We start from the raw sequence: 72,089 nt of genomic DNA, 5'->3' as shown, positions 1-72,089 counted from the left end.
TATGGGACTTAACATCTGAGGTCATCAGTCCCCTAGGAATTAGAACTACTTAAACCTAACCAACCTAAGGACATCACACAAATCCATGCGCGAGGCAGGATTCGAACCTGCGACCGTAGCGGTCGCGCGGTTCTAGACCTCACTAAAGATGCGAAGTTTTCCCTCTTCCTCAAATGGTCGTGAGAAATGAAGTTTCTTCATCTCTGCCGGGAAGTGTATCGTCAAGGTAATCGACTTTACATTGGTACCGATAATTTTTCTTGTAAACATGTTTAGTATGTCTGTATCTGTAGCGCCGAATTGTCGTAAGTGAATGATTAATTTGACGCCAGCTATCAGCAATCGGAAACATACATGTAAGCTATGTTTAAACCACATTTATTCACAGGTTGATAAGTCCTGATTATTACAAGAATTTATGAGATATAAATATATTTCGTATATTAGTCTTACCTCCATCATTTGTTGTAAATCCAGACTGCCAGAGACCAGCACTCAAACACAGCATTTCGCGGGCTTTCAACCTTTAGATCATCCATCGGAGCACATTTAAGAAGTTAGAAGGATCTGTCCAAGTTGAAGGTTCGACTAGTTAAAGGTGTTTAGTAGGGTAGTTCAGTTGTATTAGCAACTATGCACTGCAGCGAATGTCGCAGGAGTCATCGAATGTGTTCGTACAAACTAACTTTTTCTTCCTACAGTTAATTTATGAAGGTTTAGAATCATAATGAGTCTATATAGCCACTCTGCTCTAAAGTACGAGGGCAGTTCAATAAGTAATGCAACACATTTTTTTTTTCTGAAACAGGGGTTGTTTTATTCAACATTGAAATACACCAGGTTATTCCCCAATCTTTTAGCTACACAACACTATTTTTCAACGTAATCTCCATTCAATGCTACGGCCTTACGCCACCTTGAAATGAGGGCCTGTATGCCTGCACGGTACCATTCCACTGGTCGATGTCGGAGCCGACGTCGTACTGCATCAATAACTTCTTCATCATCCGCGTAGTGCCTCCCACGGATTGCGTCCTTCATTGGGCCAAACATATGGAAATCCGACGGTGCGAGACCGGGGCTGTAGGGTGCATGAGGAAGAACAGTCCACTGAAGTTTTGTGAGCTCCTCTCGGGTGCGAAGACTTGTGTGAGGTCTTGCGTTGTCATGAAGAAGGAGAAGTTCGTTCAGATTTTTGTGCCTACGAACACGCTGAAGTCGTTTCTTCAATTTCTGAAGAGTAGCACAATACACTTCAGAGTTGATCGTTTGACCATGGGGAAGGACATCGAAGAGAATAACCCCTTCAGCGTCCCAGAAGACTGTAACCATGACTTTACCGGCTGAGGGTATGGCTTTAAACTTTTTCTTGGTAGGGGAGTGGGTGTGGCGCCACTCCATTGATTGCCGTTTTGTTTCAGGTTCGAAGTGATGAACCCATGTTTCATCGCCTGTAACAATCTTTGACAAGAAATTGTCACCCTCAGCCACATGACGAGCAAGCAGTTCCGCACAGATGGTTCTCCTTTGCTCTTTATGGTGTTCGGTTAGACAACGAGGGACCCAGCGGGAACAAACCTTTGAATATCCCAACTGGTGAACAATTGTGACAGCACTACCAACAGAGATGTCAAGTTGAGCACTGAGTTGTTTGATGGTGATCCGTCGATCATCTCGAACGAGTGTGTTCGCACGCTCCGCCGTTGCAGGAGTCACAGCTGTGCACGGCCGGCCCGCACGCGGGAGATCAGACAGTCTTGCTTGACCTTGCGGCGATGATGACACACGCTTTGCCCAACGACTCACCGTGCTTTTGTCCACTGCCAGATCACCGTAGACATTCTGCAAGCGCCTATGAATATCTGAGATGCCCTGGTTTTCCGCCAAAAGAAACTCGATCACTGCCCGTTGTTTGCAACGCACATCCGTTACAGACGCCATTTTAACAGCTCCGTACAGCGCTGCCACCTGTCGGAAGTCAATGAAACTATACGAGACGAAGCGGGAATGTTTGAAAATATTCCACAAGAAATTTCCGATTTTTTCAACCAAAATTGGCCGAGAAAAAAAATGTGTTGCATTACTTATTGAACTGCCCTCGTATCTCTGTGTTTCGTGTTCCAAGTATCAGAATCCGATGGAAATCCAATGGAATTTACGACAAGCTGAAATCTGCAGCGAATCTTAATCGAGAGTCAAGGGCAGTCCCAACTGTGGAATCCTACTGAGCGTTTATTGCTTAGTCGGTATTCCAGCCCACTGCCAATTACAGTGAGGCTTTGTGATTAAGACAATGCTTAACTGCTCTCCCACTCCCTTCATTCTGCTGCAGAGGCGGTATCTCCCTTCGCGCACCCCAACCTCCGTCTCTCCAACCCCGTTCCACGCCAACACGACGACTTCGGTGTTAACGGGATTTAGATTCCTCAATCAGCCACCACTTTGCATAATAGCGTGAAAGGTTGGAATTGCAGCCGGGGCGATCGGTACAGATGGTGCCAGCAGGCTTGTTCACGGAATGGCTTCCTTTCCTTCTCGCTGATCGTTCTCCTCAGCTTCACAGAAAGAATGTGTGTTTCACGCAAGTTGAAGGAGAACCTTGCTTCGTGAAAGTTTTAAAGTCCGAGCTTTCGATATGTGTTACAACGCACAATCGAACTTAATTTTTGCGCCTTTTCATTGCCGATTAAATCATCTGCAAGCATGAAATTTAAAAGAATAAAATGCTCCACGAAGATATATTCTTAGAAGTCAATTTCTGTATTAGCTTTAAGAAATTTACACATTTCATAAAAACACTGATAATATGAAAACTGCAAATTGAAAACTTTCACACTACAATTTTTTTCAAAAGAATTTTCAGTGCAGATCTGTTCTCGGTACACTGCTGCATATCCCTAATCTTAATGCAGGTGCCAAACCACGGAGAAAGCCTTTCAAACATGCGTTTGTAGATGGCGCATGGTCCATGCGTCAAGATGTGCTTCCCTCAGGAGATCCAAAAGTTAAAAGATATGAAGTGGTTTTTGTTGACTACAGATCTACCAGTTTTTCTATTTGTATTATCACACAAAAAGAACGTAGTTCCTCAGTATTAATGGACTCTGTAACAAAAACTTTATTTCCGCTCTATTCTGAGATTTTGGAGACCATGGCTGTATAAAAAATACAAATTACTGGTGCAAAGGGAGAGAACAACAATCAAGCACTGTTAATAATGATATTTATTTACGCAAAGAGCGCTGTTACCGATATCGAACAGACAGATTGATTTTCATACTGTTGCTTACATCAGTTGTTGAGGAAAAACAGGCAACAACTAAAAAGCAACAACAAATGTAATATAAACGTGAAACTCAGAATCAAAATTAATCTATACGCTCGAAATCGGTTATAGCGCTATTTTTGTAAGTAAATATTTTACAGTGCTTTATAAAAATCAGTTTTTGTACACATTCTTGTTCGTATTTACAACCAGACAGTTTCATGAAAGTTCTTACTAGACTTTTTATATTTGTCCCTTTTCTGCAGTAATTCGGCAAGGAGCATAATTTTGTAGTATTAGAATAGTATTTTCTGGATAAAAATTAGTTATGTACAAACAGAGGTACATTGTTCTTTCATCCTTTGTGAAACGTCAGGTTTGTCAGAACGAGTTCCATTTTAATTTTTGATATGAAAATGAACGTCATTTATTTTCGAGAAACAGTATTCCACCGAATAGTACGAAGAATAATGTTGTGAAGAATACGAAGAGTATATCATAGAGCGATATGACAGCGTCGTACATACTTTGAATATCGATACTATACTACTGACCATTTAATCTGTGAGGGGCAAACGTCGATACCTGTTGACCTCGCCCCACTTTATACACCCTCATTGTATTTCAGCCTTCATTTGAATTTCACAAATTCTGTCATTAAATTAGTTGTGTCACTGATTATAGCTATTGCCTCCAATGTAAATAGTCCCTGTGCTGTAACATCGTTCTTACTTACATGCAGTAGGATCTGTGATATTAATTGTGACGTATGCAACTACAGCACCATTACTGATAACTCACGTCCATGCCGTAGCACGGTACCAAATATTTGTAAGTAGGTGGATATTAACACATTGTCAAGTTTGTTGCACGTACTATTGTTCTCTTCTGATAACATTTTTTTTATCTGATACGTTGTACTTTATGTTACAAGATGGTTTGCAATGAAGTGACTGTGAATTTACAGTAGCAGAATAAAAACTTTTAAGCCATAAGCGGAAAATGAAGTCCTTGGAATAATTTACACATCCTCTGGGTCCCTGTTAGAAGATAATGGCTGTTGTCTTTTGCACTGGCATTTGATGTGTGCTCTACTATCACATGCGAACAATCGTATAACTCCATACCGTATAGAAAATAATAGAGACAGAAAGTTGACTATCACAGCTAATAATGGCAGAGGATTTGGCACTGTCGTCAGTGAAAATATAATTAAGGCTTTATCCCAAATAACATGCGAAAAACGTTGAAGGCCTGTGTGTAGATGTCTGATAAATTTAAACAAAAATCCGAACACTGCTTTCAGTAGTGTATAAATGAGTGAAAAGTATAACAAGTGAATAACAGGAGTGGACGAATTATATTTCACGTAGATATAGGCTACACGCAAAACCAAGAAAATAAAAATCTTCAGCCATGATTACCTGATGTCATGTTTACAGGAAATATTATGCCTCTAGTGTGTTGTCACCCATGTCGGTTCTCGTTATTACTTATGACAGACCTTGTACACTGCTCAGTCCCCTGTGTAGTATATGGCATAGGGTATTTAGTACCGAAGTTGTCGATTGACTGTCCTGTTTCATTGTAGAATTGAGCGATGGAAAGTGACCTTCTACGGGGGTACGCTAAAAATTAATGGCTTCGTACTTCATGTGAAAACTCTCATTAAGCTTTTTAAATAAAGCAAATGTCATTAACATTGTACATCTTTCTTCTGCATGTCTACATATTTGCAGTCCTTTGTCGATAGAGATCGCCGTATTGTAGCTTGTATCATGACGCTGTCTAACGTAACTTTGTCGTTGCGTAAGAAAAAGTGTACTATAATCGATTTTAGAAAGAGAAGAGTTCATCCAGACACGAAGCACGCTCTCCTCCATCAAGATAATGCCAGACCACGCACAAGCACAGCGACATCTGTTATAGAGGAGGGTCGTTCACGAGGAACTCTTCTAAAGGAATCGTTCAATAAATTGAACGAGAAGACTGAGGAACGACTTCTAAGGGAAGGTCGTTCACCGTTCACTTAGGTCGTAGTCGGACTCATTCTCGGTAACGGTCGTTTGCATTTCACTTTAAGCAGCTTCGTTCCTACCTCAGTCTAGTTCATTAGTTCCTCATTGCCGCCTCGGCTGCTTTCGATCTTTTTTATGGTCACTCATTCCAGTTCAACGTTTTTTAATTGCATAATTTAAATAAATATTAAGTTGTGTGTAATAAGTATATATTTTTCAGATAACTGAACGAAAAATCTGTTTACCTCTTCGTCGTTTTGACCAACTGTAGAACGTATTTTTAGTAATTTTTCAAATTGTAGGATGAGAAAGTTTACACGAAACTTGAGATTTCCGCATTTATCCCAAAATTAAAACATAAAACTTAGGGAGGCCCTTTTTTTCAAGTTTGGATTTTCCTTTGCGGTACCCAATAGTTTCGTTTCTTTGCAAAAAACCGATTTGTGAATGACTTTGCCTCAGTGAAAAAAGGGGAGCAGGAGCCTCTTTCTTTAAAAAAAAATCGTAGAATGGCCTAAAAACAAATTTGTTTTCTATCTCAAAAATGTTCAGAAATAGCTTTTTAACGAATACGTTTTATTTCATCTTGGTTATTAATACGCATTAACTTTAATAATACAACTCGTAAATCTACTATTTAACATGTGAGCCAAATATGACGAGGAAATCATATTTTACTTTAAGCAAATTTATTCTCCGATAAAGTCTTTCTTTCGTAAACTATTCGATTCACTCTCGTCTGTTAATGGCTACCTACACTCACTGAGGAATCCTCTTTCTCAAGTAAGTGTTGATTCATTCCATGCATGTACCTTCGTTCCCCTATCAGTTGGTGATTGATCAAAAACTGGCTATCGTTTCCCACTGTAAAGATTTTCAAGGCAATGATGTCTGCTATGTCGCGAATGTTTGGAAAAAACATGTCTTTTTTGTTTTCACTTAGGAAGTTTCGACAATTCTTATCATACTCACATAGTTGCCCCCGTTGCTGATACAAATTTTCTAATTTTAGTACGCAATTTCCCTGCTTCTGCATCATAAGTTGTGATTTTTCCAACTTAATCATCAGTTCCCATTCAGATAGTACGAAACTTTGCTGTGTCGTTAATTTCCACATCTGCACGTTATAAATGAAAACTATTAATCTTGGATCGACGGATGACAGTCTACTATCAATTACGTCACACTAATGAACCATATAAAATCCTTCTGTCTTTGCTACGATTACGAACTTGCTTCGAAAGTGAGTGACGGCTTTAGTGGCCCGCACTGGGTCGTAAACAGTTTCCCTAATCCATGATTGTGTTCAGTCAATTCTGGCATCTCTCTCTCTCTCTCTCTCTCTCTGTCTCTGTCTCTGTCTCTCTCTCTCTCTCTCTCTCTCTCTCTCTCTGTCTACCTAGCTTGCAGTCACTGACCCGTCACGCCGATACTCCCCAACGACGTATTCAGCTAAGGAATTCGAAGTAAACAACTTGTCTACATAAGGCAATCAACTAACTTCTGATGCAGAAATAACATTTATAACTCCTATACATTTTTTCCCTGTATTCGTAATAATTCTTTATGGAATACACAATTAAATTAAAAAAAGATTCTTGGACGGGTGAAAATGAACGGTTCACAAAAAGGAACGTTGTCAGCGAGATTATTTTACAAAGACGAGCGAGACTGATCACCTATAATCTGCAGCTATTCAACGACCTGGGTTCACTGCCACCAGTCACCGTCCATGATGTCCCTACTTGGCCCCATCCGATTTTCATCTGTTTCCATAACTAAAATTTCACCTTCGAGGACTTCAGTTTGATAGCTATGAAGTGGTGCAAACAGAGGTTGTGGTGTGGCTGCGTCAAGAAGTCAAACATTCTACAGTGACGGTGTCAGCAAACTGGTTTCTCGTTGGGAGAAATGTGTTCATCACCAGGGTTGCTATGTTGAGAAATAAAGATGTAGAGATGAAGGAGAAGTATGTGTTGTTGTTGTGGTCGTCAGTCCTGAGACTGGTTTGATGCAGCTCTCCATGCTACTCTATCCTGTGCAAGCTTCTTCATCTCCCAGTACCTACTGCAACCTACATCCTTCTGAATCTGCTTAGTGTATTCATCTCTTGGTCTCCCCCTACGATTTTTACCCTCCACGATGCCCTCCAATACTAAATTGGTGATCCCTTGATGCCTCAGAACATGTCCTACCAACCGATCCCTTCTTCTGGTCAAGTTGTGCCACAAACTCCTCTTCTCCCCAATCCTATTCAGTACCTCCTCATTAGTTATGTGATATACCCATCTAATCTTCAGCATTCTTCTGTAGCACCACATTTCGAAAGCTTCTATTCTCTTCTTGTCCAAACTATTTACCGTCCATGTTTCACTTCCATACATGGCTACACTCCATACAAATTCTTTCAGAAATGACTTGCTGACACTTAAATCTATTTTCGATGTTAACAAATTTCTCTTCTTCAGAAACGCTTTCCTTGCCATTGCCAGTCTACATTTTATATCCTCTCTACTTCGACCATAATCGGTTATTTTGCTCCCCCAAATAGCAAAACTCCTTTACTATTTTAAGTGTCTCATTTCCTAATCTAATAGCCTTAACATCACCCGACTTATACAGTAAAGCTGCATGCCCTCGGGAAAAATTACGGTCGTAGTTTCCCCTTGCTTTCAGCCGTTCGCAGTACCAGCACAGCAAGGCCGTTTTGGTTATTGTTACAAGGCCAGTTCAATCATCCAGACTGTTGCCCTTGCAACTACCGAAAAGGCTACTGCCCCTCTTTAGGAACCACACGTTTGTCTGGCCTCTCAACAGATACCCCTCCGTTGTGGTTGTACCTACGGTACGGCTATCTGTATCGCTGAGGCACGCAAGCCTCCCCACCAACGGCAAGGTCCATGGTTCATGGGGGGGGGGGGGGGGCATTACTTTTAAACACGCCCTCGTAAATCGTCTTTATATACTGGGAATATTAGAGGTTCTATTACGATTTCTTGAGCACACCGTATGTTACTTTCGTTACTGCTGAACATCTGTTTCCAGGATAATGTTCTGGATTCTGTCGGTTAAATTCTTGTAGACCCCATCACGCATTTGCGAAGATACTCTGACGGCAGATCTGCGGCAGCCGCAATCCGTTCTCCGCGACAATGGATAGAACACCCGCAGATTCAGACGCCTATGCAATGCAAGAGCCCCAAGGTCGACACAGGAGACGAAAACACGGGGGAGGATGACAAGAAGACCGCTTTCATACCGTTCGGTGGCAACGTATTGTCAAAAATTGGGAGATTCCTGCGAAAACTCTACGCAACTCCAGTTTTCCGCATGCCAATCAAAATATGTTCTTCATTAGGGACAGTGAATGACTACCTGGGTCTCAAAAAAGCGGGAGCGCGAATGCGGAAAAGCTTGTATTGTACAAGTGACATAGCAATTGAAGATCGATGTATAGAACATCAGTGCCACACCCGTTTACTGCAGTCCTACAAGTCTGAAATTGCAGTAAAATGCGTTGAAAATGGGCGTCAAACGAATTACCAGAAAACGAAAGTTCTGTTTAGCAACGATAGATTTTGGGACTCCTATTTCATACAAGCAAATGAAATTCGCATGACTGATAATTTAATCAACAGGGACACAGGCTTCCAATTGAGCAAGGCATGGGAGCCAATGCTAATCTACACCAAAACAGATCGTGACATCCGAGCACTAGATGCGATAGAGAGGGGGGCGGAACTCAAGTGACGAGGAGAACATGGCAAGTGGCATAACACGATTTCCCAGAAAATTCACTCAGTGGAAGAGGACTAAATATAAGTGAACACTTGTCTCACGTGATCCGTAGATATTCGACCGCTTACAAGAGAACGACGGTCCTAGTTTTCATGATAATTTTTATATCTTTCAGCGAGAAAGTAGTTCAACCGAAGCGGTGGCACCATGGCTAACGTTGCGCCTTTATACTTTTGTGGCCCGTATTCCAACCCGATTATTATTTCTATTTTTAATTTGATTTTCATTTATCTACCCATATTCGTAGACGACTACTACACGAATGTTTTCCAGCATATATTGAAATAACATTCTCCTTATTCGTTTGCTAATTGTGTGTCTGGTGAAAGAAGTGAAAAAAATTTAAGAATAGAAAAATTATTTGAAATTGTTTCCGTTGAAATCCTTCTAGTCTATCTTGATTCATAACCAACAGCAAGCGCCAGCTTTCGGAATACAGATACGTTATGGATGGTTTGATGTGAAGATGTTGCCAACGTGTGAAGTCTTCAGCTATGTTAAGAGATTCATGAAATGGCACTGTGGCGAACCTGCCTTTGCCCGAAGCTCGTGGTGTTTGGAATACTGCGTTTAAAATGTTTCTATGATCGGTATCGTTCAAGTCAATGCACTGGATCTTCCTGAAGAGTGAACATATGAATAAAAGACAAGAATTAAGAACTGATGCGACAAAGAAACACAAGAATAAGAGAATTTAAAATGTTACAAACATGAATATATGACTCTTGCCAGGCAGAGTGGCCCCGCGGTTTGAGGCGTCATATCGCGGATTGTGCGCCCCCTCCCACCGGAGGTTCGAATACTCCCTCCGGCATTGATGTTTGTGTCGTTCTTAGCATAAGTTAGTTTAAGTAGTGGGTAAGTCTAGGGACCAATGACCTCAGTACTTTGGTCCCTTAGGAATTCACACACATTTGAATATATGACAGTTATTGTGAAACATAGTTGTAATTTCACAATTAATGTAACGCCCTTGCTTCCCTTAATTTTATAAGAAACTCAAAAACGCGGGAGTGCGAATGCGGAAAAGCTTGTATTGGACAAGTGACATAGCAATTGTGTAGTAACCATGTACGCACATGTGTAGATAAGTAAAGAATATGAAGGTTTCGAACAGTAGACGCAGAAGTGAGAATCTGCACACAATGTCACCATCTGGGCTCAGTGTATCCCGCGCTAAACGCCATGTAAATTACATCGAAAACTTTTTATAGTTATTTCTTCAGAAATGGCCAAGTGTCCACGGATAAGCCGAGACATATGTTTACTTACTATGACTCCTTTTCTACTGAGCGAAGTTTCTGGGATATCGTGTTATGGCACTAGCTGTACTCTCCTCGGGAGACTGCCCTTCCTCCCCCCCCCCCCCCCAAAATCACAGCCGCAAGCCCCACCCCCAACACCAATACCACCGCCGAGCACAGGGCGGGGTCCGCGAGGCCTCAACTCTGGATCGGCACGTGTAAATACCGCCAGCAAGCAGCAGACACATCATTCCATCAGCATAGCCTGATGATTGCGGAAGTGTTTTCACCGAAATATCGTGGACCTTCGACGAATGGATTCGACAGAACACCTGAGAACCTTGGAAGAAGCACCTACATGGGGAAAGTCTCAGATCACATATATAATACATATTTTCTCCAGTGAGTGAGTGCAACAAACAGTGCTCTCCAAAATTAAAGCAACTAACGGAAATTTTGCAAGGTTGCGCTTATTTTTCCAAAAAACAGAATAAATAGGTGAAAGTAGAAACACTGTAAGGAAGACAGAATATAAAAAACTGCAACATGTATAACGGTAGACGAACGTATTCTTCGTTTTTCCCAACTGATTCGTACAGACAATCTCACAACTGGTTAATGTGCTCAACATGGGGTTTGTCCACCTCCGGCAGCAATGCAGACCCGACAACGACTGTGCATACTGCGAATGATACCATCGATCACATGTTGAGACACTGACGCTCAATCTTCCTGCTCGCAACGCTCATTCTTCCTGCCGAACTACTCCCGAGTCTTGGAATGGCTTGTGGATGCTGACGTGACACAACGTGTCACCCTATGGATCCCACACATGCTCTACAGCATTCCAATAGGGAGAACGAACAGGCCACGCCATTCGTGCAGTACCTTCGGATTCCAAGAAAACATCAACCTCTACGAGGTTGAGCATTATCGTTTGTCGATACAAAATCTCGGCTCACAGCACTTCGCATCAACAGCACATGAGCTTCTAAGATGTCGTCATGATACGTGACAGCAGTAAATCTTGTAACAGCAGTAAACCCGTAACATTTCATGTAGAGAGGTTCGAGTGGTCAACCGAGTCCCAGCCCTCACCATTAGGGATCCTCCTCAATAACGGTCTCTATCTACAATGTTTGGGGCCAGAAATCATGTTCCACGTTCCCTCCAGATGCGAATCCATCGTGAATCACTCACAAAAGCAAGTCGGGACCCATCTGCAATATGAACACTGGCCCATTTTTCGATCGTCCACGTCGCATGTTGACGACTCCAATCTAGTCATTCCCTTCTGTGAAGACGCGTCATAAGTACACAAACAGCAAGTTTCCGACAGTAAAGATGACTTTGCCGGAGTTTTCTGTATACCGTTTGCCCCGATACAATACGTACAGTGGATGCTGCGACGTCAGATGCCAGTCGCCATACGTACTAAGACAATATAGTCGTGCACTTACAGTCAAAAATCGGTCCTTTCTTCCTGGTCGGCCTTCCCCTGGTCTTCAGGATACAGTTTCGGGCTTCATAAACTCTGGCCACATCCGAAAAACAACTGAGCGATTCACATTAAGCCATCGGGGTACATCAGTTTGCGACTGACATGCATTCATTCTACCTACGGCCATCCATCACAGAGAGGGTAGCCGTCTTCTCTGTGCCATATTGCACCGTCTGTGACTGTGTGTACATAGCGATTGTGGATGTGGGCCTACCCTACGCCGGCCGGAGTAGCCGTGCAGTTCTAGGCGCTACAGTCTGGAGCCGAGCGACCGCTACGGTCGCAGGTTCGAATCCTGCCCTCGGGTATGGATGTGTGTGATGTCCTTAGGTTAGTTAGGTTTAATTAGTTCTAATGTGTAGGGGACTGATGACCTCAGAAGTTAAGTCGCGTAGTGCTCAGAGCCATTTGAACCATTTGCACCTACCCTACAACCGCTTACCCCTTTGACAGGTGCCCTGACGTCATCGTTGGCGTGGTTGTCCGTTGACCGGGATGCCGTCTTGTGGAAGAACACGATGGTACTGACATCTGTTGACAGTGTGTATGATTGTATCGTGAATTAGACACAGGACACTAGTGTAGTATGTTACCGCTACTATAGTAACCTGCGACAGATTTTGCGAATGGAAAGGAATGTCTCTTCTTCTCACACAGGGAACAAGAGGTCCCGTTCAGCACAGATAAAACGCAGCAATCGGGCGTACTTGAGATTCATCTGTCCACTCGACGGATGAAGAATTGTTCTAGATCTCCGGCAAGCGCTGGCGTCCGTGCAATCACGTAATGCACGCGCTGCTACGCGTTAGTAGATGCAAGCCGGGGCAAACAGAGGCTCGCTCGGAAGCGTATTCTATACATACCCGATGGCCCGAATGCCGAACACGTCGTACAAAATTCAGGCGGCTCCACCGCCGCTTTGCCGTGATTCTCGCTGACACTGGCACAGCCACTGAACTGATTTGTGTGTGTGTGTGTGTGTGTGTGTGTGTGCGTGCGTGCGTGCGTGCGAGCGAGCGGAGAACACGCAAATAACTCCAGCCTTTGTGCGTGAGAAATTCGAGCGTGCTGTTAACGACCTCGGTCTGCAACACGCAGCACATATGAAGAGCAACACTCGAGCTGATTTGAGAGAGTAATGCGGTTTGTCTGGGTGTCGGCGTCCGTACGGCTTTGCCGAGAACGCCTCCATTAATAATTCTTTACGCAAGTGGCCCATTCTATCTTTATTCGCATATAAATTGTTCCCTTCAAATTCAAAAATGTCTTTTTGGCATTCGTAGGACTTTTGACAGCTTACCGGTTTCGGAAATTGTGGATCATCATCACAACCAGTATCTTGTCACGCAAATAGCAAGCAAAATAGTTGGCTAGCGCCCTCTTTGGACAGTTTAAATCAACTACCAAACTATTAAACAGTTGATTTTAAGGAACCAAAATGGGCGCTAGACGACAATTTCGACATGTTGCTCTCGTAAAAAGATATTGCTTATGATGTTGGCTCATATGAGTCAGAAACAATAAAAACCATTCAGCAGCCAAGATTGCATTTTTTTTTTTTTTTTTTTACATTTAAGACAATCGGTTTCAACAGACTATGCTGTCATCTTCGGGTCTTCAAATCTATCGTCGTAAAACATGGTCATTTTAAGACCTGAAGATGACAGCATAGTCTGTTGAAACCGGTTGTCTCAAATGAAAAGGATGTATTTTATGCGATCTTCACTGCTGAATGGATTTTTAACAATTAAACAGATCGCTATTTAGTATCTCAAAATGAGAAAATTCAGTCAAAAACAATAAATTGTCGTTAGTTCACCACGTGCAGTCAAGATATTTCTGAATAAAAGAATGTTTTTCAAAATATCCTATAATGGGACACTGAAACATTGTGTATAAGTTTTGTGTTGTTCTATATAACACAGGAATCAGAATGAAATGCGTTTATAGCGTCATCTCATCACACTCGATCTATCAGAACCGTCACCAAGAAGCACATCAAGCACGAAAGCTACAGATGTTACTATAACAGAGAACTTTTTTTTTTTTTTTTTTTTTTGGGAGAAGGGGAGTGGCGCACACACACACCCCATCTCTAAGGTTGCCACGCTGTCTTTCCAGTCATATTGACTGGGAATGCTGAAGGCGCAAAGTTTACGTGTTCCAGTTGTGCCATCCTTACTAATAACGGCTAGGAGTGCTTTGCCCACTGTAATGAAACGAAAGACTTATAAGGGGCGTTCAAAAAGAAATGAGCCGGAGGCATAATTACAGAAACGAGTGCCTGTGTGTTAAAAGTATTGACCCTGGCAGTTGAGTCATTTGTCCCACTGTGACACAAGACGATAAATGGCTGTCTCATAAAATTTCCGGGGCTGCGATGTTAACCAGTTCCGCACATATAACAGGACGTCGCGTCCAAGGTGAATCGTTTGCCCCTTAGAGACTTTTCAAGGGGACCAAAAATGGAGTAAATACAGGGAGAGAGGTCCGGACTGTATGGAGGGTGGCCGAGAACCTTCCACTTGAATTGCTGCAGGAGTGCCGCGACTGTGTTGGCCGTATGAGAATTGGCAGGGTTGTGGAGCAGAATAACCCCACGGGTGATATTGCCTGGTCGTTTCCATTTGGTCGCTTGGTGAAGGGTGGTCAAGGTTTGCGAGTAACGGTGGGCATTCAAAGTTGTCCCGTGCTGCAGGAAATGAATCAGAAGGGGCCATCTGTGTCAAAGAAGAACATCACCATAACCTTTCCTGCACTCGTGTGGATAACCTTGGCTTCTTTGATGGTGGTGACTCTGGATGCTTCCAATGAAGACTTTATCGTTCTGATTCTGGTTAGAACTGATGACACCATGACTCATCTTCAGCCACCAATCGTGCCAGGAACGCATTCCCTTCCCGAGCATAGCGCTACATATGAGCAAGACAGTGGGTCATTCGACATGCTTCCTGGTGTGGTTGAAAACTGTGAGGCACCCAATGGGACCACACTTTGCGGCTGTGCAGTCGTTCCTTCATGATGGTGTGAACAATTCCGACGCTCAATCTCACCACGGCCGCTATGGCTTTCACTGTCACTCGGCGGTCCTGGGTAATGAGCGAATCCACCAGCTGGACGATGTCATCGGTAATGCAGTGTGGTGCTCCAGACTGCGCCTCATCGACTAACGATACCCGTCCTTCCCTGAAGTGCATGTGGCACTCACTGATCCGTGCAAGGGACATGCAGTGCTTGTGGTACACTTCTGACATTCGTCGATGAATGTCCGTTCCTCCTACTCCTTCTGCTGTCAGAAAACGAACAACACCTCTTTGCTCTTCTTGTGACGCCTCCATGTCACTGTTTGCAATGCGACGGGCAGCGTTTTACGATTGATGCATGCTGCTGCTAGCTCTGTATAGTCAAGTGAGGTGCACGCGTGCCCTCTATGTGCGGGCCACACCTAGTTACTCATGCCACTATATTGCCCTCCTGTCACCGGTTTGCACATTCCAGACTCTGGCTCGTTTCTTTTTGAACGGCCATTATACAATGGAGACACCAAGTTTTAATGTCAGGCCCTGTGGTTGCCCTCAGAAATCATGTGAACGCTACTAGAGGAAGTAAAACTAATGACCAGGCATATGAATGGAATTCAAGGATTTTTGGGGCAAATACACGGTTCGTAATTGACGTCACCTGGTGGAATACTCAGCGGGTGGTTGTACACTTGCTGGCGCCAAGAAAGACCATGGCTTGCCATTCAGAAAAGGGTACTACAACGATGTTTATATGCCGAATGAAGAACATTTGTACCAGGGTCGGTATTCGAAGCCGGATCTTCTGCTCACAAGGCAGACGTGCTAACCACTATGCCATCTTGCCCCAGTGGCTTGGCATCACTGCATGAACTATTTTAACTTGCCTCCCTCCTCAATGCATTCATTCCTGAAACCACTTGGCATTACCCCCAATCTCGATCAGCATTGCAGAGGCTTCCCAATTACACTACTGCCCCTTAAAATTGCTACACCACGAAGATGACGTGCTACAGATGCGAAATTTAACCGATAGGAAGAAAATGCTGTGATATGCAAATGATTAGCTTTTCAGTTCATTCACACAAGGTTGGCGCCGGTGGCGACACCTACAACGTGCTGACATGAGGAAAGTTTCCAACCGATTTTTCATACACAAACAGCAGTTGACCGGCGTTGCCTAGTTACACGTTGTTGTGATGCCTCGTGTAAGGAGGAGAAATGCGTGCCATCACGTTTCCGACCTTGATAAAGGTCGGATTGTAGCCTATCGCGATTGCGGTTTATCGTATCGCGACATTGCTGCTCGCGTTGGTCAAGATCCAATGACTGTTAGCAGGATATGGAATCGGTGGGTTCAGGAGGGTAATATGGAACGCCGTGCTGGATCCCAACGGCCTCGTATGTCTCGATCCCTGAGCAAACAGATGGGGACGTTTGCAAGACAACAACCATCTGCACGAACAATTCGACGACGTTTGCAGCAACATGGACTATCAGCTCGGAGACTATGGCTGCGGTTACCCTGGACGCTGCATCACAGACAGGAGCGCCTGCGATGGTGTACTCAGTGACGAAACTAGGTGCATGAATGGCGAAACGTCATTTTTTCGGATGAATCCAGGTTCTGTTTACAGCATCATGATGGCCGCATCCGTCTTTATATCGACTGACTGAGATTTAATAATACCATTGTTTGATTGATTAACCATTTTTTATTCTATGTTGGGAGGCTAGTCGTGACCTTGGCGTTGCCCAAGTACTTGCTGCTATTCTTTACATGCGTTATGCTGAGTGATGGGTGCGTCTGTTGCCCGACAGGGCACAGATATGAAGGTAAAGGTAAGTGTCGATTGAGTTTGTGCAGTATAAAGCAGATCTCGGTCTGATGGTTTCTGCAGAAAACTGGATCCACACAGGATATCACGATTTGACCTATGAGCTGTTACCTGTGCGACCATACCTTACTTTGTTTTTCTACATGGTACCCAATTTTGGTTAAAATTCCTTCAAGTGATTGATAATCATGCTTTACATATCACCATTCTCATCAGTTATCCCAGAAGCTCTCGAAAACTATGTATTCGACAGTAATATAGTGGAGTCTTATTAAAGTACATTTTTCCAGATTGTGAGTCGTATATTTACGAAGTTCGGTTCACATCATTCAAAGCGTTCTACCTTCGTACCCCCACTCCCACAAATAGAGGGTGCTATGGTTGCATTATTCCCACGTCTTTAGTGTAAGTGGTATGTTCCAAGTTTGCTTATAAATTCTTCACATTTACAGAGACAATGTGAGCTCTCTCTCTCTACTCTCTCTCTCTCTCTCTCTCTCTCTCTCTCTCTCTCTCTCTCTCTCTGTCTCCCTCTCTCTCTTTGTCAAATAGACATTTTATATCTAAAAATTGTGTTTTTTGCATAAGTACATTAATTTGTTTTCAATATTTAGACGCCAGGAAATATTGTCTCGTATGTTAGATGGTCTGGCCACGCGTATCATTGCTATATTCTACGAAAGTTGTATTACGGGTTCTTTTTTACACTGGCAACCCATCCTATTTTCGGGCGGATAGCACTTAGTATCTATGGTCGGACAACCTGTGTGGTGTAGCGGTAATAAAACATCCACGAGATGTGGCTGAAAAACAACGGGACTATTGCAGTAAATTATTTTATTTCAAAAATATACAGTTTCAGTTATCGCCACCCTCAATATTCTCCCATCCTCATCCCTATGGCCATCCATGCTAATTATCCATAGATATAGACAGTCTGGAATTCTTAGTCTGTGTGATATTTGATGACGCATGCCGCTTTTTATTCCACTGCTTCATCGGACTGAAAACTTGTTCATTTTAATGCACACTTAACCTTCAGCAATAGATAAAACTCGCTTGGTGCTAGGTCAGGAGAATGACGTGGTTGGATTAGCACTGGGATAAACAATTCGGGTTTTTTGTTTCTTATTTTCTCACGGAGTTGAGCAAGAACCTCAAGGGGGTAAGGCTGATTAATAATTCGACCTACAGGATACCCAATGAAGACACACAATTCCATGCATATAGAAGAAAAACAACTCATCATCGCTTTGAATCTTGATGTGCTCATGCGAGCTTTGTTAGCTCTCGGTGAAGCTGGGTCCTTCCAATGCATGGATTAGCGCATAGTTCTGGATCATAAGTGAAAAGTCAAGATGCGTCATATGTTATCACTCTTTCCAAGAAATTAGGAACATTTTCAGTGGTAGTCAAAGTGTCAGTATAGACATTTTCACGAGATTCTTTTTTTCGTTCTTGAGAATTTTCGACACGAGTTTCGTTAAGTAAAATTTGCCTTACGCATTATTTTCGGATTCCTACAGTTTCAGTAATCGATCAATTACTCAACCGACAATCTTACTGAATCAGAATACCTACTTTTTCGATATTTTCATCCGTTTTTGATGTTCCAGGCGTGAGTCACCTCCACCGCTTTCTCGGCTATCTTGGAAAAACCTTGAACTGAGAACTCATGTATGTGATAAACAATGTTTGGCATAAATTTATTTTGGTGAAAGACAGATTGCAGTAACAATTTTTCCAAGTTTCATGTGAAAATTCACGAAAATTCCAGAATGAGATTTTCACTCTGCAGCGGAGTGTGCGCTGATATGAAACTTCCTGGCAGATTAAAACTGTGTGCCCGACCGAGACTCGAACTCGGGACCTTTGCCTTTCGCGGGGTAGGAGACGAGATACTGGCAGAAGTAAAGCTGTGAGACCGGGCGTGAGTCGTGCTTCGGTAGCTCAGTTGGTAGAGCACTTGCCCGCGAAATGCAAAGGTCCCGAGTTCGAGTCTCGGTCGGGCACACAGTTTTAATCTGCCAGGAAGTTTCACGAAAATCCGTTGCTCTGTTTTTACATTTATAATTTTTACAGCAAATCAAAATATCAGCGTTTACACAAACGAAGGCCACAGCCATACTGACTGGTCTACAGGCATCAGAAATGTCATATTTGGCAGAGAAGAATTCACACATGACAGCTACTAGTGTTCATCTTTCGTGCATGGTTCCTTAATCTGCCGAAGCATCAGTCTAGTTATTTTATAGCCACACCTCGTACACAAACCTTCCTTGTGATTCAGTCTATCTTTTCATGAAAAGCTTATCAAAATACCTGCAGTAGTTCCTGAGATTAATCTTCACGTACAGACAGGAAAATGCGGCGATGGCCTTCAGTTTGGTTATACGTATACATTGCGTTTCTGTAATGCAATACGGGACATGCATCAGTGAACAATAACGCACTGAAGTTGCAAATACATGAGAAACCCGAGTTCAGTAATTTGTAGAGTGTAGTTGTGAACAGGAGACAGCGAGAGCGGCAAGTTTGCCTAACAAAAACTAACATAGCACTTTCACTAAGAAATTATCAAGCCTTTCATTAGCTACCACACAGGAACAAGGGTGTTTAAGGAGACTATTCGTGTTCATTCGGATACATTGGACGTAATTTTCTAAGTCTGACTCAACTCCCAGACCGCGGAAGCAGTGCAACTTGAGTCAGCAACAAGAAGTCGGAAGCAAGCTGGGCGTTTGACATACGAGCTACCTCCGTTCCAACGAGCTACCTGCGTTCCAGCAGCGTTATTAGTACGTTTGCCATCCTTGCGACATCAGAGAATATTACCCTCTCGACTCCTCTGGTAACACTACATTCGTTTACAGTTTTAAATACAAAAATAAACAGCGTTTACACAATCGCACCTATCTGATGCTCTCCTACTATTTTTGTCTCGTACAGGTAATTTTTGTCCATACGCTTCAATCTTTGGAATGGTTATCCTAGAGTCAGTGCTAAGTTGGACTTGCATTCAATTGTTTTTGTAATTTTCATTTACGTTCGGTAAAAAAGATACAATAGTCTTTGAAGCACGTGGTTTACATTCATGCTCTTACGCTTTTCTTCTGTTTCTGAAATCTGGTTTCACTACCGTTTATGTTTCCCTCGGATACAAGTTAAACAATGGGAAAAAGCTGAAACACTGTCTTGCAATATTCTTAAAATAAACTGATCTTCCTCGGTTTTCTTCATTTGCCACTCCCAAATTAGGTTCACGTATTTAGCTTTATGTAGACACTTTGACATAAAACCAGGCCGGCAGCCGACCGCCGCAGAATTTAAGTCCGCGTCGATCGCGACAGGGAGCAAATAACAAGGCCACGCTGATAGTACTCTGAATGTTGAGATCATGAGTGTAATGGTAGCACAGCTACGGTGTAGCTCACCTTCTGAGATTCCGGAAATAACATTTCCGTCCAATAGCCTTTCTATAACAGATTTCTTGGGAGACTGCCTCTGAATGGAACATGCGACGAAACTCTCCGGGGCTCATTTGCCGGCACCCAGCAGCAATAGCCGCGGCGGCGATGTTCTCCATGGCCGGTTGTCAATAGCGTCCTCTAAGGTCCATCACTTTGGATAGTATTAAACTATTCACGGTTGTTGAATGATGGTTAATAAAAATATCTACGATTTGCATTACATACTAAACAGCAACGGAGGCAGAAGACCATTTTCAATATGGTTAGTATTGTATTACACTAATATGCAAGACGTGGGTGTGGTTCTAAATATTAATTACGTAGTTTGTGACCTAGCAGAATGTTCATCACGTTTATATGACATAGAGTTTGTAAATGCATCTTTTCGACAGTAGGAAGGTCTTTCTTTTTAGTAATCAGTCTTCTTACTAGTTTGATGCGGACCACCACGAATTCCTCTCCTGTGTTAAACCTTTCATCTCAGTATAGCACTAGCAAGCTGGAGGCCTCAATTAATTGTTGGACGTATCCCAACCTCTGTCTGTAGTTTTTACCCTCTACAGCCCCCTCTAGCACCATGGACGTTCAAACGGTTCAAATGGCTCTGAGCACTATGGGACTTAACTTCTGAGGTCATCAGTCCCCTAGAACATAGAACCACTTAAACCTAACCAATCTAAGGACATCACACACATCCATGCCCGAGGCAGGATTCGAATCTGCGACCGTAGCGGTCGTGCGGTTACAGACTGTAGCGCCTTGAACCGCTCGGCCACTCCGGCCGGCACCATGGACGTTATTCCCTGCCGTCTGAACAGATGTTCTATCATCTTGTCCCTTGTTCTCGGCAGAACTTTCCATGAATTCCTTTCCTCGCCGATTCGTGGAGAACCTCCTGATTCCTTTCGTTATCAGTCAACCTAATTTTCTACATTCTTCTGTAGGACCACTTCTCAAGGTCGTACCAATCACAAATTTTAGCTGGTTTTCATTTCTGCATCAACTACGTCAAGAGAAATGGCAGAGAGCTAAACGAAGCAGTGTTTTATTTGCTCCGGGGCGCCAAGCTCGTGTCGTGACTTAAGATCAAGGATAGTTGCTGGTTTAGAGTGGTTTAAATGCCTCTGAGCACTATGGGACTGAACATCTGAGGTCATCAGTCCCCTAGAACTTAGAACTACTTAAACCTAATTAAACTAAGGACTTCATACACATCCATGCCCGAGGCAGGATTCGAAGCTGCGACCGTAGCAGTCGCGCGGCTCCAGACTGAAGCGCCTAGAACTGCTCTGCCACACCGGCCAGCGCTGGTTTAGATCTCGTTGGACTACCGATGTATATCACTTCAACTGATTCTTTTTTCCTGCAAAATGCTACAAATGAATTGAGTAACAATATGCTATGAAAATATATTCACTGCGCCAGCTGAACAGGAAGCTTATATTTATTTATTTTTATTTTCAATCATATTGTGATAACCTTTATCCATTATTAACTCTTGGTAACATTATTAATGAAACTCGTTCACTCGCAAGAGCTTTCCAACCAGTAGTTGGTACAGATGCACATGACCAGTGAATTTGGAAGAATGGACTGTTGATGTTTCGTCACTCAGAATATGCACGTTCACCTCGGAGTCTCGTGTTCAGGGCAAGAAATTACTCCCCCCTCCCCGAAAAAAGCACAACGGGAGACCGTTGACACAGGCAGAACTCTGCCACAGTTTCTGCTGATTTAACTTCACGACCACAGATATATTAGTGTCGCAGGATATTACTCAACAGCTAAATTTGTACTAAAGGCTCTGACACTGCTACGCATAGCTACACCATTGGGACTGTGTGACCACGGTTTACCTTATGCTCAGCTAGTGGTTATAGTGCTACAATATAAATGGAAGCATGTGTTCGATAATATTGTTCTGCTGTTGTTTTGATGAGTTATGCCAAGGACACATTAGATTTGTTCTGGCTTTTAACTACTAAGGTACGAAAACGCAAATGACAGTTTCGTGTAATCAAGCGCGTGTTTCACTTGAGACATTCGATTTCGAATACAATTCGTAAGCCTTCTGGTGAGTTCGATCCAAAACATCGTGGGAGCAGGAATAGTGATCTGCTTTGAGAATATCTAGCAACAACACACAAAAAGGCTACTGGAAGGATTCGAAGAACCATCAGTAACGTGGATTTAGGTCCTTTTAATCGTTTAGGGACAAAAAAAGTGTGGTACCATACGAAAGTAATGAAGAGGTTAGTTATTGTGCATCATACGGATAGATCTCGAGATGAAAAACGTCTGAAGCCCCAAAATTACACACTGCCCATATCTACAATTTAGTTTCTGTGTAATGAACAACATTTTAATTTTCTTCTCCTTTGAAGCCTCGAAAGAACTGATTACTGCGTGGCATCAATTTTAATTAGTTAACGGCTTTTCTTCGTGCTTCCATCCCCACCAACATGCTTTTGCAATCTCGCGGTAGTCGTTCAACTGCAAATGTGACACCCGACTGCACGTACACACTATCGATTTCGAGTAGCAAAGTGTTTTATGTTTCAGCATCATCACAGGCGTGACAACGCCACTTCACTACAAGGATACTTCAGGGCCGACGTGAGAGAAACGCACTCCCTGGTAAGCCGAGTGTCCGCACCCACATAGCGACGAACACAGGAAAAACTGAGCGGGCCTCTGACATGGACGACTAACGGTGAAGGGCTCTATGACACCCGGCACGATGCCTTAGGTGAGGCTCACACAGATCGAACTCCGACTACGCGCTCGCCCGCCCGGCCTGCCGCCGACAGCAGGTAAAAACATCCGCCTGCGGGTCTCTTACACTACGTGTCACATGTCTTCTCCATGGCAGGTTTTCACACTATCCCGCTGCGCTACAAACGCCAGATCGCTCGTCTGTCACCATCGTGATGTCCACTGGCAAGGATACTAACGATACTTCACGAGGTTACTAAAGATGTCTCACTGTTTCGTGATGTCTGAACAAGGCTAAATGCGCCGGCCGGTGTGGCCGTGCGGTTCTAGGCGCTTCAGTCTGGAAGCGCGTGACCGCTACGGTCACAGGTTCGAATCCTGCCTCGGGCATGGATGTGTGTGATGTCCTTAGGTTGGTTAGGTTTAAGTAGTTCTAAGTTCTAGGGGACTGATGACCACAGATGTTAAGTCCCACAGTGCTCAGAGCCATTTGAACAATTTTTTGGAGGCTAAATGCGGATTACATTTTGCCTCACTTAAATAAGGATTTTTTGCTTCTTTTAATGAGTGTGTCTTATTCGTTTGTATTTTGGAGAAATCGTAAACATTATGGAAAATTACATACCTATGTTTTCCACATGCCATACACTGCATGAGTGGAAATTTAATATCACTTGCTGCGCTGAATAAAACGTTCTCGGTTTTCAAGCCACGTCAGTTCGAATAACGTCACCGAGCTTTGATGACCATCTCTGCCATACTCGTCAGGAGTTCACTGACTGCCGTGGCTTCTACGGTTTCTCGCTTATACAGGCATGATGACATTATCAGCAGCCAAGCAGATAGACCCAATGTGGCGCACGAGCCTAAGTCGACCTGGGCAGTTAGCGGAGCTGTTGCCCGTGGCAGCACCCGTGACGTCAGGTGGCGCCAGGGGCAGGCGCCACGTTTGAAACTGCTGCTCCCGCGTCGCACATCTGTCTTTGCTTTCTTTCGATGCCCAACGCACGCCCCCATGCCCAGATGAGTGTGTATCCCTAATCTTTGTTGAAATTGTTGTTGTTTAAATGAATCTCGGCTGCTTCCTTTATAACGGAGTTCCAACATGTAGACGCATGAGCCAACACTTTTGTATTTTCGAACTGCATTTTGTGTCCGTTTTCGAGGCAGTGCTACGCTATGACCGACTTGTCAAGCTCCCATTGTTTTATATGGCGCTTATGCTCAGTACAACGCTCCGCAACCGCGAGAATTGTTTGTCCGATATACATGCTGCCACATTCACAGGGTTCACCATACGCGCCGGACACTCTAAGACCAATGTCATCTTTAACAGGGCGCAACATATCACGCATCTTGGAGGTCGGCCGGAACACTGGTCTTAGCCCACGTTTCTGCAGCAGACGTCCTAACTTACTGCTAGTTGCTCCACAGTATGGCAGGAACGCAGTCCGTTTTGCCTCTTCTACTGATTCACCAGGTGTCTTTCGTCGGCGGCCCTTGAAAGCGTTTGCGGTGTCTCTTTTGCTATATCCACTTTCCCCGAAAACACGTTTTAAGTTCTGTAATTCAGACTGTAGGTGGCCGTCGTCAGAGATAATCTTGACTCTATGAACCAACGTGTTCAGGACCGCTTTCTTGTGTACAGAGTGGTTCATAGAGCCAGTGAACTCTGTGTCAATGACAGAATATCCACAGTCAATGTCTATCTTCAGAAGTTCTGGGAACCGGGGTGATGCAAAACTTTTTTCCATGTGTGTAGTTCGGTATAATAATATCCAACTACATCTATCAACAGCGGCAGCAGCATCATAAATATAGCAAGTACTTCAGTAGCAACTGAACAGCGCTGCTTCATGGCATTGCTCATAAAGAGTTCCGTCCAGAATTTGTATACAAAACGCAGCACTCTAGGTACAAAATCACGCGTCAAACTTGTGTTTGTCGATCTTTCCGTACGATTTGATCCCATCTGCTGCATTAAAGATTAGCTGAGAGGAAGCAGAAGTAACTTTAGGCTCATCCCAAGAAGTGTGTTGGTACCCTTGCTTTTCATGCTGTTCATTAATGACGTGGTGGCCAATATTATTTGTGATTCATACTTCTGAAGGTGACGTAGTTAGCTATATTGAACTATTACCTGAAAAAGAAACCGCTACGCCAGTTGCTAATCAAGTCTCGGTAATATTGGAAAGCGATGCTATAATTGACTGTTTCCTTGACTTTGCAGAACTGTAGAAGTGTACACTTCAGAACATGCGGAAATTGTGTATTTTGTGACTGTATCAGCAACTATAATCAGTCAACTCATGACAATTGTGTGGGTGAAGTAATTAGTGAGAGTATGAAACGGAACGAGGACACAGGTTTGGTCGTAGCTTAAGCAGGTGGGAGTATTCCGCACGTTGGCAGGATACTCATGGCGACTCACCCTACAATATTGCTGAAGTGTGTGAATCCCATACCATATAGGACTAACAGGTTATATACACAAAAGGAGCACCACAGGTTTGTTTGACTTATGGGAGAGGGTAATAGATACGTTGAAAAACCTAAATTGGTAAACACCTGAATGTAGACGCAAACTACGTCGTTAAAAGTTTGTAACAAACTTTCAAGAACGAGTATTACGTCAGGAATGTAGTGATATACTTCATCCCGCTACTTACCGCTCCTTAAGCGATTCAAAGCAATATTAGACCGATTAAAGCGCATTTAGGGGCATTGGAAAAATCACTCATACCACCCTCCACAGGCGAGAGGAATTGGGTGGAAGCCTAACATGTGATGCCATGCTAGATACCTTCTTCTGTATATTCCAGATTGGTTTGAAGTGTACATTCGTAGATGTACATGTACGCTCTAGCACTTTTAAAAGGTTTGTTAGATCTTGTTTAGGGAACATAAAGTCATGTCCATAATTGTAACGTCCGACAAACCCCGTACGTTTGTCGCTATTCTATGACTTGATGAATGTTTAGATGGTGCACCAAGTATTTTCAATGCTGGGTAATTCTGTACAGTGAGCTCTAAACGCCTGTTGTTGCTGTTGTGGTCTTCAGTCCAGAGACTGGTTTGATGCAGCTCTCCATTCTACTCTATCCTGTGCAAGCGTCTTTATCTCCCAGTACCTACTACAACGTACATCCTTCCGAATCTGCTTAGTGTATTCATCTCTTGGTCTCCCTCTACGATTTTTACCCTCCACGTTGCCCTCCAATACTAAATTGGTGATCCCTTGATGCCTCAGAACATGTCCTACCAACCGATCCCTTCTTCTAGTCAAGTTGTGCCACAAACTCAATCTTCTCCCCAATTCTATTCAATACCTCCTCATTAGTTTTGTGATCTACCCTTCTAATATTCAGCATTCTTCTGTAGCACCACATTTCGAAAGCTTCTATTCTCTTCTTGTCTGAACTATTTATCGTCCATGTTTCACTTCCATACATGACTACACTCCATACAAATACTTTCAGAAACGACTTCCAGACACTTAAATCAATACTCGATTTTAACAAATTTCTCTTCTTCAGAAACGCTTTCCTTGGCATTGCCAATCTACATTTTATATCCTCTCTACTTCGACCATCATCAGTTATTTTGCTCCCCAAATAGCAAAACACGTTTACTACTTTAAGTGTCTCATTTCCTAATCTAACTCCCTCAGCATCACCCGACTTAATTCGACTACATTCCATTTTCCTCGTTTTGTTTTTGTTGATGTTCATCTTATATCTTCCGTTCAAGGCACTCTCCATTTCGTTCAACTGCTCTTCCAGGTCCTTTGCTGTCTCTGACAGAATTACAATGTCGTCGGTGAACCTCAAAATTTGTATTTCATCTCCATGGATTTTAATTCCTAAATAGCCGAAACTAGCCGGCTAAATAGTCTAAACTACACACTAGTGGAGTTTACGTAACAAGAGGGCAGGATAATGCAATCCGTGACAGTCATTGTGGTAGACTGCTATTTTACAGAAATTTTGGCTTGGCTGTGGGCCATATTGCATCTAAAATTTTGGGCTCTACGATGTTCAAATGGTTCAAATGGCTCTGAGCACTATGGGACTCAACTGCTGTGGTCACTAGTCCCCTAGAACTTAGAACTACTTAAACCTAACTAACCTAAGGATATCACACACATCCATGCCCGAGGCAGGATTCGAACCTGCGACCGTAGCAGTCGCACGGTTCCGGACTGCGCGCCTAGAAGCGCGAGACCACCGCGGCCGGTCTCTACGATGTTCCTTTAGTTTAAGGACTGTGATACATAATGACAAAGATAAACCAGGAACTGCTGAAAAAGGTCTGTATTTTTAATTCCTGCAGTGAAAAAAGAAGAAACAGGTCAAATTGCACATAGAATACGGCCGAGTTAACTACGACCCAGGCGCCATTCAGTTGAGGTTAACCGCAAAACCGACACGCCTATGCTATGCTTCTGCCTTATATGAAACCAATACACTGCTGTTCAGAACTTAACCACGAGATAGCTAATGTGAACTAACATGTTAACTAGTCGGTAGAAATGAATGAAATAGCGGGAGTGTATTGCTAGAGGTCTCCCAGTCGTCCACAAAGAGCTGGACGTCGCATGACGTGAGGTCAGCGTCACTATGGTGTCAGGCTAGGCCTAACTAAATCAACTACGGTAGCAGATCACGGCTATAAAGGCTGTTTCCGAAGTGTTGGTCAATAATTCACACATGAAAACTACAGGTCAAAAGTATCTAAAGAGCTCCAATAAACATGGGTCCGTAAATCAACCGTTGCCGAGGTATCGCATTAATTCGAGTTGGGGACCGACTGTAAACTCCCCTGGATACAGTGGTATTTACGTTGGAATCTCTGACCGACTATCGGTTTGTTTACGCATGCGCAACTACTTCCCTTTCCCCCTCCGTGCAGGGTGCCGTACGGGCTTCACAATCAGTTATGAAAGTAAAGGCACCAAGGACAGAGCCTACACCACTGAAGAGTACGCTGAAATGCACTTCATGTATAGCGAAGCGAATGGCAGTGCACTTGAGGGTGTACGATTGTATGAAGAAGCTTTTCCTCTTCCCAGTCATCAAGACAGGCGTACATTTAGCCGATTACAAAAAAATGGGTCTGAGCACTATGTGTATTAACATCTGAGGTCATCAGTCCCCTAGAACTTAGTACTACTTAGACCTAACTAACCTAAGGACATCACACACAGCCATGCCCGAGACAGGATTCGAACCTGCGACCGTAGCAGTCGCGCGGTTCCAGACTGAAGCGTCTAGAACCGCTCGGCCACACACGCCGGCTAGCCGATTACATCAGCGCCTCATAAAAACCGGGAGTTGTCACACTATGTACGAGGAAGTCGACCTAGACCCATAGCACCCGATGTCGAGGCAAGGGCGTTATGCTTTGTACACAAACGGTCGAATATTTCAACGAGGAATATCGCTAACCAAGAGCATATCCTGAGCCATAGCAGTGTGCGGCGGATTTTACATCGGCGTGTATTCTGTCCGTATCATCTTCAGCCAGTGTAAGCCGTCAACATTGCAGACTTCCCTCCTAGAGTGAATTTCTGCCAGTGGGTGGAACAACATTATATTCCGAGTCCCCTGTTTGTAAGCAGCATTCGGTTGACGGATGAGGCTGGCTTTACCCTTGACGGTATTTTTGACTACTACAATTTTCACATTTGGGCCGTAGTCATTCCTAATGCAACACACGTATCACGGCATCAGCAGCGTTATTCGCTGAACGTCTGGGTAGGACTGCTCGGACACTGCATAATTGGACCACGCTTCCTACCATAAAGACTAACCGGACAACATTACATGCAGTTTCTGCGGACTGTTCTTCCAGATGCACATGACGATGTCCCACTGAACCAAAGCCTCAACACTGAATAACGCTTACGAATCGAAACAGCGTTCCAGCATTTATAGAATTCCCCAGGACTGCCTGAGCGGATTCGCTACTCACATCAGAGAGGAGTTCAGTGTTGCATTCAGATACATGGACAACATTTCGAACACCTACTTTATCGTTTAGAGATGCCACGTGTTCTTGGACACCGATGAATAGCAACAGAAAATCTTTTGCATCTCGACAATGGTTGATTTCAAAATGTTCACATGTGTGTAAATTCCTAAAGGACCAAACTGCGGAGGTCATCAGTCCCTAGACTTGCACACTACTTAAAATAACTTACGCTAAGAACAACACACTCACCCATGCCCGAAGGAAAACTCGAACCTCCGGCGGGAGGGGCCGCGCGTTCTGTAACATTGTGCCTTACAAAATGGTTCAAATGGCTCTGAGCACTAGGCAACTTTATTTCTGAGGCCATCAGTCGCCTAGAACTTAGAACTAATTAAACCTAGCTAACCTAAGGACATCACACACATCCATGTCCGAGGCAGGATTCGAACCTGCGACCTTAGCGGTCGCGCGGTTCCAGACTGTAGCGCCTATAACCGCACGGCCACTCCGGCCGGCATGGCGCCCCAGACCGCGCGGCCACTCCGCGGATTGGTTGATTTGTGGACCCATATTTATTGGAGCTTTTTAGCTACTTTTGGCCTGTACTTTCCATGTGTGAATTATTGACCGTCACTTTTGAAACACCGTATATTATGCAGCAGGCAAGGAAAGATACAAGTCAAACATTGGGTACAACTGCAACCACATTTAACAGGACTGCCAGGCTCGCAGTCTCACGCTCCAAAATCATCATACTCCATTCAAGTAGCTGTAGAATAACCCTATTTGCCCCTGTGACAAAGCTGTATACTTGATGCGTCAAAGCAAGCTACCTCGTGTAACGCCGGCAATGCATATCCTCCTATTTCCATCTATTGCACTGCAAATTTTTTTCCTTATTTTGTTACCTGAAGATATAACATTTCTGTGTCTTTGTATATTGTAATTGTTTTACTATTTGTATATATATGCATTTATGTCGATTTATAATTGGTTTGTTTTGTGAATATTATTTGTATTTATACGCTGGGTCTGGCCTAGGGAAAACTATACTATCAAACAATTACATCGATAGGTCGTGTTTAGGATCTTTAGTAGTGTTAACACTGCCGCGTGGAGCGCGGGGCAGAGAGAGTCTGGCTGGAGTAGTGCAGTGGAGGAGGTGTGTTGTGTGACGCTCCCGCGAGTTGCCGCGCGTTCGGGGTTGGGCAGCATGTAATTGCGCTCGACTGGCTATAATAGTTTCTAGCACGGTGTCGCGGACAGGAAGCATTAGCTGGCACACATCAAGAGCCCGTTTCGCCTGGTGACCGTGTCAAGAAGAAGGCGCGCCAGCATCCAGCTTCTGCAACAGCGACGGCCGACAATGAGTGACTATCGCCACCTCCTCGATCGACGACTTCAAACCTTCAATCAACCAACAAGGAAGACTGGAAGTACGTAAAGTTTTAGAACTGTATGGCTGACCCCAGCTTTTAAAACTATTCAATTAGCAAATTACAGCATCTTAGCATGAACCTTTGTAGCTCATTGTCCCAATTGCATTGCCACGCAGGGTCCCTTCCTTTTCCGGAATGAACTCGAGTGTCGTTGAAATTCAAACGCCAACATTAAAATAATATAATTCGATTTCACTGCTTTCATTTCAAAGTTCAGTTAAAGTATTCATAGCTGGCTACAATATTTCGATTACACAAGCACAAATTATTATTGCGAGTTTTGTTACCATATTTTAGGTTACCTGTGACTACAGCTCAGCTTGGTACGTACTAAATTTTACTATTGTTAATTGTTCAGAATCATTTAATTCAAGTTCAAAGTTAAATCTCTTATTTGTAAATTGCGTAGATTCAAGTAGCTTTTGAAATGATTGTTGAGGTAGGCCAAGACTAAACGTATTTTACTGAATTTCGATGTGCTTCAGAAAGAAAGCTCACTATTAACTTCGGTCAGTAAATTAACTTTCGATTTTCCGTTTTTATTAATTCTTTTGCTAAATGAAGTCAGAGTGTAGCGAAATTTATTACTTCTGACAAACTTTCAGTTTTCACACTACACGTGTCAACCTTCAGTTGCCACGCTTCTAGTGCTAATTATATGTGCAATAACCTTTCTTTTTCAGTTACTATAGTAATTGTCCTTAGGACTGGCGACCGTGATTTCCGCCAAATCTCAAATATCTAATTACCGCTCGTTAATTGTTGACGTAACGGCTGCACATTTACTTTCTTTATTAACTTTACCCCTTTTCAAAATTATTTTCCACCGGTTTCATTTGCATTTTTCCTTTCATTTAGATGTAACCCTTTCCTCCCTCTATACCGACAGATTAACTTCGGTGACGATTGCTTTTCCCAAATTTCCATTAGGTACACGCGGTTTAATTTTTCATTGTCATTAAGGTAAATAAGTGAGGGGGAGGTTACACTCGTAAGAGCAAGAAGTTTCAGTGGTGATGGGATTCCCTTCCTGCCACATATTACGTCCGACAGCAAATGTGCTTGGTGAATACAATGCTTGCTATGTCAGGAAAGCCCCTCTTGCTATATCGATTACCTTGTAGAATATTCAAACCTGGGTGCTGCAGAGGAGATATTGTTGTACAGTCAAAAATTCTGCTTCCAATTAGTGAACAATAAGTGCATATCTAATGATTTAAAATTTGCGAACCTCTTCACAGGGGAACTCCAATGTATGGCTGATCGCCGAATTCGAATAGCCCATCGTTTCTCCGAAAGAAATTCCAAATTCATCGGGGGCAAAAATGACGAGAGGGAGTAAAAGAGAAAAGCGTGCTGGTTAGCGCCGTTAATTTCTGCAGTCTCCTTCACCGGATTTAGCAGCGTACAACATCAGACTCTCCTCGCGTTAACGAGGAACTCTCGAATCGATTAGTCTGAGCAGCGTTACGACCAGTATCGTTCAGCCAAACGAGCACTACCGGAGCGAGTGCGCCAGTCGACACAGCCATTGAAATCGACGCAGCGGACAGAGGGCCGCTGGCCGAGTAGGCAGTGAATGCGTGCGTGCAATTCCCACGACGCTGACGCCGTGGAACCACCGAAGCCCGAATGGGCTGTGTTATATGGTCGCCGGAGGCGTATGCGGAGCACGCAACCACCGAGCGTGTTACCTGTCTGGGCCGGAAAATATCCGTGGCCGAGACCCGCGAGAAATGAAGCGAACCACGAGAGCACTAACGGGTTTTTATAGCCGCGGGACTGTCGCCGGGGCATTTTCTGCACGCTACGGTGGCGTCGCTGTATTGCGACGTATGGGATCGTCGCCGGGGAAACCAAATAGTGCCCCTAGCGCGGGATCTGCAGTGGATACTCAGAATTACAAGCATTTTTCAACACGAGCTCCAGGCTAGAAACTTGAATGTAGCATCGAACTGTGTAAAATACTCGCAGTTTCTTTGTTGACGCGTTTCGGCAAGCATTAGTGTAAAACTCTAAGGCACTACAGTGACTGTCAACGCTCCTCGAGCTTTATAGAAGAGCCGCTATCCATCAGTACTCCGTCTCGCTCCATACTCACTTACACACTTTATCAAAAAATGGTTCAAATGGCTCTGAGCACTATGGGACTTAACATCTATGGTCATCAGTCCCCTAGAACTTAGAACTACTTAAACCTAACTAACCTAAGGACAGCACACAACACGCAGCCATCACGAGGCAGAGAAAATCCCTGACCCCGCCGGGAATCGAACCCGGGAACCCGGGCGTGGGAAGCGAGAACGCTACCGCACGACCACGAGATGCGGGCCACACTTTATCATCCATCAATCAAGTAAACTGTAATATACCACATTTTTCTCCTTTAATATATTGACCCGACAGTCACTTCATCTTTTTACCTACTTTTTAATATCTATATTCCCATCATTTGTAGAATCCGTTTTTGTTTCACAACCGTATTTCATCGACCCCCATATTAATATCTTTGGACTCCATAGCTTACACTGATTTTACGTTTACATCTCTGCCGCTTTTGTAATCCAGTAATCACGCCTACTACATGAAATTTAAACTTCAGTGTTTACATCTTTATTTCACTAAGTCGGAAACGAATATTGTCTATAGAACAGCTGATTAATTCGCAACACTTCATACAACTCCCCTTCCAAAACATATCACAGCTTTATGTTACTGAGTGTCTTAACAACATTCCACGTAAGTAGCTTTAAAATTTTCAATTTCAGTTTCTGTTAAATTCATAATTACGTGAATTATATTTGACGTCTGATTGTTTTCAGAATGCCTGAAAATGACAACCTGTCAAAATTACAGTCGCAATAAATGATGTTTTAATAGCGAAAAGTGGAAGGGGACCCAGTTATCATTGAAGTTCTGGATTCATTGATCAGCAAGGTAATGGGTAGCCTGTTAATATATCAGCGTCTCCGAGGAAAAAATGGCTAAAATTACAGAAAGTATCCACTTCAACAGAGAGTGCCTAAAATCAAAAGTGATCCTTGAATGTGTTCACATGAAAACAGGCTCTAAATCCTGTGGTGTTGGGTATATCGAAAAGTGTAGTGAACACTTCTGATTTAAATGTGAAATACGTGACAACTTCAGAAAGCAAGTCGAGCTAAATAGGAAACAATACTTCGTCCGTGTGACATTAGCAAGAGGAAGAAGGGACAGGGCGATAGGATAAGACATCAGGGAATAGCTTCCATTAAACAAGAGGGAACTAAAGAGGACAAAAACTGTAGAAGAAGACAGAGATTGGAAAACATACAGCAAATAATTGAGGACGTAGATTGCAAGTGATGCTTCGAGACGAAGAAGTTAGCACAGGAGAGGAATTCGTGGCTGGTGCTATCAAACCAGTCAGAGGACATATGACTCAAGAAAAGAAAAGAAGAAAGAAAAAACGAACTCGAACTGCTTACGGGTTCGACATAATGTTTACGCTTATACAATGTGATGTCACAACATTCTAAGGAATTTAATAGATTGAAGGGCCAACAGGAACCAAATCCTCCACAATGCACGAATTATGAACGTAATTTTGAATTTTCTGGCAGATGTGCTAACGTGACTGACTTTCTTTTTACCAAAACTCTAAAGAATAATGTAGTTCCAAAGGTGAAAGGTAGCATCGTTAGGTAAATAACTGTCAACACTAAAATTGTCTTATACATGGCCCTTTTACCATTCCTAGAACGGATTGGAACCACAATTAAAGTTATAAAGATTATTGCTGTTAAGATAAACCAAGATAGAGAAAATAACGACCACACAAGCAAGGAAAACCAGACAATTCGCGAAATTAACAAGAAATTAAGTGAGAACATGCTATCGCTCTCAATACAGATAAAGGGATTAATCTGGTCGTTATCAGTCAAGACGATTACGTCAGCAAAGTACACGATGTTTTTTCTGCCAATGATATTGAAAAGTTAAATGGTGATCCAGTAAGCAAATTTAATGCATAATTAGAAAAGCAGTGCGGAAGTGTGACTTTATTTTTTCTGAAAAGGATGTAAAGCGTATTTTGGTAATAAACCCTCTCACCCCTAACTTACGTGCTCAATCCAATATCCACGCAAGTGGTATTCCAGTTCGTCCAATTTTTAATTATACAGACAGTCCTGTCTATAAAGTTAGCAAGAAATTTAAATACACAACTGAAATAATTTTACGTTTTCTAGAAACACTACGCTGATAAAAATTCACTTGAACTAACAGCCAAAATTAAAGACATCTCTATTCATGCAACCTTTGACATAGTTAATTTATTTATTCACTTTCTGATTTAAGACAATATTGAAATCATTGAACAGAATCTTCTGCAACACAAGAAAGACAGTGTATCACTCCTATTTGCTACTACTGTACCATAACCTTAAAGTTGTAGGTAGGTCGTGAAATAAAACTATCTTGTTAAAGCAATTATGGTATAAAGCAAAAGAGTAGTGTTACCCTCTAAGAGGAATTTTGTTATGTTGACCGTGTTGTACCTAATGGAGGTGGCTTATCGGAAATGAAGTCAGAATTACGTAATTATTTGAACAGTAACAAACAAAATTTTGCCTATCAGCACTGTTTAACGGATAAAGAAAACGGTCGCCAGCCTAACTAGGCAAGATAATGATTAACATTCTCGTTCAAGAAAATAGTTATTAGTAACTTTAATAGTTAAACACAACCTATACTTTGTCACACGCGAGTGCAGTGAACTCTGACACATACATATGTTTATGGTAAGATTGAAAGTAACAGTTAGAGCAGCACAAACTATTTGCAAAATTACACCAGATACCGAAACACACTATTGCTTTCAGGGCTTACACAACCTGAATGGTATTTATAACGTTATTATTACTATTCACTGCAGAATCATTAATTGGATATGGATTAAGTCTCTCTCAGTTAAATACTTTACTATTTAAAATGAAAGTTAATTGGAATCCAGTAACAGGTTGCTTCTCACTATCATTTGAATAAAGAAATTATGGTTTTCCTAATTAGTGGTCTTTCCGTTACTTGTTACCGAGCATTAACATAACAGACAAACTGTGGATCCTGTTATACTATTAATATGCACTTCTAATACAGAAGAGAGACAAACACTTAGCAAACATGAGTATATAACGTTTCACAACAGCAGTTTTCCACTTTTACTACAATGAGAGACGAAATTAACATATATGTAAGATACTGGCTCACCTTCTGCGATTTACAACAGGCAGTAATGTGATCATTTACTAAGAAAAACTTTATAAGCCTCAGTCTTAAGAACTTTTAATTTGAAGTTGGCAACAACACATTAATAAGCAGTTTTACTAGGGAAATTATTTTCATCAAGCATCATTAACTCTAACTCAATCTCTTGCCACATTAACTTTAACTTTCATTTTACTATGTTCAAGAGTCATCAATTAGCAAAACACAGAGCTTTAATGTTCTTTCAGTAAGGACACTCGGAAATCACTTTAGTTCAAACGGGGAGGAACCTGAGAGGTGTTATGATAAGGAGAAAAATCAATGTAGGTACATATATTCAGATATGAATTACCTTATATTTGAGTACACTAATATATCCATTAAGCTGATCCTTCACTGTACAATACTACAGTGCTCCATTACAGTGACTGCGCAATGAGGTGGCGATTGTATGTTGGTAGGTGGAATTGCAGATGGAATTGCTGGACTCTGTCCCTTCTTGGTGGCGATGATGAATACCAATTGCAGAATCGTTCCAGCTATTTATCCATCCATCCGAGGCATTAGAAAGTAGCAGGAAAAAACCTCTCTCGGACCCAGCACAATATGCAATTTTTACATGGCAGTGCACAGTTTGGTAGCTCGTCCCCGACTCGTAGCTCGTCCCCGAATGACTCTTGGTTCCACCTTTTCTACCTAGGCCAACCACAATTTGTGCGCGCTATACAGTTCCGTTCCCGAAGGGAACCACTACACCTTTTACATACAAACTAACTACGAACCCTAAGTGAAGGTCAGCAGTTTACATAACAGAGGACAAACATTTTATATAAATCAGAACATTTGCACTTATTGACATTTCTACAAAAAATTATTCACACAGAAATTACAATTATATACGGTAAGTTTTGTTCCCTCCAAATGGGACAAAGAATTTAAATGATATACTACACTGCATAGAATCGAAAGATGACATCAAAGTTTTTACCAAGAAAGGAGTATACAATTTTGTGTTATCGATTCAATCAAACATATTTACAGAAGCTCAACGATGTAACATTAAATGAAACAAAAGCAAAAGAACTCAGTATAGCAATAGAGTTATGGTGTTACAAGTGCAAAAGAAATTAATGAGATCATTAACTTATAATGTCTAATACTCTCCTCTAACTATTTCAAGTTCAATGACGAAATTTGTTCATGTCCAGAGGGCACTACCATGGATAGTTGTATAGCAGTTACACTTGCTGATATTTGCGTTAACCATCTCGAAAGTCGATTCTTTAAGGCATTACCACCACAGCTAATAAAACTGAATACTACCTTTGATTCATGGATTCACGTTAGTGCTGTTTAGATGATCAGTCGGTGAAATTGACATATGTTAGCACAACACATCGGTATGCACACTAACATTAATTTCACCATTGAGTCAGAAAAACAAAACGCTATTAACTTTTTAGATGTGGCTATGAGGAACGACAATGGCACTCATAAATTTGGCATCTGTCGTAAGCCCACTTGCACTGATAACACCATCCAGAATAATTTCTGCCACCCATGAACCCAAAGGAAGGCATTTTTCCATTCTATGATTCAATGACTAATCAGTCTTTCACTAGAACAAAACGAAATTAACAAAGAACTAGCGATCCTTAGACATACAACATGGAACAACGATTTCCTTTCAGAAATGATTGATAAAAATGTTTGCTGCAAAATTACTGGATAACTGGAGCGAAATTAGAGTAGTAACTCCTCCCAAACGTGTTGGATTGGGTTTAGGTCGAGACAATGTGCAGGGCAGTCCATTTCCGAAATGTTACTGTAACGAATCAATAAGTCAGCGATGCCGATTTGCGAAATGGTACATTGCCGTGCTAATTCAGTCATCGTATCCGAACTGTTGTTCTACTGTATACGGTAAACAATTCTGATAAATGTACCCACATCCATCCACATTTAGCGTTTTCCTAGGCTCAATAGGGAGACCACACCCTAACCACGAAAAACACCCTTACACCGTAAAACCAGTACACGTGATGGCGAGTAAAGTTCTCCAGGCATTCCGCAAACCCAAATCCTTCCATCGGAGTATGTAACGTGATTCATCACTCCAAATGACTCGCTTCCATTCATCCACTGCCGAAAAAGGTCGCTCCTTACACCGCCTCAAGAGCTGATTAGCACTGACTGCAAAAATGTGTACGATATTGTAGTGCCTGTGTTATTCCAAATTACGATGTAATGTTCCTTCGGACATCTATGCTCGTCTGAAGAAACATCACGTCGTAATTTGCAAGAAAACAGGCGCTGCAATGTCGTGTTTATCCGCCGACACTGGGCAAGCGACTATAATATATAATATCTTCCCTGTACAAGAATATTCGCAATGTATATACAAGTACAGTTTGTAGACACATAGTTGACGACATATGGAAGTTAGGGTGTGGTCATCAGTCGTTCTCGCGTAGCCTAATGGTAAGGCGACCGCTCGCGATAAGTGGAAAATCCGGGTTCGAGTTCACGTCCAGCACAAATTTTCACTGTCGCCATTCCATTATGAAGCTGATGATTGTCTAATTTGCAACTGAGAATACATTTAATTTATTTCATAACGACTGTAGTCGCCGCAGAGCCTGCTCCTTGTAACATGCATGCATCTCTGAAGCAACTTTGCATCCAAATTTGGAGCAACACAGGCAATGCAATATCGTGTTAATACGCCGACACAGGGCAACCAACTTTCAAGTAAAATGCCCCTCATGCAATAGGGTATACATAATGGATGTACGAGTACAGGTGGCAGACACATGGTTGACAACGTATGGAAGTTTGGGTCCGATTGTGAGTCGTGCTCTGGCAGGCTAATGGTAAAGCGAATCGGGGTAACCGGCTTCGCGTCCCGGTCCGGTACCAATTTTGAGCGTTGTCATTCCATTATACAGCTGATTGTTACCGACACTCGTAACTGCGAATACATTTTATGTACAACAGAAGTGGTTGGCTTATGAGGCTCTGCTCGACCATTTGTAACGCGGCCCGTGGTACAAATGCTGGGGGACCCTTAATTGGTGCCGGCCGGCGTGGCCGAGCGGTTCTAGGCGCTTCCGTCTGAAACCGCGCTGCTGCTACGGTCGCAGGTTCGAATCCTGCCTCGTGCATGGATGTGTGTGATGTCCTTGGGTTAGTTAGGTTTAATTAGTTCTAAGTTCTAGGGTACTGATGACGTCAGATGTTAAGTCCCATTGTGCTCAGAGCCATTTGAACCATTTGAACCACACTTCTCAAATGTACGAGCGTGCGCTTAACTGTCGCGGCGCGGTAACGCGGAAACGCGATGACCGAACGCATGTTCTCAAGCTCGCTACAAGACACTGTCACTTGATTGCACTCTTTATGGTAACTAATTTCTACTGATTCATATCAGTTCACTCTGGGAGACCGAACACGGCGCGGATGATCGACGCTGTGCGACACGCAACGAGAGGATACACAAATACGTTATCGGCGGCACTGTTCATTTTTAGTTACATCTTGACGCACTTTCATGTGAATAACTTCCATATTTCATCACTTTACTGTAATATCACTTGTAGCAACACTTCAAGTCCCGTACTAAGAATGCCTGTCACAGGCAGAGCTACCCACAACATAACATAACATAACATAACAGTTCCGTGTCCCGTGCTCGACTCAGCAGACGCGGCTGCCCGCAACGATATTCCACAACTAAGGCAGCGATACGACAATAAGCTTACACATTGTAGCCCTTTTTTTAAACTTATTTCGCACAATGTGCCACCTGGAATGCTGGAAGCTCTTTCGAATCCATGAGTAGCTCCCCCTGCTGATTTCATGCCATATTTTTGCAATCACCCTCTTACTTGCTTGGTGTTAACTGTTTGTCACTTCATGAGCTCAGTCGATTTTGTTTCAGCTGTGGTGGTTCCTTTGCGTTACCGCTTCGAAGTCACATCACCAACAGCGTACTTGGGCAGCTTTAGAAGGTTTCAAATGTCTCTGATGGGTTGGTTACTCAGGTGAAATCGTATGACAGGAGTACGGTTCGAGGTAAATGAGCTCTGCTGACGGACCTATTCTGCTCTTTGTGCTTCTCTTATGATAACAGAATAGTCCCCGCTCCTTTTCCATTGGCGTGTGGGCCTCTCATGACATCTAGTGTTCAGTTCCGCATTAAATGGTGTGTTCGGACACTTTTGATCACATAGTGTGCAGTGGATCGCGCTAAATATTGGACTGACCCGTGAGTCTAACTGGCTTTGTAACTGAAGCTGCATTACGGCGAAGTGAACTTTGTAGACAGACGTTTGTGTGCTGATGGAGTTGCGGCAGCTCCCGCCGACAGCGCAGCTGCCCGCCGTGTCAAATTAGCGTTGTATGTCGCAGGTCGGAGCGGACCAGCGGACGCGGCCTGCACCTGGTGACGTCACCAAGCTGCGTCACCTGGCGCCGCTAATCCACGGCGGCATTTTTCCACCCTCTCTGCCTCTGTACTCCTCTCTCTGTGCGACATGACATCGCGCGGCCGGTCGATGGCAGGCGCTCCAGAGGTCGCGAAGCGTGTCCGGTTCCAGCGGACTCGTCCGCCGTGTACCTGACAGCGTGACAGGTCGGACATGAGGCGATGGGTGAAGAGGAGGAGGGGGAGGAGGAGGAGGAGGAGGACGAGAGGGACGGGCAATACGAAACTGCTGCTAGCGTTGGATGATACAGTCAGTAATTCAGTGAGCATTTCGAATTCATTTGAATGTCCTGTCCAGTTGACAGCAGACTCTTTTCATATAAACGTTTACAGTATATCATCTGTTACAGATTACAGCATTCTGGACGAGGGACGTGATACAGGTAAGCGAAAATATATCGAAAATGAGTAAACAGAGCCGGCCGCGGTGGTCTAGCGGTTCTAGGCGCTCAGTCAGGAACCGCGCGGCTGCTACGGTCGCAGGTTCGAATCCTGCCTCGGGCATGGATGTGTGTGATGTCCTTAGGTTAGTTAGGTTTAAGTAGTTCTAAGTTCTAGGGAACTGATGACCACAGCAGTTGAGTCCCATAGTGCTCAGAACCATTTGAACCATTTTTTTGAGTAAACAGAACGATGCGTTGTTTTCGTCCATTTATGAATTTTCTGATGTTTGCATGTAAATATTAATGTTTGTAGCTGCAGAATTATGACACCTACATTTTCATGCAAACAATATACTTCCTAATGAGTATGTTGCATTTAGTAACTGAACTACTAGTACGAAAACCGGCCGGGGTGGCCGAATGGTTTAGGGCACTACAGTCAGGAACCGCGCGACCGCTAAGGTCGGAGGTTCGAATCCTGCCTCGGGGCCCGCATCTTGTGGTCGTGCGGTAGCGTTCTCGCTTCCCACGCCCGGGTTCCCGGGTTCGATTCCCGGCGGGGTCAGGGATTTTCTCTGCCTCGTGATGGCTGGGTGTTGTGTGCTGTCCTTAGGTTATTTAGGTTTAAGTAGTTCTAAGTTCTAGGGGACTGATGACCATAGGTGTTAAGTCCCATAGTGCTCAGAGCCATTTGAACCATTTGGACTTGTACAGACAGAACCATTGAGCTCTGATACGGAGAAAGTATGTCTTGTTAACATTAACTAATTAGGTTTGTAACACTATCTAAATTCAAGAATAAAAAAGGTATTTAAATGGGTATCTCACATCCACCTAAATCGTGCAGCTTGATGAATGTAGACTCAGTAGTAACAACTGAACAACAATAAATATGAAACTCTGTTGTAGATCCTGTCAAAATTATTAACGTGTATTAGTGACTCACTTGTAGCCAAACACAGTGCAATGGGAACCGAGGCCCTTCTCTGTAACTGCAATAGTCAATCATGAAAAGCGAATAATTGCTAGAAATATGTCTCAAAATCAAATAAATGATGTGCAGTTCGAAAGATAAAGAATACTGGACACAATGTCCTAACACTTTATAATTTAGTTTGTGAAACATGAACATATACACTTTAAGGAATTAGCTAAAGTATTTCTTCATTTAGCGACCTTCGTTAAGACCTACCTTCACAGATGAATTTCATGCGAAATACTGGAACTTTATTACTATAAACAGAGGGAACTATTGGAACAGTAAGATACTTATTTAGCATCGTCACGTGCAAAAGTTTGGTAGATAAAACGGAAATGAGCGTATGGCATCGTCGGCCGGGAGGCCACTGCCGAGGAAGTTCGGCGGCCAAGTAAATGTCTTATTTTAGTCGACGCCACATTGGTCGACGATGAGGACAACACATCACCCACTTCCCGAGCGGAGAAAATCTCCAACCCGGCCGGGAATCGAACCCGGGCACGCTTGCATGGGAGGCCAGCATGTTACCACCATGTAAGCAGGTGGACTTTGGTAGACAAAGATGACATCTTGTAATGCATGACCACGAAATGACGGCAGACAAAGCACACACCAAAGTGTAAATCAATATTGAATATATGACCTAGGAAAGTTAAAATCAGGAACATGCTATACAACGAGAAAAAGACTGTACAATAGTTTTCTAAATCAAGTAAACATCCGACGGAACCCAATTGCCTTCCGAAAAACAAATACATATGAACTGAAAGTACTGTCAGTCATCTAAACATCATGGGACATGACTGTCATTCATTCCTATCCCACCGCTAATTCACTGTTATATAATTGAGTGTATTGGACATGTGTGCCCAGGAAGAAAGCTTCGCACTTTTCTCACTAGCATGGTGCTCTCCCAGTGTAGTCTCAGTTCCTCTTTGTCGCCAGAACGTGGTCAGTTTATCTAATTAAGAGCGACCAATCTCCCCAGGGAGCACGGCATTTTCGCAAAAGTGAGCCTACGACCCACATGGTGCCTTTTGTTTGGTGGAGTCGGCACCTGTCGTCACTGAGGCAGAGATTGGTCCGCTGTTATTTCCCTCCTCAGACAACAACTGATCACGACTTTTTGCCTTTTCTGTGTGAACATGAAAGAATGGGACATCATGCCACTGCCCAACAGGAGTGAGAAACTCGGTTGCTTTTGATCCAAAATTTGGTGTATGCAGTCGAATGAGGTGCGCTATTGCGTGGGGAATTGTAGGACGCCCCTAGATAGGTCAGAGGTGCACTACACAAAGGAAGCGGCTACTCGGGTAAGGAGTACTTGTGGCGTGCACATGGGGTTTTTTAAGGCTAGGCAGTAGTGCGAGGTGTCCTAATGAACACTTACCAGTCGACGTGCAGCCAGGGAAATCAGGACGTGCTCAGTGTAAAGATACTTCAGCTATCAAGATATTAGCAGTAAATTTTCAGAGTGTTGGGAATAAAGTTCCTGAGTTTACTGCCCTCCAGGAAGCATGTGGCGCGCAAAATATTCTCGGGACGGAGACGTGGCTGAACCCTGAGTTCAAAATATTTGGTGAGGGTTGGAACGTGTATCGGAGAGACAGATTAGACACCGTAGGAGGTGGTGTCTTCATTGCAGTTGACAAAAATATTGTGTCTACTGAGGTCGAAGTAGAGTGTGATTGTGAAGTTATCTGGACACGTTTAACAGGGCTATGGGAAATAAAGTTAATTGTGCGGTGTTATTACCGGCCACCAGGTTCCACCTTGACAGTTCTAGAATCATTCAAAGGGAGTCTATATTCTGTATCGCAGAAGTACCCGGATCATGCTATATTAGACGGAGGCGGATTCAACCTACCTAGTATAGACTGGGATGTCTATGGATTCATTACAGGTGGTACAGACAAGCTGTCGTGTGAATTGTCTTGAGCAGCTAAATCGACAGCCAACTCGTAGTGGAAATATCTAGTAGCCACGTTCAGACCAGACCTCATCGACGGTGTTAGTGTTGAGACAGGGATTTGTGATCATGACGTTGTGAAAGGTGGCTACACTGAGCCACAGCGCCAGAGATCGCTGGAGAGCATTGTTCCGCCGCCTCCACTGGCAGTCATTATTGATATGTGCTAGAGGTCAGTGCTTGTCCAGGACTGGTAGTAGTCAGTTCGTGTTCAGATGTGCTAGTAGGGAGTGCTTGCTGAGATGTGATACTGAAAAGTTCTTGTTGAGATGTGGTAATAGCGAGGCGGTGTGGAGCTATATTGTAATTATGAGAGTGATTTTGGTCAATATATGAAGGTAACGAAACTTGATTTATTTTTCATTATTTCCATGTTTTAAATAATGTGTCATTACAGGTTCAGTCAACAAAGCATCTGGCTTGTGTTCTTGGATTAGAGTGTAATTGTGGATCTCTTGAGTAATTATGGTATTTGTATTTTCTTTAATTAATTCAGTATAAATGTTATTTAAAAATTCTTGTGTTGTTGAAGAAGAACCGTGCCAGATGCGTACGTTGAGTCACACTCCCACACACAGAACAGTTACTCTTGTGCTTGTTGTTGCGTTGGTTTTATAGTTGCTGGGGACTTAATTAATTAACTGTGTTAATGAAAATTTCCATTTCATTCTTTGTTATTGTTCTAAGCAGTCAGATTGCGTAATAATAACAGTCAGGGCCAACCGTTACGAGACATCGTAAACGGACAGACAGCTACTAAAGCAAAAATTTAAAATTATTTGCATTATATTTTAATTAAGCCCCCATGCACGTGGCGACCACTGCTTCGGATCGTCCCTTGGAATTCTTCTGATTGTAAAAATAGTAGGCAGTAGTATTGTTGTAGTAATTTGTAGTTTAGTAATTGTAGTCTATATTGCATGTGTAGATTTGGTAATTGGCATTCTTCTAATGGTATTTTTCAAAATTTAATATTGGTTGTCTTGTCTATGGGTTTGACAAATTAGTGCAATTATTTCAATTGTTCGATTAATCGTGTTTGAGGGAAACATTTCGTGTGAATGGTATTGTTGGAAATAAGGAGGCATTGTGTGTAATTTTCATATAGTGACGAGTTTTGTATGTTTTGTAAATGATTACGCGGTCGATGAAAAAGGCAAAAATGATGGACAGTGAGAATGACGAAATTGTTGACATGGCGAACTCGCCAACACAGGACAACAGTATGATGAATAATGGAGTTGAAAACAATGTAATAAGTCGGGAAAATAGTCCGGAACCATTTCAAAATTTTTCTCAATCAGAAAATTCTCAGAATACGAGATTAACGATAGAAAATTCGGGAATAGTATTGAACACAGATAGCTTTACAGCTATGACGAACGAAACTGGTTTTGCGGGAAATGTTAGGGGCGAAAGGAATTTCGAACAAGTTAATACGGAGCAGTTGATGGGTGTAATATTAAATTTGGGATCTGAATTAAAAACAGTGGTAACACGGTTAGACTCACTGGGGTCACAGTTGGGATCACAAATAGGAACAATTAAAACAGAGATGGAAACAATGGAAACACGGTTTGACTCACTGGGATCACAGTTAGGATCTGAATTAAAAACTGAGATAGGAACAATGGAAACACGATTAGACTCACGAATAGGGACATGTTTCAAAAATATGAAAGATGAATTAAAGAAAGAAATCAGAGAAGAAGTACAACCGATTTTGAATGCTCACAATAATAGATTAATTGCAGTAGAGATTAGACAAAGGGAACAGGATAGAGAACAGGAAGAGAGAGATCGCGTGATAGTACAGAAATTTTCAGAGTTAAATTTACAGTGTGCACACGATAAGGAAGAGATATTTGAGAGAATCGAGGAATCCGTACCAAATGACAGAATAAATAATCTAACACAACAATATGAACAGTTAACTACCAAATGTATCAACACTGAAACCCGAGTCGCAACACTTACGGAAGACGTAAGTAAACAGAAAGAAAAAATAGGTGACTTATCGGAAAGAGTTGAGGAGATTTCAGATAAATTGACAAATCTTAGTTTAAATGGGGATAGAGATTCAGATGATACAGCTCCATTACCATTTGCAGAAACCGAAGAGTACCAGAACATAAATAAGCATGTTGAAAATCAGGGAAAGTTTAATGAACGCGTTAAAAGGGAAGTAGAGGCATTACGAAAGCAAGTCAAACAAATCGAAGGTGAAATCGTAGGAAAAGACAGCAGAAGAAATTTAGAATCACAGATAGCAGAGGGCTTTGAAGAAAATAATTTGTTTCATTTACGGGATGCAACAAGAGAGCGCCAGGCGCGTGAACTTGACAATAATCGACATTCGGACTGGAACAGACGCGGTAGATCTTTGTCGCCGCGAGGCGGAAGCTTTGACTGTAAACACTTCTTGACTGTTCGGAAATTTAAGATCTTTTGCAATTCTAGGAATGACATACGTCCATGTTCATGGTTGGATCGATTTACGTGCGCACTTCCTCCAGATGTGCCACTGAGTCACAAACTGAAAATTATGTGCAGCTATTAATGCCCTCAGGGGATTCACTACACTAAGTGAATATGTGCCGTAGCGATCACAGGGCCCCGAGCTGTAGTGGTGCTATTTCCCTTTTAGTTTTCAGCACCGCTGCCTACTCTTTCACTATTCTTTGCATCTATAAAAACAACTCTTCTACTATCCATCTATCTATCTAGACAGTAGGTAAAGAATAACCGGATTTGACTGTTTTACCCAAAAGTGACTTTGGAAATTACTATTTGGACTTACTGTACCTTCAGCAGCATTCATTCGTAGTTTAAATGAAATTTTACCTGTTTATCTTCGTGACAATATTACTTTATATGTTGACGATATTCTTATTGCTAAACGTTCTTGGAGTGAGCACAACAAAATTTTGGATTCATTATTACGTATTTTTGCACGAGTTGGCATGACAGTGAACTTGGAAAAATCTGAATTTGGTCGATCTCAGGTGAAATTTCTCGGTCACATTATTTCTACAGAAGGTATTCTTCCTGATCCAGAAAAATTAGACGCTATTCGTAATTATGCTGTTCCTACCACAAAACGTGATGTACGTAGTTTCCTTGGTGTCTGTAATTTTCTTAGACGCTTTGTTAGATTGGACAATTTGGCCACACCTCGTTTATGTGAATTATCTGGAAAAAATTCTAATTGGTGTTGGGATGAGGAAGCTCAGTCAGAATTTGAACAACTTCGTGATGCTTTAGTTGCTGCCCCACTTCTTTCACATCCGGATTTATCTAAAGATTTTTGTTTGGCGACGGACTCATCATACAAAGGCCTAGGTGCACATTTATTTCAAGAGATAGAAGAAAACGGCGTTGTAGTACAGAAGACTATTGCATTTGGAAGTCGTGTTCTCTCTAAATCCGAAAAGAATTATTCAATTACGGAACTTGAAGCTTTGGCTGTTGTTTGGGCTTTCACAAAATTTCGCACATTTTTGTTTGGCAGACATACTAAGGTTTACACCGATCATCGAGCTCTGGAATTTCTTATGTCGACAAAATTAACTCATGGCAGATTGTCACGATGGGCGTTGTACCTACAGGAATTTGATTTTCGTATTGTTTACATACAGGGATCTTCAAATATTGTTGCTGATGCTTTATCACGTGCACCTATGGGTTTGAAACAATGTGCTGAAGAGGACTGCAAAGAAAACCATTATTGTTTGATGTACATTCAAGGTGTTGCGTTTGAGAACTTTATTTCGTCTTCGCTCCAGGACATCGCTAAGGAGCAAAATAGGGATCCAATCTGGAAGGACATTAAGGAGAAGTGGAGGAGAAAGGAAAGCGTAGCGATTAGACAGCATTATTTAGTTCGCAATGACATTCTTTTCAAACGAAAATCGGTCGACAACTCTGTTTGGTTAGTTTGTATTCCTGATGAGTGGGTCAATAAATTGATTTGGTACACACATTTCAGTTATGCGCATTTTGGTCCCAGAAAATGCTTTCATAAATTACGAGAAAATTGTTACTTCAGTAATATGGAAAAACGTATTCGATCTGTTCTTGCCAAATGCAAATTATGTCAAAAGGCTAAGCCGCCAACTGTTTCTCACAGAGCACCGTTGTTTCCTATCATTCCAGCGAAATTAAAGGAGATGGCTGCAGTCGATTTGTTCGGTCCAGTGGTTCGTTCTACTAATGGTTTTGCGTACATTTTCGTAGCAGTGGAGTTGACATCAAAATATGTGTGTTTTACACCTTTACGCAAAGCAACAGCTCGTTCAGTATATAACGCTTTCATCAAACATTTTCTTAAAGAAGTTGGTCATGTTGATAAGGTTATATCAGATAATGGATCACAGTTTCGCTCTAAAATTTGGCTTCGTACTCTACGGCGTCGGAAGATTAAACCAATTTTCATTTCACTTTTTCACCCTCAATCTAATGCTTCAGAGAGATGGATGAAGGAAATCAATAAATTGTGCCGTCTTTATTGTCATCAGAATCACAGAACTTGGGATCAGTATCTTCATATTTTTCAAAACATTCTGAATGAACTTCCTAATGATTCAACTTCTTTACCGCCTATACTGATATTAAAAAATAAAGTACCAACAAATCGCATTTCTGAAATCGTTCCTTTTCCGCCTTCACGGAAACTGCGGCATTCAGAAGTTGTCAACCTGGCTCTACAAAATATTGCATCGGCGGCTGCTAGAAGAGAGAAATCAGCTAAGCGTCCTGGTCGTTTAAAAATCTTGTCAGTTGGCCAGAAGGTGTTAATTAAGTCCCACCGTTTATCTCATAAAGGAAAAGGCTTATGTCGCAAATTTTTTCTGCTTTATAACGGTCCGTATAGAGTTCGCAAAATTATTCATGATAACACTGTTGAAGTAGAAACTCTTAAATCTCGGCGCTCTAAGGGAATACATCATATATCCAACGTAAAAATTTTTGTGGAATGACATACTTTTGAGAAACCAACAGCTACATGTAAACACGAAGAGAGTACAAGGATACCGCGCTGTGTTTTGGCGGCGGCACATACTCAAAGCAACAGTCAAGTCGGCGCGCCGCACAAGGCAGTCGTTAACCGCAAACAATCACTTTCTACGTCACGCGCCTGCAGCTGATCGAGCGCTCAGTGCGAATGCACTGACAGCCGTAAACAAATACACAGTCTAATTTCTCCGACTAAATTCTGTATAAAGCTATGGTGAGTTTATAAATTATGTTATTAACGTTCAGTATTTTTCAGGATACGGTTGTGTAAAATATTTAAGACCTTCAGGTAAATTCTGTGCATGTCCGACGTTAAGACGACTTACTATGGAGAAAATTTCAGGAAGAATGTAATTTCGAAAAAAAAAAAGGTAATAAACTAAAAAGGGTAACTATTGATTGAGTTTATTTTTCAGGTAACATAATTCCACTTAGGTACGTATTTTAGATGTAATTTGCTGCTCGCGATTACGTGATTCATACTTTGTGCTAATTTCATGTTCTATGAATTTACTTGTGAAGCGACGTGCTTGTGTACATTTGCTGATTTTGACAATTATTGATTAATGAACAGTGTTATTACTTATGTATATTATGCATCGCTTGGCTGCATCGCTTGGCTGCACTGCTTTTTTATTATGTGCCTGCTGTGCTTATTTATATAAATTATAATTGCCACCTGATTAATTGTGCTGATGTGGTTAGATATGTAAGTTATACTTTGTGATTTATCTGCTTGCGCCTTCATGTTTACTTATTAAGATTACATATGAAGATTTATTTGCTTATGTCGATGTGATGCTAATGACCTGTTTATTGTGTAAGGCATGTTTGCTGCTGTGCGTATGGATTGCATATTTACACATTTCTGTTTGTTGTCATAACTACTCTTCAATTTAGTATATAGAAATGCTGATATACTGTGTACGAACATAGAGTTTAGGTTACACTGTGGTATTAATTATAGATTGTTCGCTTGGCAGAGCCTCGTTATAGGAATTGTGCTGCATCCACTTGTTGACATTCTGTTCTCTACTGGTATATTTACTCGCTATTGCATGTTTTGCTTACGCTTAGTGCCTTATATTTTAAGATAAGAAAATGAACTGCAGTAATTCTACGAACGACATTGGTGCAAGAAAGTCATAGAAGTCACATGAGCTGAGGTTTTATGGAAGCTGTATAAATTTATGCTAATAGGAAGGAAGCTGACGACATGACATACCAACACTAGGTTAGACCATTGACAGTTATTACACTGCATTTTTCGTGAGCAATTGAAATAGGAAGTGACACTTGACACAAAAAAATACTCCACATGTTTGCTTCTGCTATGATTCTTGAAGTGGTGTACACACTGTGAAATATTATGATCATTCACACTCCGTAATCGTACTTAATTACTGAGAGTTATTCGAACTAAGTCTGTTAGAGGTCATGTATGCATTTCTTTTATTTAATGATGGACAAGGAACCAAAATGTATCTTATAATTTATAATGAGTAGAAGATTTGGGTCAGATGGATTATACAGAGGTTGTGTGTGGACACTGTGTCTTCGGATTGTATGGGATGATGAACTGAAGTTTGCACTAGGATTTTATCTGTACTTGTTCGAGGAGACTGACTAGAGGAAAGAGTTGTTATGGAAGTGAAATGATATTGGTGCTGAGGTTTATATGTATCGACGTATTATTGAGGTATTGAGATTATGTGAAGTTGATGATTATTGGAGTTTCGTGGACAAGAGGTAAGGTAAATGAGGTATTAGTGAAGTATTAAGATTAAGTGATGATGATGATTATTGGAGTTTTGGTGAATAAGAGGTAAAGTAAATGAGGAGCATATTGTTTTTGTGGGTTTATATGGAACAAGGAGGATGAAGATGGCAGACTAGAACACTAAAGTGGAAGGAAGATTGTCTACACACACACTTTGTCAAATCACTAAGCAGTATATACTTTTTTGAGAGAGGAAGCATTTGCATATCTTGGTACACTGACAGTTGTTCAGCAACAGTACAATTTGATCTGGCTTGGCAAACATTGGTCTTGACATGATGACTATGACGTTGACTAACTATTATTGACTGTTATACATTGCTGCCACTACTACTTGATACACATGATGAACATAAAATTTTGACAGAATTGCATTTACACAGTTAACACTATTCAATTACACAGTAGTACTTAATGTGGATGAAAGATGAGTGGATGTGTTTTGTGTGTTTTCCTTTTATAATCCCAGAGAAGTGATCCCAACCTATCTCCTAAATATTATTTCACTTGTTTGTTGTGGCTTGCACTGACACCCATAAATATTATAGGTTAACTGTTATTGTGTACTGTAATAGTTAATGTGACAATTACCTGATATCATTTGTGTGTTTATTATGATTTGTATGTTTAGTGTAAGAGCATTGATTATATTTTGTTAAAGAAATTGTATGTGCATTCAAACTATTGTTCATGACTGAACTGTCTCAGTAGTTATGGTGAATAGTATGGACTGTTACTTGCACCTTTTCTACATGATTGGTGCTACAAGGATATGTTTAATTTCTGCTGATGAACTGTGTGATCAGTGATTGTAAAAAAATTATGGACTGTTACTTGTACCTTTTCTACAATATTGGTGCCACTAGGACATGTTTAATTTCTGCTTATAAACTCTGATGAACAGTGTGATCAGTGACAGTGTATTTTATGGAACTGCTTCTGCTGAGAAATGTGACTTGTTGCTGTGTGTACCTACTCAACATTGCTGGGTACCACTGATGGACTGTTTCTACTGAAAAGATGTCACCTGTTGCTGTGTGTACCTGCTCAACATTGCTGGGTGCCACTGATGGACTGCTTCTACTGAAAAGATGTCACCTGTTGATGTCTGCACCTACTCAACATTGCTGGGTGCCACTGATGGATTGCTTCTACTGAAATGAAGTCACCTGTTGCTGTGTGCACCTGATCAACATTGCTGGTGCCACTAATGGACTGCTTCTACTGAAATGGTGTTACTTGTTGGTGTCTGCACCTACTCAACATTGCTGGGTGCCACTGATGGACTGCTTCTAGTGAAAAGATGTGACCTGTTGATGTCTGCACCTGCTCAACATTGCTGGGTGCCACTGATGGATTGCTTCTACTGAAATGAAGTCACCTGTTGCTGTGTGCACCTGATCAACATTGCGGGTGCCACTGATGGACTGCTTCTATTGAAAAAATGTTACTTGTTGGTATTTGCACCTGTTGACCATTGCTGGGTGCTACTGCTGGAACTTTCAACTGCTTATTCTTGGGCTATGGAAAGCGTTTATGTGAATATTTGTATAAACTGATTTTTTGTGTATTACTGTTTGTGGAAAGTTATGAGACTCTTACCTGCACATATTCGTCATTGCTGACGCTATTGATTGAACTGTTTAACCACATAATACTTGTATAAACTGTTATGTAAAGTCACATGTATGAAAGAATTTGTATTGCTTACTGTATTCTATATAATAGGTTATTGAAAGGTCAGTGCAAAGCCAAAATTTTATCTAGTTATATGATATTTACGTATTAATATTATCTTTTATTTTTGTCTGTATTTTTTTTGACGAATTTGGTGGTATTTTCAACACCAATGCTGGCAAAAATACCATCAAATTCTATCCGTGGAGGAAGGGCATATGAAAGGTGGCTACACTGAGCCACAGCGCCAGAGATCGCTGGAGAGCATTGTTCCGCCGCCTCCACTGGCAGTCATTATTGATATGTGCTAGAGGTCAGTGCTTGTCCAGGACTGGTAGTAGTCAGTTCGTGTTCAGATGTGCTAGTAGGGAGTGCTTGCTGAGATGTGATACTGAAAAGTTCTTGTTGAGATGTGGTAATAGCGAGGCGGTGTGGAGCTATATTGTAATTATGAGAGTGATTTTGGTCAATATATGAAGGTAACGAAACTTGATTTATTTTTCATTATTTCCATGTTTTAAATAATGTGTCATTACAGGTTCAGTCAACAAAGCATCTGGCTTGTGTTCTTGGATTAGAGTGTAATTGTGGATCTCTTGAGTAATTATGGTATTTGTATTTTCTTTAATTAATTCAGTATAAATGTTATTTAAAAATTCTTGTGTTGTTGAAGAAGAACCGTGCCAGATGCGTACGTTGAGTCACACTCCCACACACAGAACAGTTACTCTTGTGCTTGTTGTTGCGTTGGTTTTATAGTTGCTGGGGACTTAATTAATTAACTGTGTTAATGAAAATTTCCATTTCATTCTTTGTTATTGTTCTAAGCAGTCAGATTGCGTAATAATAACAGTCAGGGCCAACCGTTACGAGACATCGTAAACGGACAGACAGCTACTAAAGCAAAAATTTAAAATTATTTTCATTTCATTTTTAATAAAGCCCCCATGCAGTTGTCATTACGACTATCGTTACGAAAGTTAAAAAAATCGGTCAAGAAGGGTAGGAGAGCATTCTTACTAGAAAGAGCAGGTAAGCAATTGTTAGCATCCCACTTAGTAAATGAATCGACTTCATTTACTTCCGGTACGATGGACGTGGAAGAATTATGGGCAAATTTTAAACACATTGTAAACCACGCATTGGACAAAATGTGCCGAAAAAGTGGGTTACGGACAGAAAAGACCCACCGTGGTTTAACAGCGCAATTCGGAGAATGCTCAAGAAGCAAAGGCAGTTGCACTCACGGTGCAAGAAAGATAGGGAAAATGAGGACAGGCAAAAGTTAGTAGAGATTCGTGCTGCTGTAAAAAGACCAATGCGCGAAACATTCAACCACGACCACCGTCATACCTTAGCAAAAGATCTTGCTGAAAACCCAAGGAAATTCTGGTCTTACGTAAAATCGGTAAGCGGGTCGAAGGCTTCCATCCAGTCACTCACTGATCAGTCTGGCCTGGCAACGGAAGACAGCAAAATAAAAGCTAAAATTTTAAATTTAGCATTTGAGAAATCTTTCACGCAGGAGGATCGTACAAACATACCGCCGTTTGAGTCTCGTACAGATTCCTGTATGGAGGACATAGTGATAGACATCCCTGGGGTTGTGAAGGAGCTGAATGGGTTGAAAATAAACAAATCGCCAGGTCCTGATGGGATTCCAATTCTGTTTTACAGAGAGTACTCTACTGCATTGGCTCCTTACTTAGCTTGCATTTATCGCGAATCTCTTGCCCAGCGTAAAGTCCCGAGCGACTGGAAAATAGCGCAGGTGACGTCTGTATAAAAGAAGGGTAGAAGGACGGATCCTCAAAATTACAGACCAATATCTTTAACATCGGTTTGTTGCAGGATTGTCGAACATATTCTCAGTTCGAATATAATGAATTTCTTTGAGGCAGAGAAGTTGCTGTCCATGCATCAGCACGGCCTTAGAAAGCATCGCTCCTGCGAAACCCAACTCCCCTTTTTTCACATGATATCTTGCGAACAATGGATGAAGGGTACCATATTCCTTGACTTCCGGAAAGCGTTTGACTCGGTGCCAAACTGCAGACTCCTAACTAAGATACGAGCAAACGGGATTGGTTCCCAAGTATGTGAGTGGCTCGAAGACTTATTAAGAAATAGAACCCAGTACGTTGTCCTCGATGGTGAGTGTTTATCGGAGGTGAGGGTAGCATTTGGAGTGCCCCAGGGAAGTGTGGTAGGTCCGCTGTTGTTTTCTGTCTACATAAATGATCTTTTGGATAGGGTGGATAGCAATGTGCGGCTGTTTGCTGATGATGCTGTGGTGTACGGGAACGTGTCGTCGTTGAGTGACTGTAGGAGCATACAAGATGACCTGGAAAGGATTTGTGATTGGCGTAAAGAATGGCAGCTAACTCTAAATATAGATAAATGTAAATTAATGCAGATGAATAGGAAAAAGAATCCTTTAATGTTTGAATAATCCATTAGTAGTGTAGCGCTTGACACAATCACGTGGATTAAATATTTGGCCCTAACATTGCAGAGCGATATGAAGTGGGACAAGCATGTAATGGCAGTTGTGGTGAAGGCGGATAGTCGTCTTCGGTTCATTGGTAGAATTTTTGGAAGATGTGGTTCATCTGTAAAGGAGACCGCTTATAAAACACTAATACGACCTATTCTTGAGTAGTGCTCGAGCGTTTGGGATCCCTATCAGGTCGGATTGAGGGAGGACATAGAAGCAATTCAGGCTAGTGAAATGAAGTTCCAGAGGAGCAGGTTGAGTGTAACAAGACGAGACAGATTGCGAAATGTGTATGTGAGGGAAAGACTAAAGGAGGAACCAGTACAGGACAGGATAGAAAAATCAAGACTGCAGTGGTATGGACACATGAAGAGAATGGATGAGGGAAGAATTCCAAAGAGGATGTTTGATCTGCAACTGGAGGGGAAGAGGCCCAGAGGAAGACCAAGAGATAGATGGGTGAAGGGAGTGAAGGAATGTGTGACGAGAAGAGGAGAGAACTGGACGAAGGTGGAAGAGGGGGAATGGTGGAAAGACAGAACACGATGGAGAGGCTTGTGTTCCCGACAGACCCAGCCGGTGGCTGGAAACTGTCCAAGATGATGATGATGATGATGATGATGATAGAAGCAATTCAGAGGCGGGCTGCTAGATTTGTTTCTGATATGTTTGATCATCAAGCGAGTGTTACGGAAGTGCTCAGGAACTCGGGTGGGCGTCTCTAGAGGAAAAGAGGCGTTCTTTTCGTGAATCGCTACTGAGGAAATCTAGAGAAGCAGCTTTTGAGGCTGACTGCCCTACAATTTTACTGCCGCCAACTTACATTTCGTGGAAAGACCACAAAGACAAGATAAGAGAGATTAGGGCTCGTACACAGGCATATATAGGCAGTCATTTTTCCCTCGTTCTGTTTGGGAGTGGAACAGGGACAGGGACACACCATTGTGGTACGAGGTACCCTCCGCCACGCACCGTATGGTGGATTGCGGGTATGTAGATGTAGATGTAGATGTAGATGTAGATGTAGATGTAGGTGTGAAGAGGCTTACGAATCGATAAGACGCTGCTCCAGGTCAGTAACAACCACCATGAGTGGGAATTTTCAGCTGCATTCTCACGTTTCTCGTGAAATAAGAGATATTCTGGTGTGTCATATTGGCAACAACAGAATCTCTTTGGGAAGTTGGCATTTGAAGTTTTTGAAAAGTCGGCCATGCATCTTCTGCCCACTATCTAGTGCTATTCGGTGCACTCTAGCTGATTTTCCATTGTAGTAGCACGATCCATATTCCGAAAAGCTGGCAAATTACTTGTTCTGCCACTCGATCTATGCTTCCGATTATATTATAATTTCATGTCTCTCTTTGACACGTTAACTATGAGTGAAAAAGCTACCCAGAAGAGGAAATCTGTTGCCTTTTCTGCATAGTCTTCAAAATCTCTCCATAGTGTTATCGTCATTTTGCGTAATTTCCGATGAGATTTTAAAGAACTTCGCTGTCTATCAATTTTATGTGAATATTGTCCATGACAAAGAGCAACTAAGACTCTCTTAGGCTCAGACTTCATTTAAATTTTAAGAACTCTTTTCCAGGGTTAGGCGACTGACAAATAACAAACATGACCTGTCGCATACCTCAGTTGTTGTTCTCAATGTGATGGAGTTTTCATTTCGTACAGCGACCAAACTCCACAATCAACTATTTAAAAAGTCAGAGGAAAGAATCAGCATTTTACTTGCCGCCTTGTGTGGTTATATATCTGTTTATTGTCCAGAGGGAGTAGTTTCAATTTCCCCTTGGACCACGACTTGTATTTGTGTGGTTTCATGATATTATGGCCAACGACATTGCAGTAGATAACAAGTCACAACTTTCAATCTACATACGACATCAAGGAAGCCAGAAAATGAGCTACATTGAGGAGAGAGTGACTTAACTGACTGCATGATGTTCCACATTAAATGCTGGATCCATAATCACTTTCAAGCTTACTGAATTCGCAAATAAACACAATTTTATTAAAACGGCGAGCATGGGATGCGCCATACAAACTCAACGAACGAATGTATAGGAAACCTTGCACATGAGCAGCCATTTCGAATAATCACAAATAAATGATACATTCTCACCAATATTGCAAATGTGCTGTCGCTTCTTACTTCTTCCTACTCCAGCCAAAATGTTCAACCATCGTCAGCGTCACCGAACAAGTGTACGTTTGAATGCTAGTCGCATTCATGGTCTCTCAACCGGCAGGGTCTTGATTGGCTGAAAATCGCTGGGTGGTGGAGGGGAGCTTCAAATGAAATAACGGATTATGAGCTGAGGAATGGTCGCTTCCTCTTAGCCGACATCTTGAGACTTTAATTAGATACATAACAGCAAATGCTAATATGTTGAAACTTTGTGAGTACGATTATTCATCTAGCTGAAGTGAAACGTCCCCTTTGAACAATTATACACGACTGTCCTTAAACTGACACACAATATTTGTTAGCGCAACGTAATCTGACTTTCAATAATCCCTACAAAAGAATGGGTCCTGACTAACATTAAACTATACCTTTCACAAATCACTTACCTCACAAAAATCTTCGCTACTCAAGCTACTGCAATAAAGCGAGCGCCACTACTGCCAGCTAAATAAAAGATTCAAAGTACTGAAGGCAATAACTACTGATAGGCATAGTTAGCAAATGAAAGATTTTGATAGAGAACAACCAATGTATTTACCTCAATAGTCATAATATATATAGCAGTTCATGACAAATTTCAAAACTCCGCCATCTCTCTCCCCACATCCACCACAGCTGGCGGCTCACCTCCAACTGCGCAACGCTACGCGCTGTTCACAGCCAGCTGCCTAACACTACAATGGCGAGTATTACAACAATGCAAAGCAGCCACAGACTGCACACAGCAGAGCCAGTGATTTTCATACAGAGGTGGCGTTACCAATAAAAAAACCTAAACAGCCTACTTACAGAAGTTGTCACTGATACCTCTTCTTGCTTTTTTCCAACGTAACTTAAAGTGTAAAATTTACCCATAAAGTTTTAATAAATCTAAACCAAGTATTATATCAAAAATTAAATTACATATGTATCTTCCTTTAATTATTACAGACTAAGTATCGGTATCTGAGGTGCTGCAATGTGCGACACTTTATTAGATTGTAACAAAATATACACGCGCCAAAATGCGACCAGCAGTCCGGCGAAGAGATGCCTCAAACATACTCCCTGGTGTATAATTTTAAACCAATAAGTTATTCATCAGGAACCATTCGTGTGTACACTTGACCTCTTGTAGCCTGCCTGCCCCTGCTCTGCTGCTGTAGCTACATTCATCAGCCAGAACATGATGACCACGTAGCTAACAGCCCGTGTGTCCACCTTTAGCACCGATAACAGCGGCGATGAGTCGTGGTTTGGAAACAATGAGGTCTTGGTAGGTCGCTGGAGGCAGTTGGCACCACATCTGCACACACAGGTCACCTCATTGTAGTAAATACCTGGGAGTTGGGAGATGAGCCTTCACACCACGTTCAGTGGCATCCCAGATGTGTTCGATCGGGTCGAGATCTGGCGAGTTGGGGGGGAGGGGGAGGGCAGCACATCAATTGGATCTCGCATCGCAACTCTGTTCCTCACACTCCTGGCCTTGTGCGATGTCGCATTATTTTGTTTAAAAATGCCACTGCCATAAGGAGACATGATGGTCACGAAGGGGTGTACGTGGTCTGCAACCAGTGTACGATACTCCTTGGACGTCATGCTGTCTTGCACGAGCTCCACTGCACCCATGGATGCGCACGTGAATGTTCCCCATAGCATAATGGAGCCGACGCCAGCTCGTATCCGTTCCGCAGTACGGGTGTCAACGAGCTATTCGCTTGGAAGACGAAAGATTCGCGTCATCCCGTCGGCATGATGAAGAAGATATTGGGATTCATCAGACTATGCAACATTCTGACACTGCTCCAACGTCCAGTGCCGATAGTCAAGTACTCATTTTTGTCATAGATGGCAATGTCTTAGTGTCTACATTGTTGCATGCATGGGTAGTCTGCTGCAGAGGACCATCGTTAGGAGTGTTCCGTGCACTATGTGTTCAGACGCAGTTGTACTCTGCGCAGCTTTAATTTCTGATGTTAGTTCCGCCACAGTTCGCCGAGTGTCCTGTTTTACCAGTTTGCCTCACCTACGACGTCCGACATCTGTAATGAGGGATGGCCGTCCAACCCCCACGACGTCTGGACAAGGTTTCACCTTGGTTTTGCCACTTGTTGAAGACACTTGCTTAAGCACTCATCGAACACCCGACAATTCGTGCAGTTTTCTAAATGCTCGTGCTAAACCTCCGGGCCGTCAGAATCTGCCCTTGGTCAACTCAGAACGCAAGCCCGCCTTCCCCATTCTACACAAGGATAAAATGCTCACTGACTCTACAAGCACCTTGTGCGTATCTGACTAGCAGTCATTCTCCGCCAGCTGATAATGCTATGGCCTGGACGGGTTATCGAAAATAGGTCGGTGGCATAATGTTCTGGCTGATCAGTCTATCAGACAGCTTGCCCGTGAGACAATTCAGACATTTATAGTGCATATAGCAGTCTCAGAAGTGGGTTTGGTTTATGTTTACAGTGAATGTGGCGTGACTGTTGAAGTAGCATTGCATTTGTATGCCGACAGAGCTCCACATCTTATCAAGCCATGAAGTACAGCTCACACAAACGTCTGTTTTTCTGTAGCAAACAGAAAAAAGCACATAGCTCAGTTATACCTTATATATTTATTGTTATTACAGTAAGAGTGTTAAGTGTACTACTGATGTCACGCCAAGTGTATTGCTCATTGCTATTAAAAACGATTAATGAGTAACTCATTAATTTGGCCTCTGTATGTGAAGGACAACGCCGAAAAACTAAAGCACACTTTGTAGTATAACAGATTATTTACTTTTTTAATTTTAGAGGGAGACCAAGAGATTGATGCAGTAATCAGATTCAAAGTTATATAGGCTGCAGTAGTTCTTCGGGGATGAAGAGGTTTCCATTGGATACAACAGCACACAATGAATCAAAACAATTATTATGTGGCAACTATCAAGAAATAAAACAGAGAGAGAGAGTGAGAGGTAGTGTTAGAGATTAGGTAAAACAAAGGTGTAAATATTTGAGAGATTGTAGGGCACTCTCACTTCTGATTCGGTGCTATGCTGCTTCATGTTCTTAGGGAATATGATCTTTATTGGCATTTTGCCTTCATACATCACGATGATGGCGGGCAGTAGTTAATGCTCTTGTTTCTGTGCTCTAGGGAAGGAATAACGGTAAGCTTTACCTTTGTTCAAAGGAATAGCGCATCAATTTAAATGACAAGCACACTGCGACAGTGGGCCGAGGGAAGCGCGTTTTTTCTGCGGAACCTGGGTGGAAACGTTTCTGGACGCCGAGTTCCGCCGTCTCATTGTGCAGGCACGTTGGTTAGCGCTGGTCGGGGGCAGCCATGTCCAGGTGGACTGACTAGCGCTGAGAAGTCGCCAGTGCAATGGCCAGCGCATTGTAGACTGGCAATAAAGCAGAAGATGGGCCCTAGTTGGGCAGGAAGCCAACAACACAACAGTGAGCGTTCTGCGAATTTCCGTGGGCGCCCAGACGTCCAGACGCTGTTGCAAAACATTCACTCCTGGAAATTGAAATAAGAACACCGTGAATTCATTGTCCCAGGAAGGGGAAACTTTAATGACACATTCCTGGGGTCAGATACATCACATGATCACACAGACAGAACCACACGCACATAGACACAGGCAACAGAGCATGCACAATGTCGGCACTAGTACAGTGTATATCCACCTTTCGCAGCAATACAGGCTGCTATTCTCCCATGGAGACGATCGTAGAGATGCTGGATGTAGTCCTGTGGAACGGCTTGCCATGCCATTTCCACCTGGCGCCTCAGTTGGACCAGCGTTCGTGCTGGACGTGCAGACCGCGTGAGACGACGCTTCATCCAGTCCCAAACATGCTCAATGGGGGACAGATCCGGAGATCTTGCTGGCCAGGGTAGTTGACTTACACCTTCTAGAGCACGTTGGGTGGCACGGGATACATGCGGACGTGCATTGTCCTGTTGGAACAGCAAGTTCCCTTGCCGGTCTAGGAATGGTAGAACGATGGGTTCGATGACGGTTTGGATGTACCGTGCACTATTCAGTGTCCCCTCGACGATCACCAGTAGTGTACGGCCAGTGTAGGAGATGGCTCCCCACACCATGATGCCGGGTGTTGGCCCTGTGTGCCTCGGTCGTATGCAGTCCTGATTGTGGCGCTCACCTGCACGGCGCCAAACACGCATACGACCATCATTGGCACCAAGGCAGAAGCGACTCTCATCGCTGAAGACGACACGTCTCCATTCGTCCCTCCATTCACGCCTGTCACGACACCACTGGAGGCGGGCTGCACGATGTTGGAGCGTGAGCGGAAGACGGCCTAACGGTGTGCGGGACCGTAGCCCAGCTTCATGGAGACGGTTGCGAATGGTCCTCGCCGATACCCCAGGAGCAACAGTGTCCCTAATTTGCTGGGAAGTGGCGGTGCGGTCCCCTACGGCACTGCGTAGGATCCTACGGTCTTGGCGTGCATCCGTGCGTCGCTGCGGTCCGGTCCCAGGTCGACGGGCACGTGCACCTTCCGCCGACCACTGGCGACAACATCGATGTACTGTGGAGACCTCACACCCCACGTGTTGAGCAATTCGGCGGTACGTCCACCCGGCCTCCCGCATGCCCACTATACGCCCTCGCTCAAAGTCCGTCAACTGCACATACGGTTCACGTCCACGCTGTCGCGGCATGCTACCAGTGTTAAAGACTGCGATGGAGCTCCGTATGCCACGGCAAACTGGCTGACACTGACGGCGGCGGTGCACAAATGCTGCGCAGCTAGCGCCATTCGACGGCCAACACCGCGGTTCCTGGTGTGTCCGCTGTGCCGTGCGTGTGATCATTGCTTGTACAGCCCTCTCGCAGTGTCCGGAGCAAGTATGGTGGATCTGACACACCGGTGTCAATGTGTTCTTTTTTCCATTTCCAGGAGTGTATTTGTGAAAGCACGAGGCTTTTAGCGTGTTTGTGGCCATTCTTTGGAAACTTTGAAATGGACGCAACAGGGGAGATAACAAGCTTCTTATGGAGTGGTGTGGTTCCATCCTGGTCACTTTGTTAGAAAAATACATGGCCTAAACGCGCACGAAAGAGGTCGCGAAGCTGAATCTTTTTTCCTTTTCTCCCAATTAACGTCTCTGATTAGTCAAAACGGTGTATTCAGAGCAAGGGGCGCTCTCCGAGTTTCGAACACCGTGCTCCAGCTCATGATTGGCTTGTGGTAAATTGGGGGATGTCTAAGATGTAAATGGGCTTTTGTTACCGAGCTGAGGAGGAAAGCCGACAGAAATAGAACAACACTCTTGTACTGGTTCTTTGCTAGTAAAGGACTGCAGGTCTCTACCTGAACGGTGAGACTTGTGTCATTTGCTTGTGTGCCACTTAGAGCCTGTGCCAGTCTCCTGAACCATCAGAGGTACTGCTTCTAGCATCACGCATACAATGAGTGATGCGTGGGTGTACTCAATTGTCTTGATCCGGCCGTCTAAACATTTGACATATTCTGTCACGCATAGTCATGGCACAGAGACAAATTGATTTTGCAGACCAGCAAATGGGTTCAGCTGCACCCTGGTGGAATCCACCGGGGTTTCAGAGGCTCATAGGAAAGTACCTGCATTCCGAATTAACCAAATGCAAGACCGAATACTTGCATTTTTCGGGCGCGCGCCATTAATAACAGATTGCGACCGTTCATGACTTCAGTCGCCGAATGCATCGTGGTGTGTCGCCCGGACAAGCAGGAGGGCAAGGTATTGACTGCTACAATGTAGGGCACCAATATATGTTTCTCAGCACCCTGTTCTTCCGAACCATATTTTTTTTTTTTGGAATGGTAGAATATAGATGTTTGATGGTGGTGTAGTTTTTGTGCCATAAACCGGATTCATGTGTATGAAGTCAGACAAAGTGCTTTGGGTTCCAGTTAGTGTCGTGTGTCGATCACTAGCTAATCACTTTGCCCTCCACAGACCCCAGGTTAGTGAAAGCGTTTGTCAAATAAAAATGTTTGTGTGACGTTTCTTAAGACATTTTTGTTGTCTTGTGATGTTAAGGATCAATAAATCTATTGTCATTTAGATCACAACTTCTCCCTGAGTTCTGATTAACAGTACCTTCCCATTTTAATATTAAAGTCTAAATTTGAAACGTAAGTAGAAGGCTTTCATATTCTTTTCGGTCAGTAGCGTTAAGGTCACACTTATCGAACAGATGTTGGAGTGAAGTACATAGCACTCTTGTCCTGCTGCTTAAGGATAGGGAAAACTAAGGTTGGTAAGTGCTTGAAGATGGGGTCGGTTCACAGACTTGCTTTTGAATGCATCTGTTACCGGAACCAGCAAACGCACACTTGCAGACATGGTAGGCTAAGGAAGGCTTGTAAAATGGAAGAGACAAATCATAACGAAAGATGAGTTAAGTACTTCATCACTGGTTTGGCCAGACAGGGCAAGAGAAGCACGACAAACTCCAATAGAAGACTCTATAAGAAATGTGTTGTGCATGATCTACAACCTTAACTCCGAAAATCATAGATTAGTCGTTTCGCTACGTTTCAACAAAGATATTAACTTCTCGAAATAGCACTTCGCTTAGTAGATAGGGGGGGGGGGGGGGCGGAATTGCAGACATCCGAGCCATGCTGAGATTAACATCTGGAACAAACAGGGAAGGAGGAGGTGGTTGGAGGGAGAAAGATAAAGGGAGTCATGCCAAACATCTTCCAACACAAATCGTACAATGCCTTTTCCTTGATGGATGGAGAAGTGAAAACCGCTATGAAGAGAATGGGGGATGTGATTTAGTCAGGCTGAAAGGGACCAGGGCCGTTACACGTCCTAAACCTTAAAGAGAACCTCTTCGCTATTTCGTTCCTGTTGTTGCGGTACGGATGTGGTGACACGTCACCAAGAAAATACCTCGAGCTGACTCCTCTAAATCAATCAGGCAGCAGTCTTTCTTCTCTCAGTTGTTAACCTCTGTTCTTGTTGGTATGTTATCCTCTTGTAATGGATTTTTACTGTCGTCATTATCCTGCAACGTTTCTGTCTCTGTTTCACTGCTAACACTTGTAACGCCGGAAATGCATATCCTATTTCCATCTATTGCATTGCAAATTTTTTTCCTTGTTTTGTTACCTGAAGATATAACATTTCTGTGTCTTTGTATATTGTAATTGTTTTACTATATATATATATATATATATATATATATATATATATATATATATATATATATATATATATATATGCATTTATGTCGATGTATAATTGGTTTGTTTTGTGAATATTATTTGTATTTATACGCTGGGTCTGGCCTAGGGAAAACTATGCTATCGAACGAATACATCGATAGGTCGTGTGGCGAACCAAAGTGTTTAGGATCTTTGGTAGTGTTAACTCGGTCGCGTGGAGCGCGGGCAGAGCAGAGCCTGGCTGGAGGAGGGCAGTGGAGCAGGTGTGTTGTGTGACGCTCCCGCGAGTTGCCGCGCTTTCGGGGTTTGGCAGCATATAATTGCGTTCGACTTGCTACGTTAGTTTCTGACATGGTGTCGCGGACGGGAAGCGTTAGCTGGCACACATCAAGAGCCCGTTTCGGCTGGAGACCGTGTCGAGAAGAAGGCGCGCCAACATCCAGCTTCTGCAACAGCGACGGCCGACAATGAGTGACTGTCGCCACCTCCTCGATCGACGACTACAAACCTTCAATCAACCAACAAGGAAGACTGGAAGCACATAAAGTTTTAGAACTGTATGGCTGACCCCAGCTTTTAAAATTGTTGCATCACAAAATTACAGCAACTTAGTATGAACCTTTGTTGTTCATTGTCACAACTGCATTACCAAGCAGGGTCCCTTCCTTTTCCGAAATGAACCCGAGTGTCGTTGAAATTCAGACGCCAGCATTAAAGTAATATCATTCCATTTCACTGCTTTAATTTCAAAGTTCAGTTAAAGTATTCATAGCTGGCTACATTATTTAGATTACACAAGCACAAAATAAGAGTGCGAGTTTTGTTAGCATATTTTAGCTTACCTGTGACTGCAGCTCAGCTTGGTACGTACTAAATTTTACTATTGTTAGTTGTTCAGAATTATTTAATTCAAGTTCAAATTTAAATCTCTTATTTCTAAATTGCGTAGATTCAAGTAGCTTTTGAAATGATTGTTGAGGTACCCCAAGACTAACCGTATTTTACTGAATGTCGATGTGTTTCAGAAACAAAGCTCACTATTAATTTCAGTCACTAATTTAACTTTCGATTTTCCGGTTTTATTAATTCTTTTGCTAAATTAAGTCAGAGTGTAGCGAAATTTATTACTTCTGACAAGCTTTCAGTTTTCACACTACACCTGTCAACCTTCAGTTGCCACGCTCCTAGTGCTAATTATATGTGTAATAACCTTTCTTTTTCAGTTACTATAGTAATTGTCCATAAGACGGGCGACCGTAATTTCCCCCGAATCTCAAATATCTACTTACCGCTAGTTAATGGTTAACGTAACGGCCGCACATTTACTTTCTTTATTAACTTTACCCCTTTTCAAAATTAATTTCCACCAGTTTCATTTGCATTTTTCCTTTCATTTAGATGTAACCCTTTCCTCCCTCTTTACCGACAGATTAACTACGGTGACGATTGCTTTTCCCAAATATCCATTAGGTATACGCGGTTTAATTTTTCACTGCCATTAAGGTCGATAAGTGAGGGGGAAGTTACACACTCACTTGATTAATTATATTTTCGAGGTCATCCTCATGGTGAACATTCATCAATGCTTCAGGAGGTAAACTTCTTGAAGACAAACCTTGTTTAGGAGGGCAGCCAAACATCGCTTCGTAAGGAGACCTTTTAATTCCAAAATGTAAAGCGCTATTCTTCATTAGCTGCACAAGTCTTAATGCACGGTTCCACTCCGCGGTGTTGTGTTCCTGCATCCTTGTAGTCAGCATATATTCTATGTCTTGATTTGCGCGCTTTACGCTGCCTTGGCTCTGTGTCTAGGTTTACCTCGTCAATCTTAAAACTGGGCTAAAGTTCAATTACGCTACTCATAATTTTGTTAACGAACTCCCTATCATTGTTAAAATACAATACAATGTTGTCGCATACCTCTTCAGTGCCCTGAGAACAAAGAATTTATTGAAGTGGTCCTGATAACCCACTACGAATTCGTAATATCCATGTGGTTGCGATTGGAGGTCGATGAGATCAACTTGACATCTGGAATTTAGTTCCTTGAACAGAGCCGGCCGAAGTGGCCGTACGGTTAAAGGCGCTGCAGTCTGGAACCGCAAGACCGCTACGGTCGCAGGTTCGAATCCTGCCTCGAGCATGGATATTTGTGATGTCCTTAGGTTAGTTAGGTTTAACTAGTTCTAAGTTCTAGTTGACTAATGACCTCAGCAGTTGAGTCCCATAGTGCTCAGAGCCATTTGAACCATTTTTGAACAGAATTGGCTTCACTACTTTTCCGTTTCTCTGACCTCTTTGCTTTTGTAAACAAGAAAAATTTGGACGTATCTCTATGTTACATTACAAAACTTTGACTTCCAGCAATTCATCATTCGGTCGCGTTCACCGTGGCCAGTCATTACATGAGCATCATGCAGAGTATCATACAGTTCTCCATCATAAACATAGTGTTTAATCTTGCCTTCTTCAGTTACAGATTGTATCAATTTGGTTATTCCAATCCCTTCCAGCAATTCATACCTCTTCAAAAATTTCTAGTCGTTGACGCCCCTCTTTCGTCCAGGTTTGAGTGATTTAGCCTTGGTAATAAGTGATTCGTACTTTCCTCTGTCCATGAAGACAGAATTATAACTGAGATATCCCCGTTCCACTCTTAAGATGACCGTAGAACTTCACTGATTCAACCATAGCTGCACTGGTATGAACCGTAACTGCATTACTGTCAACCACAGCTGCACTACTGCAAACCGTAACTGCACTACTGTCTACCACAATTGCACTGCTGTATAACATAACAAGCTGACGACAAGTACATTCATGCCGATGCGTGGCCCCATTGTTGGACGCACTGTTAATAACCCAGAAGCAGCGATGGTACACCTTCATTAGTGGATAATAAGCTACTGTACATTATCCCCAGCCGAGTACAGTGACGGTTCACCCGTCACTAGTGGATGTGTTTTTTTTTTTTTTTTTCAGCTTACGATAAGCTCTCACTGATTATTTTAGATAGGGTGTACATGCACTATGGAAGGCTTACCTTCCCCTATCTTCCACTTCCACTATAACATCTTAAAATTTGGCAAGACGGTCGTAACAACTTGTGAAGGCAGCATTGCGCCATCCGTCGACGTATGCCTTCGTCACCAGAGAGCCAAACAAGCGGTCGCCGAATGGGTTATTCGTAAGTGCCGAGCGAGCTACCGCACAAGTTCAAGCCTTCGACCATAACCAGGTGGCCACTAAGCTACTGGAAGGCCTATGCCATCATCAGCCTGCCACCTGTTACTGAGGTACGGACTTAGCATCACTGCGCCCTTCTTCCTCCACGCCGCCGTCCCCGCCTGCGCACTGCTGGCTACGCTAAGCAGAGTTACCCCGGGCTGCAGGAATGCAGTATACTAGCAGCAGCTGTCCGCCTACAATCCCACTCACAATTAGCACCTTCAAAAATGTGTGTGGTTTCCTAAGGGACCAGACTGCTGAGGTCATCGGTCCCTAGACTTACACACTACTTAAATTACCTTATACTAACTTATGCTGAGAACAACACACACACCCATGCCCGAGGGAGGACTCGAACCTCCGGCGGGAGGGACCGCTCAATCAGCACCTTCTCAGGACGCTAGCTTCCACAAACCTGCATAACCTTTAGCGAGTCTGCTGCCGCTACGCCGATATGATGACACGAAGGTCGAAAACAGGCTGCGTCCACGCACGAGGGCGAGCACGTTTATCTGATGAAGCCGGTGTTCTCCCGAGCGCTGTCTGTCGTGCTGCAGCCGTCTCCACCTCCGATGGATTCCTGTTGTCGTCGTCCGCCCCCTCTGCAGCCCATAGATGGGAGTGGCGAGCACTGTTCTAACACAACAGAAGTGACATCTGGCGTTCCGCAAGGTAGTGTCATAGGCCTTCTGCTCTTCCTGTAGGTGATAATATGAGCAGCCCCAGACGATCAATCAGACGCTCAATCAGACGATCAATTCCATTTACGAAATGATCTAGAGAGAATTTCTGTGTGGTGCGAAAAGTGGCAATTGGACCTAAAGAAAGAAAAGTGCCAGGTCATCCACATGGGTACCAAAAGAAATCCGATAAACTTTGGGTATACGATAAATCGCACAAATCTAAGGGCTGTCAATTCGACTAAATTCCTAGGAATTACAATTACAAGCAACTTAAATTGGAAAGACCACATAGAAAATATTGTGGGGAAGGGGAACCAAAGACTGCGCTTTGTTGGCAGAACACTTAGAAGATGCGTCAAACCCACTAAAGAGACAGCCTACATTACACTTGCCCGTCCTCTGCTGGAATATTGCTGCGCGGTGTGGGATCCTTACCAGGTGGGATTGACGAAGGACATCGAAAAAGTGCAAAGAAGGGCAGCTAGTTTAGTGTTATCACGCAACAGGGTTGAGATTGTAACTGATTTGATACGCGAGTTGGGGTTGCAGTCACTGAAACAAAGGCGGTCTTCTTTGCGGCGAGGTCTATTTACGAAATTTCAATCACCAACTTTCTCTTCTCATTGTGAAAAAATTTTGTTGACACCCACCTGCGTAGGGAGAAATGATCATCATAATAAAATAAGAGAAATCACAGCTCGAACGGAAAGATTTAGGTGTTCCTTTTTCCCACGCGCCATTGTAGAGAGGAGTGGTAGAGAAGTAGTATGAAAATGGTTCGATGAACCCTCTGCCAGGCACTTAAGTGTGAATTGCAGAGTAACCATGTAGATGCATATGTATATGCAGAACGGCTCCTCCACCACCCACCCTGGAGTTCACTGCACCCCATTACACAATAATAGCTCTGTTCAGTTTCTTGGTACACTGCCAACTTTCCTACGTTCGCAGTAAGCCATAGCACGTTCTAAATCAAATTATGTTACTGTATTTGCTGCCCTCAAATCAGTCCATACCATAACTTACACTGCTGCAGTGAAAACAGAAATTCTAGAGGACTGCGTGATGTCGATCACGAGGTCGTTAAGCCTGCGTCACACGGTCCGCTCGTTCGAAGATCAACGTTGAACGTGCTTGTTTCTGACGTCATACCTTCGATAAAGCACATTGGGGCTGTAAAGTAATGTCATACATGACAGATATTCTGAACATGCGTTTGACCGTAGAGCAGTGAGGTGGAAGAACGCTTCCTGCGTCAAATCACGCCATGCCTTTTCAGTACACAGCCGGGAGATGCCATGTTGGGTTTCAGTTGAAGACCAAATTTGGTATGTTCTACATTATAACTTCCGTTTTACAGATGTACGACGATTCAAAGCATCAGAAAATTTATCTGTCGGAGATCCATCTTTTATTGGTACACTTTTTTGTGATAAAATGACAGGAGTCATATTGGTGACTAAAGAATTCTGGAATTGTTCAAAAAATGTTCAAATGTGTGTGAAATCTTGTGGGACTTAACTGCTAAGGTCATCAGCCCCAAGCTTACACCCTACTTAACCTAAATTATCCTAAGGACAAACACACACAGCCATGCCCGAGGGAGGACTCGAACCTCCGCCGGGAACAGCCGCACAGTCCATGACTGCAGCGCCTAAGACCGCTCGGCTAATCCAGCGCGGCTCTGGAATAATAACTTACCGGTTACGGAAGCATGCCATTTCAACACAAAGACACGTTGAAGATCAATGAAAAACACATTTTTCTACGTACGATTTCTTATGCTTATAGGTCTCTTAGTAACATATCTGTGATTGAAGCCTTCGTGATATAGAAACACACGAAACTAATATGCGTAACACAAAAGCTCTCTCTCTCTCTCTCTCTCAGGAAGGTGTTTCTTCTATTGGGTTTATGTACAAGAGACCTTGCTCTACTTTCAGTAAGGTATTTTGCACTTTCTTGTTTGGCCTTGTATTTCACATGTTCTAAAGATTCTGCTATTAAACTGAATCAGCGGTCAGATAACAATGATCTTACGGTTTTACTCAAAAGTGAGAACGGTGAAATAATTTTTATCTTACGTGCAAAACCATTGTAAATTTTTATCGCACTGTTTGTAATGGAACTTTTAAAAGCTGATGTCCTCACTGACTGTATATGTAACTTTCCTTTTTGTCTTATAATAAGTTCATAGATATTGAAGTTTTATTTTCGTATCCTACAGACAGAATAACGTGGATAGTCTTAGGACAAAGGAGAAAATGTGTATTTTAGTAACAGTATCGAAGGAATTTACGCCTGTCCATTTCATACAGAAACTGAGTCATCTGCGAGCCAGGCAACTGCCGCTGGTGCGCACTGCGATCTTGTATACAACGTTGATAGACTCGGCGTACGCACAAGCCGTATCGCTTCTGAACGTCCAGCAGAATGCTGAACTCGGCACGCTCATAATTGACCTTCGAATTCACGATCCTTATGAAGACGCCTTTAGTCTGGGAAAATAAAGGAATGAAAGTCAGCCGCGTTCTTGTCATAGGAGTCACCCCAGCATGAGTTGACGCTAGAGAAAAATCGGAAATGGTAATCCAGAATGGCTGCAAGTCGTTTGAACAACGGTACTGTAGAATCCACTTTCTGTTTCTCGACGTCTACGCAAGCTCGCCCGTTTGTTTCATCGAGGTAAACCGGTCTGCATGAAATGTTTTTACCCTATTATCTATGTCTATTTCAATTACACTCCTAGACTACCGAAAAATTTGCATTTAATCACACTGAACATTACAAATTAGCGTACATACAAAAAAGTCGGATACAAAACATTTAGGTAAGCATTACGGAAACATCAATAGTTCTGTGCTTGTAATGAGTTTTTAGCAACTTCCATCATAGTACCTTAGTGACACGCTCGATGTTTGGAAGAAAATAAAAAGGATCCCACTGTTGCCCTCTGACCGTAGTACGAAAGCGTGAGGCTACTCTTCACTATCTAGAAGCTTAAAAGCAGACGGACGTCAACATGAGAAACGTACATATGGCCCGACAGCCAGACTTGCAGCTGCCATAAATCATGGTTATACGTCACTCCTGCGGGTACCGCTGGGTGCTTTTATATCCGGTGAACGTGCGAGACATACGGATCTTTATGCGCTGGCAGAGAAGCACTGCGCGCCGGAGAGCGGAAAGAGAATAACAGGCACCAAACACACACACACACACACACACACACACACACACACAAGCGGATGACACATTTTTTTGCGCCGCTCCTGTTCGGTGCCTCTGGCCCTAATTGGCAGGGCGCTGCAGAATTTATTGGCTCTCCGACATCGTGAAGGCACCGGCAGCGCAACCCCGCCTGACAGGATCTCGAGTACATACAGTTCCAGTGCAAGTTTTTGCTGCAAACAGATTCGGGTGTTGTGTTCTCGAAACTCGTAGTCCTAAAAAACAAGCGGAACTATGCTACACTATGGTAACGGTTGAACTGGCCGGAACCAAAGAATTTGCCCACATTTCACCCACAAAGTCACGCAAATAATGGGAAAAGTGATGAATGCGAGATTAAATTTTATGTTTTAATTCGTTTTGCCCCACTGAACATATAGCAAATTTTTACTGAACCTACAAGCTGTTCAATAGATCTAGTTCTTTTGGCTTTCAGTAAACTATGACAAACAGATATGTTACGGCGTAAAGCCAAGGGGCGTCACGCCAGCTGGTGGCGATAGACCAGAGGGGGCTGTGAGAAGACGTCAGCGAATTGTACGCTGACCGACCCATCTCCAGGACGACAACGCAACTATGCGAAGAGGACATAAGCGCCGCGCCCGACTGGTCTTGACCAGTTGAACAGCAGTTCTACGAGAAACATGAAGACAGTGACCTGGATAGAAGTCAAAGCTCATTACCATTACTTCACTTGTATTAGAATTGTTATACTGAAGAAGCTTTTTTATTTCGGATGTCGCCCTTTGCTTGCCACACATCTATGTAATTCCCAAAGTTAATTATTGTCCTTTACTTTTCGTAATAAAACTCATTAATACGATTTGTCTGATCTGTTTGTCTAGCGATCCGATACAACAGGTTCCCTAGACACCCCATATTCGACGACTTGACAGCATCAAACAAGATATGAGCTAATTCTTCTTTTAGCAGTTAGCACTGGAATAAAATTCAGAAATTTATGTCTGTTACAGAATGAGGTTCATGAAGTAATGATTTTAAAAGAGAATATATCCCGCTTCCATTATCAATCTAATTAGATGTACTTTTAGAGGTCTTACCAACAGCCACAGAAATGATAACTACTGCCTGCAAGTTGGGGTGGGGCGTAGGGGGAAGGAGAGGGGGCGGTAGTGGTGTCGGCGGTTCAAATGGTCCAAATGGCTCTGAGCACTATGGGACTTAACATCTGAGGTCATCAGTCCCCTAGAACTTAGAACTATTTAAACCTAACTAACCTAAGGACATCACACACATCCATGCCCC

This window comes from Schistocerca nitens, chromosome 7 (genome assembly GCF_023898315.1).
Source record: "Schistocerca nitens isolate TAMUIC-IGC-003100 chromosome 7, iqSchNite1.1, whole genome shotgun sequence".
Taxonomy (NCBI): Eukaryota; Metazoa; Arthropoda; class Insecta; order Orthoptera; family Acrididae; genus Schistocerca; species Schistocerca nitens.
This window is presented reverse-complemented; position numbering follows the sequence as displayed.